The sequence below is a fragment of the Oncorhynchus masou genome, chromosome 27 (genome assembly GCF_036934945.1).
Source record: "Oncorhynchus masou masou isolate Uvic2021 chromosome 27, UVic_Omas_1.1, whole genome shotgun sequence".
NCBI lineage: Eukaryota > Metazoa > Chordata > Actinopteri > Salmoniformes > Salmonidae > Oncorhynchus > Oncorhynchus masou.
Window position 1 is genome coordinate 30,182,995 of NC_088238.1, and position 72,089 is coordinate 30,255,083.

The 72,089-nt window shown below is 44.2% G+C and overlaps 1 long non-coding RNA gene across 1 annotated transcript; it reads right to left on the reverse strand.

Moving 5' to 3' along the window:
* Positions 1 to 22,171: 22,171 nt before the first annotated feature.
* LOC135515327 (uncharacterized) lies at positions 22,172 to 33,530 on the reverse strand. The gene is made up of 2 exons (XR_010451787.1): positions 33,392 to 33,530; positions 22,172 to 22,946 (listed from the first exon to the last, which is right to left on the reverse strand). It is a non-coding gene; the product is annotated as an uncharacterized LOC135515327 (long non-coding RNA).
* Between the last annotated feature and the right edge of the window lie 38,559 nt (positions 33,531 to 72,089).

Genomic DNA, 72,089 nt, shown 5'->3' on the forward strand with positions numbered 1-72,089 from the left:
ATGAGGATAGAATCATCTGCGATATGTTCTAGGAGGCCAAATGGTAAGCAAATTAGCACTCCACAGACATCTCTGCTTGTGACAGACAGCACTATGTGGATCATGCCAGGGTCAACTCAGAGATGGGTTATTTTGCTGAGACAGGAAGATTCCTCCACACCCAGCGCCTGTACGTCAAACGATCCAATAGAATCCCAACCTTGACAGTTAATGCAGAGGGAAAAGGGAAACGTGGCCTTGGCCCACAAAAAAATCACTGCTTTTAACATCCTCCACCATATTCCTTATGACAGATCGATGCCTTAGGACTACTGATCACTGCTACAGACCCCACAGCAGCCTCATAAAACAAAACCTGCAGCTTCAGTTTTTTGCCAGACTCAGGTATTTAGTGCCCCTACACTCTTAGAACTAAAGGCGCCTGGAAGAATCTTTTGGGTTGTTACACCACCAGAACCTTTCCAGTTGAAAAAGGTTCCTCAAAGAACCCCTTTCAAAAGTCTTACCAGACTTGATGCAAATCAGTCAGACAGGTTTTTATTCAAAGTAGACAGTAACAAACAAATACAATAACATGTTTTAGTTTAACACAACCAGCTAAAAAAACAAGAAATAGATTAATCAGTGGTGGAAAAAGTATCCAATTGTCATAATTGAGCAAAATTGAAAGTCACCCAGTAACATGCTACTTCTGTAAAAGTCTAAAAGTCTTTGGTTTTAAATATATTGTAGCGACCCACACAGACAGCTGTGTGTTATGCTGTTAGTTGGTTGTGTTGTACTTACCAGTACACAGTGTTCGTGGAGTCCGAGGGAATGCCTGAAATGTTCTGATGCCGGGTAGTGGAGTGGCGTGGGGGGGAGTTAAGACCATGTTAAGCCATTGTTCTCTCTCTTATGTCTGGTCTTCACAAGAGAAGGTCACATTTGTTTATGTGGGTATCTTTCATTTATTTGGTGTGGGCTACAGCCAAACAAGTAGCTTGTGTGGAGTTGGGTTAAAAAAACGTGAATTTGTAAACTCAATAAACTGTCTGGACAATTGTTCCTTTACGATCTAGCCAGGTCATTACATTGGTGTCAGAAGTAAAAACGTAGAAAAAAAGTTAGCCAGCTAGCTAGCTGACTACCGTGGCAAGCTAACGTATGTGAGAACCGGAGTTGAAAATGCTTTGAGGGAATCCAAAAGTGAAGGTGGAGGTAGGGGACAATTATGGCCAAAGAGGTGCGTGTGCATGGATGTCGGAGGATCTGGCTGAAGACATCGCCAGGGCATTGGAGCACAGAGGCCACTTGAGGGAGACAGCAAGAATGATGGCTGCTGAAGTGGGCACGAGTGCTTCGTCGACTGTGCTTCCCGCAGATTCTGGTAGGCGGACCGAAGGGGTGACGTCAATGTTGTGGGACAAGGATTCTGTGGCTCAGGATGTAAATAAACATGGCGACGCCCAGTTCACAATTGCGTCCGTATCTGTTAAGACACCAAAGTACAAGGAGCCCAAAGTACAAAGAGCCCAAAGGTTGTGGCAGTTGTTCTTTGAATTCAGAGACAGCTTTGCGCTGAGTGAGGAAGAGGTGGGGCACTCATCTGGTCAGGCATAATAGCAACACAGGTGATGCTAGGCCCATAAAGATGCATCCCCGCCGTATCCCGCTGGCACGCCAGGAGGCGGCAGACAAGGCTGTGTTGGAGATGCAGCGGGCATACTTCATCAAGCCCTCAGACAGCCCCTGGGTGGCTCAGTCGTCATGGTTCCTAAGAAGGGGAGCAAGCTGAGGTTATGTGCAGACTGCAGGTGGCTGAATGAGTTAACCAGGAAGGACTCATACTCCATACCACGTATCGATGAGTCACTGGACCTGGTTAGGGTGTCCTCCTGGATCTCCTCACTAGACCTCCGCAGTGGCTACTGGCAGGTGCCCCTCTCCCCAGAGGCCAGAGCCAAAACAGCATTCTCCACTAACAGAGGACACTGGCAGTTCAAGGTCCTGTGCTTCGGCCTGTGCAACGCTCCAGCTACTTTTGAGCGTTTGATGAACAGGGTGCTGGATGGCATCCCCCAACAGGAGTGTCTGGGGAACCTCGACGACATCATGCTACATGGTAGCTCCTTCCAGTCAGCCCTGGGGGCGCTCCGGTGTGGGCCGGAGAGGGTGGCTGCCGCAGGCCAGATGCTCCACCCCGAGAAATGCCACTTCATGAGGAGAGAGTAGCCTTCTTGGACCACCGAGTGGGGAAGGAGGGCATCAGCACCATGGAGGACAAAGTGGGGGCTGTCTGAGACTGGCCCATCCCCACAAACCAGCATCAGCTGAAGAGCTTCCTGGACCTGGTCTCGTACTACAGGAGGTTTGTACGGGGCTCCTCAAGCGCGCTGCTCCCCTGAAACGCCTGCTGCTGAAGGACAAGGCTTCACTTGGAGCTTCACTTGGACAGGAGTGTGAGGAGGTGTTCAACAACCTCAAACGCTTGCCCCCCCCTTGACCTCACCTTGCCCTTTATCCTGGCCAAGTTGGGGCCAGAGGGGGAGAGAGTGAAACATTCAACAAACATGAGCGCCGCTACTGTGTCACCCGGTGGGAGCTCCTCGCTGTAGTGGCTTCCACCATAAGGACTGACCACTCTGCTCTCCAGTGGCTAGAGTCTTTCAGAGAGCCAGAGGTGCAGGTGGCATGCTGGTTGGAGGAGATTCAGCCTTATGACTTCACAGTGGTGCACAGGGCAGTGGCACGCGACTCCAACGCCATGTCCCTTCAGCCCTGTACTGCAGACGGGTGCCGCCACTGTGAGAGGAGAGAGGGCTGTGAGAGAGAGCTGTGTGCAGAGGAGGGTGTCTGTGCCACAGTGTGTCGGGTGTGTGTAGTAGCACCTACAGCCGGTGCTACAGTGGGTAGAGGTGCAGCCGAGGTCACTGTGGGAAGAGGTGGCAGTGCTCTCACTCACAAACAAAGGGTTGTGGTCAAACTCCAGACTGGGGCTGGCTGATGGCATGCTACAGCGGGCATGGAAGGAGTCAACTACGGGAAAGGAGAGGTGGCAAGTGGTGGTCCCAAAAGCACTGTGTGAGGCTGTCATCAAGAGCACTCATGGGGGGGACCCTCCAGGCCGCTCTCATGCTCAGCTCCAAAAGTTCCCAGTTGTGGCTCCCATGGAGAGGGTGGGAGTGGATGTAGTTGGGCCGTTCCCCACCACACACAGTGGTAACCGCTGGGTACTCACGGCCATAGACTATTTCACAAAATGGCCTGAGGCCTAGGCTCTGCCTGGAGGGTATCCCCCCATGAGTGCTCTTGAGGACAGCGTCCCACAGTGCCTACCTTCATGGGAAAATCAAAAGAAATTAGCCAAAAATTGTAGACCTCAACAAGTCTGGTTCATCCTTGGGAGCAACCTGTCATACCGCTCCAAAACCGGCATAAAAAAGCCAGACTACAGTTTGTAACTGCACATGGGGACAAAGATCTTACTTTAAGAAATTTCCTCTGGTCTGATGAAACAAAAATAGAACCGTTTTGCCATAATGACCATCGTTATGTTTGGAGGAAAAAGGGGGATGTTTGCAAGCCGAAGAACACCAGCCCAACCGCGAAGCACGGGGGTGGCAGCATCATGTTGTTGGGTGCTTCACAAAATAGATGGCATCATGAGGAAAGAAATGTAAGTGGATATTTTGAAGCAACATCTCAAGACATCAGTCAGGAAGTTAAAGCTTGGTAACAAATGGGTCTTCCAAATGGACAATAACCGCAAGCATGCTTCCGAAGTTGTGGCAAAATGGCTTAAGGACCAAAAGTCAAGGTATTGGAGTGGCCATCACAAAGCCCTGACCTCAATCCCATAGAACATTTGTGGGCAGAACTGAAAAGGTGTGTGCGAGCAAGGAGGCCTACAAACCTGACTCAGTTACTCCAGCTTTGTCTGGAGGAATGGGCCAAAATTCACCCAACTTATTGTGAGAAGTTTGTGGAAGGCTTCCCGGAATGTTTGACCCAAGTTAAACAATGTAAAGGCAATGCTACCAAATACTAATTGAGTGTATGTAAACTTCTGACCCACTGGGAATGTGATAAATAAATAATTCTCTCTACTATTATTCTGACATTTCACATTCTTAAAATAAAGTGGTGATCCTAACTGACCTCAGACAGGGAATTTCACTTGGGTTCAATGTCAGGAATTGTGAAAAACTGAGTTTAAGTGTATTTGGCCCAGGTGTATGTGAACTTCCGACTTCAACTGTATATGTCTTGACTATCCTGTGAGGATCACAATGCATCAGATCAAGGCTTTGTGATGGCCACTCCAATATTTTACTTTGTTGTCCTTAAGCCATTTTGCTACAACTTTGGAAGTATGCTTGGGGTCATTGTCCATTTGGAAGACCCATTTCCGACCAAGCTTTAACTTCCTGACTGATGTCTTGAGATCTTGCTTCAATATATCCACTTACATTTCTTTCCTCATGATGCCATCTATTTTGAGAAGTGCACTTAGACCCACCTGCAGCAAAGCATCCCCACAACATGATCAAATCAAATGTTATTTGTCACATACACATGGTTAGCAGATGTTAATGCGAGTGTAGTGGAATACCGACCATGCAGTAACATCTAACAAGTAATCTAACCTAACAATTTCACAACAACTACCTTAAAACACACACACACACACAGTGTAAAGGAATGAATAAGAATATGCACATAAAAATATATGAATGAGTGATGCCCGAAAAGCAAAGGCAAGATGCAGTAGATGTTATAGTGTACGGTATATGCATATGAGATGAGTAATGTAGGGTATGTAAACATTATATAAAGTGGCATTGTTTAAAGTGGCTAGTGATACATTTATTACGTCAATTCTTCCATTGTTAAAGTGACTAGAGTTGAGTCACTATGTTGGCAGCAGCCACTCAATGTTAGTGATGGCTGTTTAACAGTCTGATGGCCTTGAGATAGAAGCTGTTGTTCAGTCTCTCGGTCCCTGCTTTGATGAAATTCGCCTTCTGGATGGTAGCGGGGTGAACAGGCAGTGGCTCGGGTGGTTGTTGTCCTTGATGATCTTTTTGGCCTTCCTGTGACATCGGGTGGTGTAGGTGTCCTGGAGGGCAGGTAGTTTGCCCCCGGTGATGCCTTGTGCACCCCCGTGCTTCACTGTTGGGATGGTGTTCTTCGGCTTGCAAGCCTCCCCCTTTTTCTTCCAAACATAACGAGGGTTGTTATGGCCAAACAGTTCTATTTTTGTTTCATCAGACCAGAGGACATTTTTCCAAAAACTCTTTGTCCCCATGTGCAGTTGCAAAGCGTAGTCTGCCTTTTTTAATGGCAGTTTTGGAGCAGTGGCTTCTTCCTTGCTGAGCGGCCTTTCAGGTTATGTCAATATAGGACTAATTTTACTGTGGATATAGATACGTTTGAACCTGTTTCCTCCAGCATCTTCACAAGGTCCTTTGCTGTTGTTCTGGGAAAGATTTGCACTTTTCGCACCAAAGTACGTTCATCTCTAGGAGACAGAACACGTCTCCTTCCTGAGCGGTATGACGGCTGCGTGGTCCCATGGTGTTTATACTTGCGTACTACTGTTTGTACAGATGAATGTGGTACCTTCAGACATTTGGAAATTGCTCCCAAGGATGAACCAGACTTGTGGAGGTCTACAATTTTTTTCTGAGGTCTTGGCTGAATTCTTTTAATTTTCCCATGATTTCAAGCAAAGAGCCACTGAGTTTGAAGGTAGGCCTTGAAATTCATCCACATGTACCCTTCCAATTGACTCAAATTATGTCAATTAGCCTATCAGAAGCTTCTGAAGCCATGACATCATTTTCTGGAATTTTCCCGAGCTGTTTAAAGGCACAGTCAACTTAATGTATGTAAACCTCTGACCCACTGGAATTGTGATACAGTGAATTATAAGTGAAATAATATGTCTGTAAACAATTGGAAAAATGACTTGTGTCCTGCACAAAGTAGATGTCCTATCTTCTCTCCCTCCTCCTGTTTGCACTGGCACTTGAACCACTTGAAGAAAGAATTAGACAGGACCCAAACTTAACAGGTATCAGTATTGATAAACATAAACTTATTTGAAAATGCTCTCCTGACATATCGGACCAATTTTGAAAACTCAATGCCCCCCTTGCTTAAAACATTTTTTAGAGTACTCTAAAATGTCGGGATATAAAAATGCATGTGGGAAAAAAAACGAAACAATGTCAAGAAACATATAAGTGGAACACAACAAATATTAAATTACTTAGGATTCTTAATAATTTACAAAAAAAAATATATATATATATAAATAACTTTATCCAATTACTCAACAATATGAAAGCCGATCTAATTAAATAGAATAGTCTTCCCATAAACCTTGAAGGTAGAATAAACTTCTTCAGAAAGGCATGGCTCCCAAAGTGTTATATTTATATCAATTACCCCACCGATGACATTCTTTAAAAAACATATACCCGCTCATAACATTTATACCACAGGAGGTTGGCGGTATCTTCATTGGGGAGGACGGCTCGTGGTAATGGCTGGAGCAGAATCGGTGGAACGGTATCAAACATCCAACACACGGTTTGATGCCATTCCATTCGTTCTGTTCCAGCCATTACTATGAGCCGTCCTCCCCTCAGCAGCCCCCACTGTTTTATATGGGAAAATAAAACTCATTGAATAAAAAGGAACATTTTACAGTCTGAGGGTGATTTTAAACTTCCTGGCTTGGAATTGTATCAACTTGCCACCCAGGGCTTTGACATATGACGTATCGTTAAATGCACTAAAGAGGAACAATGGGTACATATTAAAACGGTGTGCATGCTCATCCCCAGAATCTTTTCACGTGCCTATTTCCAAAGGATAAAGCTAAGCACACTAACAATATGGTAGAAAATAAAACGTATTGTACAAGAACCAATATCACTTCCTAAAAACACAACCCTATGGAACAATCCTTGGATAGCTGATCGGGATTCACAGCGTAGGCGCTGAGATAAGGTCAGTTTAGGGTTTTAGACCATAACAGTATGTACACGCACACACAAAGACACACACACAAACACGGCTTCGCTGACCTTCTCCCGTGCCTCAAGCATCATCATTTGAAGACAATTTCCTCTCTGTAGCCTAAGAATATGGCAAAGATTAAATTAACTTTTCATTTCTGTATTCAACCAGTTTTGCATATTATAATTCATCCTTCCCTTAAGTGCTCAGAATGTACACAAACTCAGTCTGCAATAATTACATTTCAGTCCCTTATATACACAGAAATAACTGAACTGTAGCTAGCGATCACAGACGGTACTTCTCCCAAACTGCTCGTGTTTTTCCTGAATGCCTTCGGGCTAAGTCCCTCCTTTCTTCTCTCTTATCAATCCTCTCTATGAGGTACTTAGTAGTTCAACATATGGACATTTCCCCCCTCAAGTTATCATGCAACTCAGTGGATGTGTTTTCTTATGTTTTCTTATTTTATTAAGGCAGACGCAGAGCTCTGGCTAGTGGTACTCTGAGCGTTGCTAGTTATACATTCCCAGGGGAGCTGAGTGTTTCTGAGAGAGAGAGAGAGAGAGAGAGAGAGAGAGGGGGGGGGGGAAGCTGCGGCTGCGAAGCTTCAGACACCAGGGCTGTAGTAATGGAGATAATAGGGTGAGAGAGAGAGGGGGGGAAGCTGCGGCTGCGAAGCTGCAGACACCAGGGCTGTAGTAATGGAGATAATAGGGTGAGAGAGAGAGGGGGGGAAGCTGCGGCTGCGAAGCTGCAGACACCAGGGCTGTAGTAATGGAGATAATAGGGTGAGAGAGAGAGGGGGGGAAGCTGCGGCTGCGAAGCTGCAGACACCAGGGCTGTAGTAATGGAGATAATAGGGTGAGAGAGAGGGGGGGGGGAAGCTGCGGCTGCGAAGCTGCAGACACCAGGGCTGTAGTAATGGAGATAATAGGGTGGGAGAGAGGGGGGGGGAAGCTGCGGCTGCGAAGCTTCAGAAACCAGGGCTGTAGTAATGGAGATAGTAGGGTGAGAGAGAGAGGGGGGGAAGCTGCGGCTGCGAAGCTTCAGAAACCAGGGCTGTAGTAATGGAGATAATAGGGTGACAGAGAGAGGGGGGGGGCTGCGGCTGCGAAGCTTCAGATACCAGTGCTGTAGTAATGGAGATAATAGGGTGAGAGAGAGAGAGGGGGGGAAGCTGCGGCTGCGAAGCTTCAGAAACCAGGGCTGTAGTAATGGAGATAATAGGGTGAGAGAGAGAGGGGGGGGGGGCTGCGGCTGCGAAGCTTCAGAAACCAGGGCTGTAGTAATGGAGATAATAGGGTGAGAGAGAGGGGGGGGGGAAGCTGCGGCTGCGAAGCTTCAGAAACCAGGGCTGTAGTAATGGAGATAATAGGGTGAGAGAGAGGGGGGGGGAAGCTGCGGCTGCGAAGCTTCAGAAACCAGGGCTGTAGTAATGGAGATAATAGGGTGAGAGAGAGAGAGGGGGGGGGGGGGGGGGGCGGCTGCGGCTGCGAAGCTTCAGAAACCAGGGCTGTAGTAATGGAGATAATAGGGTGAGGGAGAGAGGGGGGGGGGGGCTGCGGCTGCGAAGCTTCAGAAACCAGGGCTGTAGTAATGGAGATAATAGGGTGAGAGAGAGAGGGGGGAGGAGCTGCGGCTGCGAAGCTTCAGAAACCAGGGCTGTAGTAATGGAGATAATAGGGTGAGAGAGGGGGGGGGAAGCTGCGGCTGCGAAGCTTCAGAAACCAGGGCTGTAGTAATGGAGATAATAGGGTGAGAGAGGGGGGGGGAAGCTGCGAAGCTTCAGAAACCAGGGCTGTAGTAATGGAGATAATAGGGTGAGAGAGAGAGGGGGGGAGCTGCGGCTGCGAAGCTTCAGAAACCAGTGCTGTAGTAATGGAGATAATAGGGTGAGATAGAGGGGGGGGGGGAAGCTGCGGCTGCGAAGCTTCAGAAACCAGGGCTGTAGTAATGGAGATAATAGGGTGAGAGAGAGAGGGGGGGGGCTGCGGCTGCGAAGCTTCAGAAACTAGTGCTGTAGTAATGGAGATAATAGGGTGAGAGAGAGAGGGGGGGGGGGGAAGCTGCGGTGCGAAGCTTCAGAAACCAGGGCTGTAGTAATGGAGATAATAGGGTGAGAGAGAGAGAGAGAGAGGGGGAAGCTGCGGCTGCGAAGCTGCAGACACCAGGGCTGTAGTAATGGAGATAATAGGGTGAGAGAGAGAGGGGGGGAAGCTGCAGAAACCAGGGTTGTAGTAATGGAGATAATAGGGTGAGAGAGAGGGGGGGGGGGAGCTGCGGCTGCGAAGCTTCAGAAACCAGTGCTGTAGTAAGGAGATAATAGGGTGAGAGAGAGAGGGGGGGGGGGGGGAGCTGAGGCTGCGAAGCTGCAGACACCAGGGTTGTAGTAATGGAGATAATAGGCCAATCGACGAGAGGAGCTGCTAAATTAACGGGCCCTCGCTGACATAAAGTCCATTTGTTAGTTTTTAAACATTGTGACAGTTAATTATGGAAGTTCTTAAGCCTCTGCACAGTCTGTTGCCTGAGGAAACAATTCCTTGTTGTCAGACAATAGCTGCATCCCAAATATCACCGTATACCCAGCATAAGGCAATATGTTTGAGCGGAGCCTTACTCAAAAGTAGTGCAAAATATAAAGGAATAGGGTGCCATTTTGGACACATCCTATGGCAGGGAAACTGACATAACCTCAACCTCAGACCTATCCTCAGCCTGCACAGCATTGCGTCTGCTCTCGTCACACAACCCTTCTCTCGTCATAGCCTGTCACATCAACATATCTTTTCCCACTATTCATTCTTAGGACAACTGCATCACTATCCATTAGTGGATACCCTAAAAAAAAAAAGTTTAACAGATATTTTGTTGGGAATGGACTGGTCCACAGTTTCCTTTCTATGATTACCGTAACATAAATCTATATTATGTTTGTGTCCCATAATAATAGGGAATATGTCCTCCTTTCCACCTTATCCCTGCTATTCAATCCCTGGGCATAGTATTTACATATTTCAAGCAGAAATGATCACAGAAATACCCCGCTGTGAAATGCAGGTTTCCTTGAGTGGCGCAGCGTTCTATGGCACTGCATGGCAGTGGTGTCACTACAAACCTGGCTTTGATCCAGGGCTGAATCACAACCAGCCATAAACGGGAGTCCCATAGGGTGGCTCACAATTGGCCCAGCATCATCAGGGTTAGGGGAGGGTTTGGCCGGGGTAGGTCGTCATTTTAAATAAAAATGTGTTCTGACTTGCCTAGTTAAAAATGCATTTGAGCCCCTGCTCTCTTCAAAAAAAAAAAAGAAAAAAAAAAGTTTTTTTTTTTTTGCAGAGAGATAGGATTCTACCAAGAACTGTTTTGAGTGGAAGACCCCATTTTGGAAGACAAGGGTTCATTGTAAGGCAAAGGGTTCTACCTAGAACCTTTAACATCCTTAGAACCATTTTGGGAGGAAAGAGTTATTTGATGATTGTTTGCAAGGCAAGAAGGATTCTTTGAAAGTCAAGAAGGGTTCTACATAGAACCATATAACATATTTCCCAGCATGCTCTATTGCAGGGTGATTTTCAGAATTGTCTGTTTTAATATTACATTACATTTACATTTAAGTCATTTAGCAGACGCTCTTATCCAGAGCGACTTACAAATTGGTGAATTCACCTTCTGACATCCAGTGGAACAGCCACTTTACAATAGTGCATCTAAATCATTAAGGGGGGGTGAGAAGGATTACTTATCCTATCCTAGGTATTCCTTGAAGAGGTGGGGTTTCAGGTGTCTCCGGAAGGTGGTGATTGACTCCGCTGTCCTGGCGTCGTGAGGGAGTTTGTTCCACCATTGGGGGGCCAGAGCAGCGAACAGTTTTGACTGGGCTGAGCGGGAACTGTACTTCCTCAATGGTAGGGAGGCGAGCAGGCCAGAGGTGGATGAACGCAGTGCCGTTGCTTGGGTGTAGAGCCTGATCAGAGCCTGGAGGTACTGCGGTGCCGTTCCCCTCACAGCTCCGTAGGCAAGCACCATGGTCTTGTAGCGGATGCGAGCTTCAACTGGAAGCCAGTGGAGAGAGCGGAGGAGCGGGGTGACGTGAGAGAACTTGGGAAGGTTGAACACCAGACGGGCTGCGGCGTTTGGATGAGTTGTAGGGGTTTAATGGCACAGGCAGGGAGCCCAGCCAACAGCGAGTTGCAGTAATCCAGACGGGAGATGACAAGTGCCTGGATTAGGACCTGCGCCGCTTCCTGTGTGAGGCAGGGTCGTACTCTGCGAATGTTGTAGAGCATGAACCTACAGGAACGGGCCACCGCCATGATGTTGGTTGAGAAGACAGGGTGTTGTCCAGGATCACGCCAAGGTTCTTAGCGCTCTGGGAGGAGGACACAATGGAGTTGTCAACCGTGATGGCGAGATCATGGAACGGGCAGTCCTTCCCCGGGAGGAAGAGCAGCTCCGTCTTGCCGAGGTTCAGCTTGAGGTGGTGATCCGTCATCCACACTGATATATCAAGGCATCAAGCTCATTGATGAACTCTCCGAGGGAACCTGGAGGGCGATAAATGATAAGGATGTTAAGCTTGAAAGGGCTGGTAACTGTGACAGCATGGAATTCAAAGGAGGCGATAGACAGATGGGTAAGGGGAGAGAGAAGAATGACCACTTGGGAGAGATGAGGATCCCGGTGCCACCACCCCGCTGACCAGAAGCTCTCGGGGTGTGCGAGAACACGTGGGCGGACGAAGAGAGAGCAGTAGGAGTAGCAGTGTTATCTGTGGTGATCCATGTTTCCGTCAGTGCCAAGAAGTCGAGGGACTGGAGGGAGGCATAGGCTGAGATGAACTCTGCCTTGTTGGCCGCAGATCGGCAGTTCCAGAGGCTACCGGAGACCTGGAACTCCACGTGGGTCGTGCGCGCTGGGATCACCAGATTAGGGTGGCCGCGGCCACGCGGTGTGGAGCGTTTGTATGGTCTGTGCAGAGAGGAGAGAACAGGGATAGATAGACACATAGTTGACAGGCTACAGAAGAGGCTACGCTAATGCAAAGGAGATTGGAATGACAAGTGGACTACACGTCTCGAATGTTCAGAAAGTTAAGCTTACGTAGCAAGAATCTTATTGACTAAAATGATTGAAATGATACAGTACTGCTGGAATAGGCTAGCTGGTAGTGGCTGCGATTTGACACTACACTAATCAAGTCGTTCCGTCGAGTGTAATAGTTTCTACAGTGCTGCTATTCGGGGAAGCTGGCTAGCTAGCAGGTTGATTGCGTTACCTTAAAAGAACGACAATAGCTGGCTAGCTAACCTAGAAAATCGCTCTAGGCTACACAATTGTCTTAGATACAAAGACGGCTATGTAGCTAGCTAGCTACGATCAAACAAATCAAACCGTTGTACTGTAATAGTTTCTACAGTGCTGCTATTCGGGGCTAGCTGGCTAGCTACGTTAAAAGAACGACAATAGCTGGCCAGCTAACCTAGAAAATCGCTCTAGACTACACTAATATCTGTTTTTGCATATACATTGATTGATTGAGTAATGTTATGCTACACAAAGATACTTGTAAATAGTACACATTTTTCTAACAAATCCAATCTGTTAGTAGTTACCCGATACTGAAATGTTTTTTTTCCAGTTTAGATGATTGAGGTAGTCTCCGTATTCAATTTTCCCTATCCTAGCAGTAATTCTATATGCTGGTCGTGGTGTGATCCTACTTGTTATGTTCTACTTGTTGGACATCCTAACGCTGGCTGGATTCCAGGAGTTTCCACTGTGGAAAGGAGTTTCCTAACACCACTGTGTCAGGGTATAACCAGGCCCTCAAAGAAAGGCCTTAAGATATATGTCATGTAATTGTCATAAATAATGAATTTTAAAGGCTAATAAGGCTGGTGGAACCGTTCATAGAGGGTTCTAGGAAGACCCCTTTAAAGATTAAAAGAGTTCTCAGTAGAACCCTTCATAGAAGGTTCAAGGTAGAACCATATACAGGGTGTTCTATGAAAAATCCTACAACAGTGTTATAGGGAGAACCACATGCAAAGGGTTCTACGTAGCACCACAAAAGGTTCCCCTATGGGGACAAATACTGTTCAACTTAGCACCTTTTCTTTAAAGAGTGTATATAGCAGTGCACATTTTCCTGTTATGGGCTCCTGCCACAAAGAGCTCTAGGTTACCGCAGTGCATGGTAACCGTGTCAGGCCTCTAAAATTAGATTTATTCCTTTTATTCCTCCTTTAAAAATTTCAGAGAATAGCAATTTGTATTCCGGGGGAGAACCAATTTTTTAAATACCACAGCACCAGATTCTGGGAGTAACCGGGGGTGCTGATGAGTAGGAGGGTTATCTCGTTGCTGCATACAGACCCAGCATGCGGGACCACCGTCAGAGCAGGGGAACGGCAGAGTAAACAAACCCAGGACCGGTGGCACTGCCTCGGGCTGCACTTCCACAACACCTCTCCCTTCCCTCTCTGCTGAGGAGAACCAGGATCAAACTCTGTCTCTCTCCTCCTCTCTCTCTTTCTCTCCTCTACTCACAGGAGATATGTAACATAGAAAGGAAATTGAAATGAGGTGGCTGTGTTGTTGTTTTCCCTTGGCCCTCACACTGAACAGAAAGAGAGATCGAGGGAGAATAGAGGAATGAAATAAATATAACAAGCAAGCGATGCTCCTGTACCTGGCTAGACTCTGTCAAAAAGAAAAGGGGTGTGTATAGTGCTTGTATTTTCTTGAAGGTGTAGTGCCCCAGGCTACCTTTTGTGTATATGTGCAGCTGCAAAGATGGACAGAGCAGAGTTCAAAAGCCCTGTCTCACCCCTGTCTCGTCCCTCCAAGGTTCCAGAGGACAGAGTCATTTGCACAAACAGGAGAGAGAGAGCGAGCGAGAGAAAAAAAAAAAACTCAGAAGTCACCCCAAACAGCCATACTCTCAGACACACACAGCCCCATTGTCTTCACCGGTCCTCAGATCTACAATTCTGTTGCCTGACATCAAGTACTTTCAGTGGCTTGAAAAAAAACAATAAAGCCAGACAACAAGCAAATAAAATACTTTTTGGAGAGCATCCTCCACTGAATGTACAACAACATGGCCTGTGTTTTTTTCAGCATGAGCAATTTCGTTGTGCTTTATGGGACTGTGATCAACAGACACGATAACAGAGCGACTGCCAATAGCTCTAGTGTTGCAAAGGATGGGCCTAATTGAAATGACTCATCAGAAAAATGTCACACGGTCATAATATTGTGATGACACTGGGACCAGTAGGAGTGGTGAGAGCTACCTACTGCCAGCAACACACGGACGCGTGCAAACACACACAGATCTCTCACAACAAACTCATTACAAGGTTTGATGTTATCTGACGCAAGTTCACTCCAGGCACTTAGAAACTATTCAATAAAAGCATCACTTATTCAATATCAGTCCTTGCATGATTTCAAGAGAGCATTTTCAGTCTTCAGATCTCAACAGATGTAAAATGTTGTCGACAATACACATCCACCAAAAGGCCATATTAGCATTGTGTGTTTCAGAACGATATACACAGACAGATGGACAAAGACAGATTAAACCTGTCAATGTGTCAGTCGGTGAATACACAGTGGAGGAGCTGTCCAAGGTGCTGGCAGACTGAAACAGCAGCAGTTGTATCTAACAGAGATTTGAAAGCATTTCTGTTTGTCTGAGATGGAAATCAACAGCACCTGATACACGGGAGATCATTTATGGAGGCAGTAATATTATTTAACACATGCGTACGCACACACACACACACACACACACACACACACACACACACGTTTTTTTATTAGCACATCAAACACTGGATATTGTCACCAAGAGGGTCCTTGTCACGTATGCTACGTGTCGGTTAGCGTAATCCATTGTGACACGATCTCCCCTGAGAGATAGAGACAAATCACACAACGACAGAGAAGGATCTTCCAAATTGATTAAACACCATATGCGCATCAGAAGAGAATCCTACAAACCTATTAGTGTAATTGGGGGGGGGGGGGGGGTGAAAAACCCTCAACCAAGTCAATTGCCCTAAGACGCGACAATGGCAGTAATTCAAGTAAAAGAGTAAATCTTGCATAGCCACTCAGAAGAGTGTTAGATGTCTGGAAATGGAATGGAATGTCCGTCTGACACAATTAATACCATGTTAATCTAATTTCCATAACAAAAGGAACAGGCTCTAACACAGCTGTAGAGATAAGGAGAGAGAGGATATGTCATTCCATTTGAACAGGCTGGAGATAACGGTTGTCACTCTGGGTTAAACTGCTCCTCAGCTCAGATCCAGGATCCAGTTTAGCCTCCTCAAATCCTAGCCTTAAACATTAGGTGGGAAAATGCTAAACTGACCTAAGATCAGAGTTTCCGTGGCAACCGTGGGGATCTAACTAACAGAGAAGGGGGAATTCAGAAAGAACTTGAACGGTGAACTTTAGAAATCCCCCCCACACATCCAGAGGTCACACAGATACACAGAGGGGAACTCGACAGTTCCAGATAAATGACAGGGTACCACTGATTGCAAAACCACCACCACCATGCTGCCTTAATTCACCGTAAAAAAAAAAAAAAACATCTAGCTGATTGAACTCATTATTATTCAGTGACTGGTTCCACAGCCTTTTTTGTTTACTCAACTTTTCAGTCAAAGGGTTACCTGAACTTAACGTTTTTAGTTGACCCAAACTTGAGAAAACTTATGTTAGGGACATCCACAAATAGTGCTTTTTACCATAGAATACTTTGAACTTAAACATTTGGCACATTGTGCATGTTCTTTTATACAGTAATTATTCCACCTCTTGGTTCGCGGCATGCCTTACCCTTTCTGCTGCGTCAGCGTGTCTGTGTCAATGACTGAATTCACCTGTATTCCTACACATCTCAGCTCTAGTAAAAGTACACTCAAGAAAAAATATTTTTTTAAGGAGTAACATTCAAACATTAAACCCTAAAATAAGTAAATAAGTCAATCAAATCAAGGATGAGATAATAGTCAGGTTAACGGATAAGTCATCTCTTTGTACTGAATTTCTTTCACGTTATCAAGGTTTGGCATTTAGCTGTTGTAGAAAATTCAGTTTATCGAACGAAAACAAATCATTACCCTTGCAGCAATAAGATCCGTTGTGCAGGTTATAAAAAGAAACTAGGCCACGTGTACAGAGAGTAAATGAGTAAAACGAATCCCATTCATCCCACACTGTATATCTGTGTATGATTGGACGTGTATCATGATCTCTAATGGGATAATCAAAGAGAAGAAAATGGAGGGGGGGGGGGGGGCATCTTGCAGCCCTTAATATATCACAGGTGTGGGGCTGCTCATCAGAGCCAAGATACGCAAAAAGGACACAACACATGTTCCTTTTCATAAGTACTCTTGCTCTAGAATGTGTTGCCACAAACTATAGCAAGCCTATACATACAGTGTATTCAAGTATGACATAGCCCATAAATGTAATGCAGAATACAGTGACAAGGATATACCACAGCTATGCCCAGTCCAGTCATTTCTTCTTACAATAAATGCAACAAAGCCTTGTTGTCAGAGTGGTCTGCACTCATTACAGTAAAACCCCCAGACATACAGAGCTGAAGTAGTTTACCAGCCCACTACTCTCTATTAGCAGGTGAAATAAAGAGAGGATTGGCTCACACTAGTAGTTACCAGCCATCCTCCTGGAGAGCGCACAGGCCATTGTTCCACCCCAGTACTAACACACCTGATCCAGCTCATCAAGGTCCTGATGAGGCAGTTGATTAGTTGAATCAGGTGTGTTAGTATTGTTGTGCTGGACCTGAAGAAGCCTGGACACTCCTTGTATCTCTCCACACAAGAATGTTCCCCAAATCATTCCCTACATGGTCCCTTCCTTTTGACCAGGGCCCACAGGGCTCTTCTATATAGAGTGCCATTTTGGGCACAACCCAACTGATTTACACTGTGTGGTTTTGTAACGCTCGTCTGTGGTGGAAGAAGAGGAGGATCAATGCGCAGCATGGTAAGTGTTCATATTTTTTAATGAAACAACTGAACACTGGAAAAACAACAAAACGACAAACGAACAGTCCTGTACAGTGAAGAAAAACACTGAACAGAAAATAAATCACCCACACCACACAGGTGGGAAAGGCTACCTAAGTATGATTCTCAATCAGAGACAACTAACGACACCTGCCTCTGATTGAGACCAATGCCAGGCCAAACACAAAAACCCCACGTAGCAAAAGGAACATAGACAACCCACCCAACTCACGACCTGACCATACTAAAACAAAGACATAACAAAAGAACCAAGGTCAGAACGTGACAGTACCCCCCCAACCCCGAAGGTGCGAACTCCGGCCGCAAAACCTGAACCTATAGGGGAGGGTCTGGGGTGGGTGTCTGTCTGTGGTGGCAGCTCTGGCACGGGACGTGGACCCCACTCCACCATAGTCTTTATCCGCCTCTTAACCCGCCTCTGTGGCGCCTTTCGAGCGGCAGCCCTCGACGTTGACCTCGGACTGGGGACCCTAGCAACGGGCTGCCACCGGAGGGCTGGTGCGTGGAGGAGGCACGGGAGACCAGATGCGCTGAGCTGGCTTCATGGCACCTGGCTCAATGCCCACTCTAGCCCGGCCGATATGAGGCGCTGCACTGTAACGCACCGGGCTATGCCTGCACACCGGGGACACCGTGCGCCTCACGGCATAACACGGTGCCTGCCCGGTCCACCTCTCTCCATGGTAAGCACGGGGAGTTGGCTCAGGTCTCCTACCCGACTTAGCCATACTCCCCGTGTGCCACCCCCCAAGAAATGTTTGGGGCTGCCTCTCGTCCCAGCCGCGCTGCCGTGCTGCCTCCTGATACCACCGCCGCTCAGCTTCCTCCAGCTCTGCCTTGGGGCGGCGATATTCCCCAGCCTGTGCCCAGAGTCCTTCTCCGTTCAAAATCTCCTACCATGTCCAGGAGTCTTGAGATTTCTGCCGCTGCCCGTTACCACGCTGCTTGGTCCTTGGTTGGTGGGTGATTCTGTAACGCTCATCTGTGGTGGAAGAAGAGGAGGACCAATGCGCAGCATGGTAAGTGGTCATATTCATTAATGAAACAACTGAACACTGGAAAAACGACAAACGAACAGTCCTGTACGGTGAAAAACACAGAACAGAAAATAATCACCCACACCACACAGGTGGGAAAAGGCTACCTAATTATGATCCTCAATCAGAGACAACTAACGACACCTGCCTCTGATCGAGAACCATACCAGGCCAAACACAAAAACCCCACATAGAAAAAGGAACATAGACAACCCACCCAACTCACTCCCTGACCATACTAAAACAAAGACATAAAAGAACTAAGGTCAGAACGTGACAGGTTTATAACACTCCATCAGGTCTAAGCATCAGAGCGAATGTCCACACGGGTTTTCCATCCGCAGGTCTACGCAAACAAAACGATTCTCCTTCCATCACCGTCGACCTCTCATATTTACTCACCACTGAAGGACCTCAGACCCATAGATAAACATGCCAAGCAGAGATAATAAACACATAAAACACAAACATGTCGAAAACAAGGCATTTCTGAGGCACTTATTTTAGATTTAAAACCACCAGTCCAATTGTGCGACGCCGGGTATAAATTCTTCAGATGAAAATGGATAACATGGCGAACGTGAAAGGAGAGATTAATCCTTTACAACGCAGAGCTGTATATGTCTCATGAGCAACCGGCATTGGTATCCATGAATCACTGTAACAAATGGCAGTGTTGTAAGAGAGTGTGAGGGTTAGTAAACCAGGCCGAGCATGAGGAGAGAGAGCGAGAGAGCACATTTTAGACTATTTTGCACTTTTTAAACCAGTGGTTCCCAAACTTTTATAGTCCCGTACCCCTTCAAACATTCAACCTCCAGCTGTGGACCCCCTCTAGCACCAGGGTCAGCACACTCAAATGTTGTTTATTGCCATCATTGTAAGCCTGCCACATACAGATGATACAATTAGTAAACATAAGAATTCATTTCCACAGAATCCCTTGCTGCAATTTCGATGAGCCTCTCTTGTTCAGATATCAGTAAGTGGACTGGAGGAAGGGCATGAAAGGGATAACGAATCCAGTTGTTTGTGTCATCCCTTTTGGGAAAGTACCTGCGTAATTGCGCACTCAACTCACTTCGCTTCGCCATATCACATTTGACATTGTCCGTAAGCTTGATGTGCACACAAAAAAATTGTACAATGATGGAAAGACCTGAACATAACAGGCCAAACAAACACAGGTATTTTGGAAAAAAAATAATCTTTATGGAACAAAAGGAACATTTATTGTGTAACTGGAAGTCTCGTGAGTGAAAACATCCGAAGATCAAAGGTAAACGATTAATTTGATTGCTTTTCTGATTTTTCGTGACCAAGCTACTTGATGCTAGGTGTAAATAATGTTTTGTCGCGCAATCGATAAACTTACACGCTTGGATTGCTTTCGCTGTAAAGCTTATTTTCAAATTCTGACATGACAGGTGGACGTTAAACCTCTTGATACTCCCCATCCCGGATCCGGGATCGTGAATAAAGCCTCAGGCTCATTAGCATAACGCAACGTTAACGATTTCTGAAATTCGCAAATAAAATGAAAAAAATGCGCCTGCTCTCAAGCTTAGCCTTTTCTTAACAACACTGTCATCTCAGATTTTCAAAATATGCTTTTGAACCATAGCAAATCACTAATTTGTGTAAGAGTATGCTAAGCTAGCTTAGCATTTTGAGTAGCATTTAGCACGCAACATTTTCACAAAAACCAGATAACCAAATAAATAAAATAATTTACCTTTGAAGAGCTTCGGATGTTTTCAATGAGGAGACTCTCAGTTACATAGCAAATGTTCAGTTTTTCCCTGAAAGAATATTTGTGTAGGAGAAATCGCTCCGTTTTGTACATCACATTTGGCTACCAAAACTAACCGAAAATTCAGTCACCAAAACGTCAAACTTTTTCCGAATTAACTCCATAATATCGACCGAAACATGGCAAACATTGTTTAGAATCAATCCTCAAGGTGTTTTTTCACATATCTCTTCATTGATATGCAGTTCGTGGAAGCCTGCTTTCCCCTCAGAATCGCATGGAAAAATACCAGCAGCTGAAAAAGACGCACCAATTTCGACGGAGGACACCGGGCGGACACCTGGAAAATGTAGTCTCTTATGGTCAATCTTCCAATGATATGCCTACAAATGTCACAATGCTGCAGACACCTTGGGGAAACGACAGAAAGGACAGGCTCATTCCTCTCGCATTCACAGCCATATAAGGAGACAATGGAAAACGGAGCCTCAAAAATCCTGCTGGTTTCCTGGTTGCCGTTTCATCTTGGTTTTGCCTGTAGCTCGCGATCTAGGGCACCCACAGACAATATCTTTGCAGTTCTGGAAAATTCAGTGTTTTCTTTCCAAAGCTATCAATTATATGCATAGTCGAGCATCGTTTTGTGACAAAATATCTTGTTTAGAACGGGAACGTTTTTCATCCAAAAATGAAATTGCACCCCCAGAGTTTCAAGAGGTTAACAAAAGGCTAAGCTGTGTTTTGCTATATTGTACTTGTGATTTCATGAATATAAATATTTTTAGTAATATTATTTGAATGTGGCGCTATGCAATTCAGCGGTTGTTGAAGACAATTATCCCGCTAAAGGGATGAGTAGCGTCAAGAAGTTAACAAAGTTAACCATTTTCACTGTAGTGTCCAAAACGTCTTTCAAGCTGTCAGGCATTCCCTTGGCAGCAAGAGCCTCTCGGTGGATGCTGCAGTGTACCCAAGGGGCGTTGGGAGCAACTGCTTGCACACGCGTTACCACTCCACTATGTCTCCCTGTCATGGCTTTTGCCATCAGTACAGATACCAACACATATTGACCAGCAATGTCCATTTGATGTCACAAAGCTGTCCAATACTTAAAATATATGCTCTCCTGTTGTCCTCGTTTCCAGTGGTTTGCAGAAGAGGATATATTCCTTAATTGACCCCCATAAACATAATGGACATTTACCAGGAGCTGTGCCAGGCCCGCCACGTCTGTAGACTCATCCAGCTGTAACGCATATAATTTACTGGTTTGTATGTGAAGCAGTAATTGTTTCAAAACATATCCTGCCATGTCACTGATGTGTTGTGAAACAGTGTTTGATGAAGGATTGTCTGTATAGTTTTGGGCCTTTTCCCCCCTGCATTGTCCCAGCCATTCCCAAATGAAGTCCTCCACAACATTGAATTAAGTCCTCCACAGCATTGTCCCAGCCATATAGAATTAAGTCCTCCACAATAGAATGGGGCTTGCCTGTCCGAGCCACTCAGTACCTGACCATATAAGATGCTTCTTGCCCCTTCTTATTAATGATATCTGTTGCTTTTATACATGTCTTACTACTCGAAAGTCGCCTTAATTCTTGCTCCAAAAACTCCTTATTTTTCAAATTGGCATATTTTGTTTCTAAATGTCTGCACAAGAGTGAAGGTTTCATCGGGTTGTGAGATAGTGCTTTTGCACATAATACACTGTGGCTGAGGAAAGGCACTACTTCCAATATAAGTGAACCCCGGTTTGGGAATACCTGTTTTAGATTATTTTAATCGGTCCCATTGCCGCAGGCAAGATAACCAAACACAAAGCATTTGATAGATTGTGAACAACATTTGAACCCATGTCTGGTAGTAGAGAATAAGTACAACATCTGACAGTGGAGAGACAATAACTCAATTAATCTCAGACATTTCGTGTTCTGCATTTGCCTCTATCCTCACACAGAATGTCTTATGCTCAGAGACACACATGATAAATGTCACTGGTAATGGGTTCTTTTTTCAATTTTTAAAGAACTTCTCAGACTGACATTTAGAAAGCATGGGGAGGTAGGGCTGGGTATAGCCTGTGAGCTCAGTAGAAGCGGCTGGAGCCAGCCTCCGCAATTGTTTGGTGTTTTAATTGCTAATTTGAGAGTGAGAGAGACAAAATTTCAAATTGGAAAAGGGACAAAAACCTTGCTACTTACCATCTACATTTTCCCACTATCCTGCTAAAGGAACCACTTTCTGTGGTGTCTTAGCTGTAAAAAGGAGAAAGCTGAGGTGTTACAAAACCTTTAATGAAAGATGGAAAATATGAACAAGTTACAAAACAAGAACCGTGAAAAACCAAAACAGCCCTATCTGGTGCAACAAAGACAGGAAACAATCACCCACGAAATACCCAAAGAATATGGCTGCCTAAATATGGTTCCCAATCAGAGACAACGATAAACACCTGCCTTGATTGAGAACCACTCAAGGCAACCATAGACTTTCCTAGACAACTACTAAACACAACCCCATAAATCTAATAAACCCCTAGACAAGACAAGACACATAAATTACCCATGTCACACCCTGGCCTGACCAAAATAATAAAGAAAACACAAAATACTAAGGCCAGGGCGTGACAAGAGGTACGCCAAGGTTTTTCCTATCAAATCAATAGATAGCTAGATGCAGACAATTTACAGAGAATTGAAAGTAAATGTACTAATATTTTTGCCAGGCAGATGACGAAGAACTGAAACATAGCTTTCCAATGAAAATAAAAGTGTGGAACCTCCTCCATTACTCTAAAGTTCGAACCAAACTTCTTCCATCAACCTTGTTAATTGTTAATCATTTTCTGTTCTCTGTCCTGCTGGGTTTCAGGTTAGAATGATGAGCAGGTGCAATGGCTGGATGGTGCCAGGTGAGGGCACTAGAGCAGACCTGTGGTCCATGGTCTGTCGGTCCACACCAGTGACTTGCTGTGAGAGAGTATTCCCATGGGCCAGGACTGGACAGTGGGCTGAGACGCGAAAAGATTACGCTGCAGCGAGGTGTGACCTATAGAGGGAGGGATGATAGAAAGATGGGGGGGGGGATTTTGGGAGCAGAAAGGTGAAGGAGAGAGAGTAGGAGGTGTTTTATTTAACTTTTTTACACCTGTGGTGTTCCCTGTCAAATATGCCCGGTCATTAGAATTGGTGAGACTACAATTAGTGTATCAAATTTTGTTCAGGCACATGCCCAATCATCAGATGGACACACTTCCTCTCCCAGACCCCCACATGCATGTGTGTTTGAGCACACACACACCTCACTCCACTCCACACGAGAACCTTTCCCCAATAAATTCCTTCCCCCACGGGAACCACACCTGTTGGCATTCTTACAAACAATTGCAACATTGATTCAATAATATATAGAACGTTTCTCGCAGCTCTGGTATATAAAGCTTTTTGAGGCCTTGCTCACAAGTCATTCTGTGGCAGCAAAACAACCAAACAATATACTGTTGTCACGAATCTGACCGAAGGTGGCTCTCCTTCCCGTTCGGGTGGGGCTCGGCGGTCGTCGTCGCCGGCCTACTAGCTGCCACTGATTATTTTCTCCCCCTCCTTATGTGTTTATTAAGTACACCTGTTTTGAGTTGGTTAAAATTAGTAAGGCTTTATTAGTCAGCCGGCCCGCCTGGTTCTTTGTGCGGGATTAATTATTGTAACCCTGGTGTTTGCATTAGATGTACATATTAGTGTATTTAGTGCTAGACTGTTTTCATTTCCCTGTGTCTGGGGCATTTGGTTTGAGCGCCCGTAAGTGGTTTGACCGTGTGTGCATTAAAGTAGCACATTAAAGTAGCACTTTATTGAACTCTGCTTTCCTGCGCCTGATTTCACCCTCACGACACCCAGGACCTTACAACTGTATGTGAGGCTCTTGATCATATCTTTGATCATGACACTGGTGAGGAGGAAAGTGTCCTTGTTAAACGTTGACACAAAGTAGTCTGTGATAAATATCACAATGTGTTTCATCTGAGTATTTTGTTATATTCAAAATAATCCATCCATTTTTTTTCCTCAAAAGCGAGTTGTATGAGCTCAGATCAATGAGGCCTACATGTCATAAATAGCAAATAGAAGTTCAAAACGTGTAATGTTCACAAGAACTTAAGTTGATAAAAAGATCTACCGGAACATTAGGTGATAGCTATAATGGGGTGGTCATTTTGGACCAGGAACATGAAACGAACACAACAGGAGGGTTGAAGGGGAGAGGAGGAGGGATGAATGAGCCAATATGAAGCTGGGTATGATTAGGTGGCCAGATTGGGAATTGAGTCAGGACACCGGGGCTAACACCAAGTGCCATGAAATCTTTAGTGACCACAGAGTCAGGACACCCGTTTAATGTCCCATCAAAAAACGACAACACCCTACAGCACCCTATGCTGCTGGCAATTGGAATGCTAACTGGTCCTAAACAGAGAGTACACAGTGGCAGAATTCCTTGACTATGTACATACTCGGTGAGCATAGCCTTGCTGTTGAGAGATGTCACCATAGGCAGACCTGGCTTTCAGGAGAAGACAGGATACGTGCCCACTTTCCACAAAATTAGGTGGAAGCTGAGCTGCACTTTCTAATCTCCCGACAAATGTATGAACTCTAAGAGACACAGATCACACAGACCCACAAATAATTAGAAAACAAATCAAACTTTGATAATCTCCCACATTTGTTAGGCTAAATACCGCTATTTGAACCACAGCAGCAAGATTTGTGGCCAGTTGCCATTGAAAAGGGCTACCAGTGAAGCACCAAGATTGTAAATACCACCAATAATTAAATGTGTATTTATCTTCACCTACTATTTGTACTACAACTATTTGCACATTGCTAAAACACAGTACGTAGCTGATAATATAACACCTGAAATGTCTTTAACATTTTGAAACCTTTGAGTGCAATATAGTCTGTTAATTTCTAATAGTTTGTTGTTGATGTTGTTTAACAGTGGTGTAAATACTTTAAAGTACTACTTAAGTAGGTTTTTGGGGTATCTGTACTTTACTATTTATATTTATGGCAATTCTGTTATGTACTTGAGTAAAGACCCAAAAGCGGTTTTAACAGAAAACAGAGTTCTTTTAATGAAAAACAGGAATGGCATAGATCCTCTTCAGACGTTGTCAATGGAACAAAAGATAGTTAGTAGAGTGCAGGATGCACCTGCCAGGCAGACTCCGACAGGATAGGACAAGGTGGAAGCAAACGAGACGATAACCTGCATCTGACATGAAAAACACAAACAAGAATCTGACACCGAAAGAAGCAGGAACAGAGAGAGAAATAGAGACCTAATCAGAGGGAAAAGAGGGAACAGGTGGGGAAAGTGTGAATGAGCTAGTTAGGGGAGATGTGGAACAGCTGGAGAAGGGGAGAAAGAGAAGGTAACCTAATAAGACCAGCAGAGAGAGACAGAGTGAAGGGAAAGGACAGGAACAGACATAATAAGACATGACAGTACCCCCCCCCACTCACCGAGCGCCTCCTGGCGCACTCGAGGAGGAAACCTGGCGGCAACGGAGGAAATCATCGATCAGCGAACGGTCCAGCACGTCCCGAGAGGGAACCCAACTCCTCTCCTCAGGACCGTTCCCAATCCACTAGGTACTGATGACCACGGCCCCGAGGACGCATGTCCAAAATCTTACGAACCCTGTAGATAGGTGCGCCCTCGACAAGGATGGGGGGGGGACGAGCGGGGGCGCGAAGAACGGGCTTAACACAGGAGACATGGAAGACCGGGTGAACGCGACGAAGATAGCGCGGGAGAAGAAGTCGCACTGCGACAGGATTAATGACCTGAGAAATACGGAACGGACCAATGAACCGCGGGGTCAACTTGCGAGAAGCTGTCTTAAGGGGAAGGTTCTGAGTGGAGAGCCATACTCTCTGACCGCAACAATATCTAGGACTCTTGGTCCTACGCTTATTAGCGGCCCTCACAGTCTGCGCCCTATTACGGCAAAGTGCCGAACCCCCTTCCAGGTGCGCACGCAACGCTGGACAAAAGCCTGAGCGGAGGGGACGCAGGACTCGGCGAGCTGAGATGAGAACAGCGGAGGCTGGTACCCGAGGCTACTCTGAAAAGGAGATAGACCGGTAGCAGACGAAGGAAGCGAGTTAGGGGAGCTGTTCTGACCAAGACGCAGGGTTACGAAAAGAAAGACTGCGTAAGATGCGACCAACAGTCTGATTGGCCCGTTCGGCTTGACCGTTAGACTGGGGATGGCCGGACGAGAGACTGACGGAAGCCCCAATCAAACGGCAAAACTCCCTCCAAAATTGAGACGTGAACTGCGGGCCTCTGTCTGAAACGACGTCTGACGGAAGGCCATGAATTCGGAAAACATTCTCGATAATGATCTGAGCCGTCTCCTTAGCAGAAGGGAGCTTAGCGAGAGGAATGAAATGAGCCGCCTTAGAGAATCTATCGACAACCGTAAGAATAACTGTCTTCCCCGCTGATGAAGGCAGTCCGGTGATAAAATCTAAAGCGATGTGAGACCACGGTCGAGAGGGAATGGGAAGCGGTCTGAGACGGCCGGCAGGAGGAGAGTTCCCAGATTTAGTCTGCGCGCAGACCGAACAAGCAGCGACAAATCGGCGCGTCACGTTCCCGAGTGGGCCACCAAAACGCTGGCGAATGGAAGCGATGAGAGTGGGCCCACTGAAGAACGGCCGGACGAGTAGGAACGGGGAACGAACAGAAGGTTCAGGACAAGCTCGGTGACGAGTGCTTGCTTTACCTGCCTCTCAATTCCCCAGACAGTCAACCCGACAACACGCCCCTCAGGAGAATCCCCTCGGGGTCGGTGGAGACCTCAGAAGAACTGAAGAGACGAGATAAAGCATCAGGCTTGGTGTTTTTGAGCCCGGACGATAAGAAATAACAAACTCAAACGAGCGAAAAACAGAGCCCAACGAGCCTGACGCGCATTAAGTCGTTTGGCTGAACGGATGTAAAGGTTCCTATGGTCAGTCCAAACGACAAAAGGAACGGTCGCCCCTCCAACCACTGTCGCCATTCGCCTAGGGCTAAGCGGATGGCGAGCAGTTCGCGATTACCAACATCATAATTTTCTGACGGCGATAAGCGATGAGAGAAAAACGCGCAAGGATGGACCTTGCCATCAGAGAGGGAGCAGAAAGAATGGCTCCCACGCCCACCTCTGACGCGTCAACCTCAACAACAAACTGTCTAGAGATGTCAGGTGTAACAAGAATAGGTGCGGATGTAAAACGATTCTTAAGAAGATCAAAAGCTCCCTGGGCGGAAACGGACCACTTAAAGCACGTTTGTTGCCACCTGACCGAAATTACGGATGAAACACGATAGAAATTCGCAAGCCAAGAAAGCGCTGCAGCTCGACGCGTGACTTAGGAACGGGCCAATCAATGACAGCCTGGACCTTAGCGGATCCATCTTAATGCCCTCAGCGGAAATAACGGAACCGAGAAAGGGACAGAGGAGGCATGAAAAGTGCACTTCTCAGCCTTCACATAAAGACAGTTCTCCAAAAGGCGCTGGAGGACGCGTCGCACGTGCTGAACATGAATCGGGAGAGACGGTGAAAAAATCAGGATATCGTCCATGTAAACGAAAACAAAAATGTTCAGCATGTCTCTCAGACGTTTAACTAGTGCCTGAAAGACAGCTGGAGCGTTAAGAGGCCGAAAGGAAGAACCCGGTATTCAAAGTGCCCTAACGGAGTGTTAAACGCACCTCCACTCGTATGCGCACGAGATGGTAGGCGTTACGAAGGTCCAATTTGGTGAAAAACCTGGCTCCCTGCAGGATCTCAAGGCTGAAGACATTTAACGATTCTTAACTGTTATGTCATTCAGCCCTCGATAATCCACGCATGGGCGCAGGGACCCGTCCTTCTTCTGAACAAAAAAAAACCCCGCAAAGGAGACTATGGTACCGGCGTCGAGCGATACAGACAAATAATCCTTTGGGAGCCGACAGAGAGTATAATCTCCCCGGGGGGAGTAGTTTGTTAAGGAGATCAATACTACAGTCATACGACCGGTGTGGAGGGAGAGAAGTGGCCTTGGAACGACTGAACACCGTGCGCAGATCGTGATACTCCTCTGGCACCCCTGTCAAATCACCAGGCTCCTTGTGAAGAAGAGACAGAGGAAACAGGAGGGATAGCAGACATTAAACAGGTCACATGACAAGAAACATTCCAGGATAGGATAGTATTACTAGACCAATTAATAGAAGGGTTATAACCTAGCCAGGGATGACCCAAAACAACAGGTGTAAATGAACGAAAAATTTAAAAAGAAATGGTTTCGCTATGATTACCAGAGACAGTGAGGGTTAAAGGCAGCGTCTCACGCTGAATCTTGGGGAGAGAACTACCATCTAAAGCGAACAAGGCCGTGGGCTCCCCTAACTGTCTGAGAGGAATGTCATGTTCCCGAGCCCAGGTCTCGTTAAAACAGCCCTCCGCCCCAGAGTCTATCAAGGCACTGCAGGAAGCAGATGAACCGGGCCAGCGGAGATGGACCGGAAAGGTAGTGCAGGATCTTGAAGGAGAGACCTGAGTAGTTGCGCTACCAGTAGCCCTCCTCTTACTGATGAGCTCTGGCTTTTACTGGGCATGAGGTGACAAAATGACCAGCGGAGCCGCAGTAGAGACAGAGGCGGTTGGTGATTCTCCGTTCCTTCTCTTTGGCCGAATGCGGATACCCCCAGCTGCATAGGCTCAGCATCCGAAGTGATGCAGGTTGATGTGGAGAGGGGAAACGGAGAACGCGAACTCCTTTCCACGAGCTCGGCGACGAAGATCAAACCGTCGCTCTATGCGAATAGCGAGAGCTATTAAGGAGTCCAGACTGGAAGGAACCTCCCGGGAGAGGATCTCATCCTTAACCTCGGCGAGGAGACCCTCCAGAAAACGAGCAAGCAAAGCCGGCTCGTTCCAGTCACTAGAGGCAGCGAGAGTAAACTCAATAGAATAATCCGTTATGGATCGATTCCCTGACATAGGGAAGACAGGGCCCTGGAAGCCTCCTCCCCAAAAACAGAACGGTCAAAAACCCGTATCATCTCCTCCTTAAAGTCCTGATACTGGTTAATACACTCAGCCCTCGCCTCCCAGATTGCCGTACTCACGCGCCCGTCCGGTAAGGAGAGAAATGACGTGGCGATGCGGGCTGTGCTCCTGGAGTAAGTGTTGGGCTGGAGAGAGAACACCACATCACACTGAGTGAGGAATGAGCTCAGTGGGCTCCCCAGAGTAACACGGCGGGTATTGATCCTGGGCTTTGGAAGTGGGCGGTATCGAGGTGGAGTTGGTGAACCTGTCTTGAGAGGTCGGAGACTTGGACGGCCAGGGTCTCAACGGCGGAGTAAAAGGGTTTGAGTAAAGACCCAAAAGCGGTTTTAACAGAAAACAGAGTTCTTTTAATGAAAAACAGGAATGGCATAGATTTTCAGACGTTGTCAATGGAACAAAAGATAGTTAGTAGAGTGCAGGATGCACCTGCCAGGCAGACTCCGACAGGATAGGACAAGGTGGAAGCAAACGAACGATAACCTGCATCTGACATGAAAAACACAAACAAGAATCTGACACCGAAAGAAGCAGGAACAGAGAGAGAAATAGAGACCTAATCAGAGGGAAAAGAGGGAACAGGTGGGGACAGTTAGGGAGATGTGGAACAGCTGGAGAAGGGGAGAAAGAGAAGGTAACCTAATAAGACCAGCAGAGAGAGACAGAGTGAAGGGAAAGGACAGGAACAGACATAATAAGACATGACAAATTCACTACATTCACTACAATTCACTACAAATACTGTACTTTTCACTCAATACATTATCCCTGACAACCAAGTACTCGTCACATTTTGATAGGAAAATGGTCCAATTCACACACTTATCAAGAGAACATCCCTGGTCCTCCCTACTTTCTCTGATCTGGCGGATTCACTAAACACAAATGCTTCGTTTGTGAATTATGAGTGTTGGAGTGTGCACCTGGCTATCTGTAAATAAAAAACTAAACAATTGTGCCATTTAGTTTGCTTAATATAAGGAAGTTAAAATGATTCTTACTTTTACTTTTGATACTTAAGTACATTTAAAACCAAATACTTTAAGACTTTAATTCAAGTAGAATTTTAGTGGGTGACATTCACTTTTACTTGAGTCATCTTCTAATAAGGTATCTTTACTTTTACTCAAGTATGGCAATTCAGTACTTTTTCCACCACGGTTGTTAAATTAGTTTTTTTCTCACTTTTGTTTATTGGTTATTTCACTTGCTTTGGCAATGTCTCCTATGCCAATAAATCTCCATTGAATTGAGAGAGAGAGAGTGAGCGAGCGAGAGGAAGACAGAGTGTGTGTGTGAGAGAGAGGTGCTTTATTCCGCGCACCATGACACGCCCCTCTGACCAGTCAGTCCACTCTATTTCACTGTAGCCACTCATCAACTGTGAGTCATGCAGTTCTCTCTCCCTCTTCAAGAAGAGAACCCCTCAAGGTTTAGCCATCTGTTCAGAAGACAATATCAGATCGAAACACTCTGGTACCAGCTGATAAGCTACAGAAAGTGATGCTTTTGAGAAAAGATATGCATCAAGGTCCATGATGCATAAGTCAATACATTGCAATCAATGCAGACTAAACTGTCATCTTAGTCCTGAGCTCTCTCTGTCTCTCTATGAGGACACTGACCAGTAAACTGTTCTGATCAACAAGCACTTCTCAGGTCTACACCAATGAGTTCAACAGTATTGATTCCACTGAGGCCCAACGCTTTAGGCTCCATACACAGAGATTCAGGAGGCAATCCAGATCGTATTCCTACCTAAAACAATTCATAAAGGGAAAATCAAACTTAGTCTAATAATGTTGGGAGTTCTCCAACTCACTGTGAGAAGTAAGCTGAAATGTCAGACAGAGGGGAGAGAGGTGAGGTGCAGGCTGCGTTTGGACGGGGGCCATTTCAATTTGTCACTCTGAATATCGCACGACGGAACAGATTGCTGACACCTGGGAGCTTGCTGACAGCAACAACTGGACCAGAGAGAGAGAGAGACTGAGAGAGACTGGGAGAGAATTCGAAACCTCAGAAGTTGCAACAGACAGCCATACTCTCAGACACACACTGCCCCATTGTCTGCACCGGTCCTCAGATCTGCAATTCTGCTGCCTGACATCAAGTACTTGAGAGAGAGAGAGAGAGAGAGAGAGAGAGAGAGAGAGAGAACTTTCCGGGAGCTCTGATGTGATCATTCATATAGAGTTGAGTTAAATCACCCAACTTTTTTTTTAATTTTAGGGGGTGGATCAACTTTAATATTCCGGAAAGATTGTTGCTTCCATCAATGTAATTGTCTGCATCATTTCCATACATACATACATACACATATATACATACATATATATATATATATATATATATATATATATATATATATATATATATATATATATATATACAGTGGGGCAAAAAAGTATTTTGTCAGCCACCAGTTGTGCAAGTTCTCCCACTTAAAAAGATGAGAGAGGCCTATAATTTTCATCATAGGTACACTTCAACTATGACAGACAAAATGAGAAAAGAAATTCCAGAAAATCACATTGTAGGATTTTTAATGAATTTATTTGCAAATTATGGTGGAAAACAAGTATTTGGTCACCTATAAACAAGCAAGATTTCTGGCTCTCACAGACCTGTAACTTCTTCTTTAAGAGGCTCCTCTGTCCTCCACGCATTACATTGTATTAATGGCACCTGTTTGAACTTGTTATCAGTATAAAAGACACCTGTCCACACACCTTATTTACTTTAACCGATGAACACCTTGGAGCAACCTAAACCACTCACTTGGAGTTATCATTAAAACATTGTAAGCATACCATATTTTGCAAAATGTAAAATGGATGTCTGAATGCATAAGAGCCTTGTGGCAGTAGTTTACCTTGATTTCCACATTAGCCTGCCCTGTTGTTTTAATGCCGAAGGCACTGGACTGGACTTTGAATGCATTTCTTAGCTTTAAAAGAATAATAGACCATTTGAAAACAACAAAAGGCTAGAGCACTTAGTCGTCAAAACGCACACACGGACACACGCACACACACACACTTAAACAAACAAGCAAGCAAGCACACAAACACAAACCAACAAACGTCTCTTATTCAGCCTCCCCACCCTCCCCACAACCCCTCTTCCAAGATAAAAGTACATCCTGTTGCCATAGCAACACTCGCTGCCTGACAACTTAGGTCAGCTAAACACGGTATTTACAGGTCGAGAGGGTAATTGAACGCTCCGCTCACACAGGAAGTGGTGAGAACAATAATAATAATGTGGCTAATCAGAAGCATTTTCTGGCCTCCGCAGGGAGAGAGAGAAGAAGAATAGGAAACCAACCACTGTTAACATTCAGATAAACAGACAGAGGGCTGCACTTGGTTTTCCAAATGTTTTAAATGACTACCTTTCAAATGAACTGTACAGATGAATCACTGAACAGAAACTCAGACGGTCCATGTAAGAACCATTATTAGGTGACCGTATAGAGAAAAAGACATCTGACAAACAGTCATGACAAACCATGAGTCAATCTACATTAAATGTCTTCACAAAGACCCCGGGAGAAGACATAACTTTACACTTCAGTATTCTTGATAAACTTCCTCATTACCAATGCAAATTGCGAGGGCTGGGATTGGTCACGGGCTGCTCCGTAGTGTATCGGTGCGACGACGTTCAGATTGATAAAGAGCGTTTTTCAAAGGATTTAGGAGTTCAAAGATCCATGCTGCTGTCACCTTCCTATCAGCCCTTTTCATTTCTTTCTCTGTCTCTATCTCCCCCTCTTTCTCTTTCTTTGTGGCTGTCTCCCTACCTCTATCCCCCTCTCTCTCGCTCTCCTGCTCTCTGCTCTGGTGGAGCTCTCAGGTAATACTTTCTCCTTCTCTTGATGACACCATACTTTAATAGTGTGAAAGTCATGAAGACTATACTTCACAGTCCCACTAACTACGGATGGTGACCTTATATCAGCACCCCTCCACCTCCCCCCTAATGGTGACCTTATAGCAGCCCCACTCCACCTCCTCCCTAACACACTGACAGCTGCCGGCCTGCCCTAAGGAGAAACAATCAGTCCCCTACTGGGATTCAGCTTCACTAGAAGGGAAACGGCTGCTTTATGTAGTATGATACACTCCAACATTGACAGGTCTGCACATGCAAGCGCACTCACAGACAAACAGACAGACAGACAGACAGACAGACAGACAGGCAGGCAGGCAGGCAGGCAGGCAGACAGACAGACAGACAGACAGACAGACAGGCAGACAGGCAGACAGACAGACAGACAGACAGACAGACAGACAGACAGACAGACAGACAGACAGGCAGACAGACAGACAGACAGACAGACTTTGACTCTCAAAGGCTCACTCACACTTGAGGATTCTTAAACTGTTATCCATTTCAAAAGCAGTTCAAAGTCTTCCAGTCCTCCTTTAAGAATTTGGGCTTAGTTTTTCCAGTACCAATCCCCAGGAGTCAGTCAGTCCACTCCATGCTGGCTGCTACAGTAGCTGTCTGTGATCAACTCCCTGTGATACAATGGCCTTTTATTATCCAAGCCCAGGACTCCCAGGTCCCCAACACTTCCTGTGTTTATCATTACGCCAGAGATAAAGCATGTGCCCCAAATGGCATTCCCTTTTGACCAAAAGTAGTGCACTATGTAGGGAATAGGATCTTGCTCTTGCTAAACCACAGCCTGTATCTGTGTATCTGTGATGGCTCTGAACTGTAGCCTCTCTCAAGTGGCCGTTTGTCTAAAGCCCTTCGCCTCTCAACCTGGCAACCCACCTTCCCTTTCTACTTCTAATGCATTATCATTCATTAGTGTGGGGCTCTGATGGCTCTTGAATCAGGCTTAACCCTGGGTGAACACACACACGTACACGGGCATTCATGCCCACACACACACACACACACACACACACACACACACACACACTGGCCTACTCTCCCACACTTGGGCCATTGAGTCGCGACACTCAAACAGCTCCCCCTGACCATTCCAATCCAATGTACAGGATGTTGCCCCCTCCCCTGATTAGAATGTGTCCTATTGATCACTGTGAACTCCCCCTACAGAGACAAACTGCTTTCTCCTGCTCCACTGTCCAAACACCACCACATACACACACAGATGGCAGGCTCACACACACACCTTTGCAAGCGCGCACATGCAGGCACGGACACACACACAGCACGGGCTTACACACACACACACACACACACACACACACACACACACACACACACACACACACACACACACACACATACTTTCGCACTTAAGCGCACACACACACATGTATACACATGCGTGCATACACACAAACCACATCAGCTGTCTGAGACTTGAGACACTGGATCCATGCAGACGTGGGGAAGCGGTGAGCTGTTGGGAGAGGGATGGTTCTGACTGTAGACCTGTGTTTGACATTGAGACCCAGACCACTCAGGGCAGGTTCGATATGCCCCTAGGGCCAAGCCTCATCCAATACTTTATACTGGACTCAATTTCCTGACTGTGATCTCTGAAGCTGAATCAGGGGGATCACGGCCTCACACACAGACAAAAGAGCATGGACACACTCACACACATGCACAGATGCACAGACACACATACTCAGGAGTGAACACACACAGACAGACGCATGCACAAATATATGTTATGGACACACACACACACTGTTCCCCCAAACTCTCTCATGGGGAAAGGTAGCCCCAGAGAGAGATACACTCCTCTCCTTTCCCCTCTCTCCTCCTCATCCACCAGTGTGGGTGGTTATATCAACAGCTTTCAGGCCTGCAGTCCCAGAGAGCAGAACAGAACTGAGACGGCATGGAACGGAAACCCACAGTTTAAGTCTTTGTATTTTCCTCTAAAGTGGCATCACCCAATTATGAGTGGATCTGCCTGGCAGGCCACATTATCCCTCTCAGCTTGCTGTGTTCTTGCATCATCACGCTCAGGGTCAGCCTGCCCCGTGCCTTCCTGGGAGTTCTGCCCTCATACACACACACACACAAACGTAAGTGCATACACACACAGATGCCAGCGCGCACACACACACACACACGAATGCATACACACGTGCAAAAATGCAGGCAGGCACGTACCACACACACACACACTCTCGCCCACATGTACACATTTCACACTTGCACAGACACACATACACTCACACACACCCTCTGGCTTGCCACTTTAGCCACTCAGAAAGCATGGCCTGAAAAGCATCGTCTAGCACTTCTTGGAAAAGGGTGTTTAAGTCACGTTGGGCCTGTCAATGCACCACAGGCCCATCTTTAAAACAAACACAGTCTATTCCGTAAGATACCAGCTGACAAGTTTACACTGGGATCGTGATGGAATGGTTAAGAAAGTAAAGAAACTACTATGCTAATTTGAGCCTTTTCTAAATTCTCTTTCAAGTGTGTTGAATACAAAATGCCTTTGTCTATTTACTGCGTCTTTGCGTCAATTACCACATGGCTCAAGTGAAGTGTTACAACGTTCCTCATTGAAGATTATAGGCAACATTAAATGTACAGTACTCTGCCCACCCATGTGTACGTCCCAAATGGCACCACATTCCCTGTGGGCCCTGGTCAACAGTAGTGCACTATATAGTGGATAGGGTGCCAATTAGGACACATCCCATGCTACATTTCCTCAAAGTTGTCCTCCCCTCTCCTGTACTAAGCCCAAGCCCCCTCCAGTCTCTGTGGCTGCTACAGACAGTGAACAGCTAGACAGCTGGCTGTGAAAGTAAACAAAGATCCTATTTGAAAGTCAAATGTGTCACTTGGTTTGGATGAATCTCTCGCTCGCTCTCTCAAACAGCACAGTACACAACCTTGTACAGTGCTGGCATAGCTTCACTGTTAAAACAAACATCAAACCTTAGTAAGATGGAAGGGTATATGCAAAGATGGTGAGACAGTGTTATCAGTATACAGCAATGACTCTGTGCTTTCCTATTTGAATATATTCCCTGGTAGTCTCTACAGCTATTTATGGTTAATCATTTACATGCCTGGAAACATTCATGTTTGTTTCATTTGAAGACCAATAGCCCTACATCAATACACAGATGCTACATCCCAAATGGCACCCTATTCCCTATATAGTGCACTAGTTTTGTAAAGTAAATAGGGAATGGGGTGCTATTTGGGACGCACAGAGAGCCTCTGTGCTGAGCTACTACCAGGGCCATGCCCCAACTGGAAGTCCGGCCTAAAGGCCTCTGCTCCACATCAGGGTCACATTCAGTTGGCACAAAGCAGGAGAAAACGTCTTCAACATGACTTAGTTATTCAAGGCAAGCAGATATTCATTAGGTTGTGTAGTACTTACTGCATATTAAGCTCAACATTATCTTAATGGGGAATGAATGCACAAATGAAAATACAAATGAACCCTAACCCCCAACACAACACCTCTGTATCAGCCTCCATTGCTCTTCGCACCATGTATCCTCAACTGTCTCTGAGGACCAAGACTGTAATACAACATGCACTACACAATATACAATATTTACATATATACATTAATTAAGGCATCTTCGTGAATGTGCCACCTTTGGAAGATCAAACCCTCTTGGGGAAAATACATTTCCAAGCAAACAATAAAGTGTTTCATATGGTGTTGTATGGTGAATCACTAGGCCTCTGTGTCAAGATCCACCATTGTAGAAACTCCACTCTGGATAAATAACAGATGGGATCTCCTGCCCTGTAGCCTGTACCCATGCTAATATACTTTAATTCACTATCACACACACACACACACACACACACACACACACACACACACACACACACACACACACACACACACACACACACACACAATGGTAGCACAATCCCACACGCACGCGCACACACACAGCTAGGCTTGGCTGGTAGCACCCATGTTTGATTTCACGGCCCATTGGGCTGTCCATCGCTACAATAACGGCATGTGTCTCAGAGCGAGTGGGGCTATACTAATCCCCCTTAAACACTAGACCTGGGCAGAAAATTGTTGTAGTTTGTAGTTTATTTGAGAATACCGACTTTTCAAATACCCACGGTAGTTTAATATAGTTTATAAATGAAGTCATATACATGTGTTTTAACTTTGTGATTATTACAACAGCAAATTATTGTTAAAGGTGTTAAAGGTCATGAACAGTCAAAATCATGTTTTTCATGAAATTGGATGATATTTGAAGGAAATCTGATCAAAGTATGAAAAAAAACGGTTGTTGAGTCATTGCTCAAGGTTGATCATAAAGTTACTTGTCCCCTCCCCCATGTCAACCACTTGGTTTCTTTACTAAGGGGACAAGGTGACATCAACTTACCTCTCATTTTAATACACCAATAGTAACATCATATTCTCTTCTCTTTAAATAAGTACATTAACAAGTGAATTGTTGCATACACTGCAAATTCTACAGTGTTAAAATCAAACTAACACTGACAGTGTGTCACGGACGTCGTCGTGGAAATGACCGGACCAAGGTGCAGCTTGGTGAGCGTACATTTTCCTTTATTTATATAAATGTTGCCAACAAAACAAGAAACCAAGACACGACCGTGCAGCTTACTAGGGCTATAGTGCCACAAACAAAGTCAACTAACCACAAAATACAAAGGAAAAAAGACTGCCTAAGTATGATTCCCAATCAGAGACAATGATAGACAGCTGTCCCTGATTGAGAACCATACCTGGCCAAAACATATAAACAGAAAACATAGAAATTTAGAAACTAGAATGCCCACCCTAGTCACACCCTGGCCTACCCAAAATAGAGAATAAAAGCCTCTCTATGGCCAGGGAGTGACACAGTGTTAAATGACTCTTAGAAAAAAAGGTTGAACCATACAGGGTTCTTTGGTTTGTCCCCATAGGGAAACACTTTTTGGTGTTGGGTAGAACCTTTTGGAGTTCTATCTAGAACTCTCTATGTAGGGTTCTTCAAAGATCCCCCTGTACATTATATAGTTGTAACTATGCTTTGTGGAAATTAACTATTTTTCCTTGGGAACAAATAGTTACTTTGGAAGTATTTGAATACAGATTCCAAAAAATGACATCTATGCTGCAGGACTTTTGAGATTATGCTGTGGTACTTAGAGGTCATTTGTGGTTTAGTACGGTACCCTGCGTCACTACTTCAGTGCTCCAGATCAGCGCAAGGGGGAGTTAGAGAACTCAATATGCTTTTGGATCCCAAGGCCTAATGTGTCTCTCACTGACAATGAATGGGCGACATAAACCAAATAGAAACCGATAATTGTGCACGACTTCAAAATAGAATTTCAATGAACTGAATGATGAGGATGAAGAAGGTGATTGAATTTAGAACAATAGTGTAAGAATTGCTATTCCTCTGTCCTACACGCGAACACCCAGAAAAATACACTTATTTTTTTGTTACTACTCGTCAGTATTACCTACTAAAACTGTTGTTACACTAAGGTTTTTATTCTAAGAGAAACTTAGACTACAATTAGGGTGTGGAGATGTTAGGATTATTTTGCTCTTACTGTAGTACTGTAGCCTACTCCCGGCCGGTCACGTGGTACAGCACCATTATGGGCTAATTTCAGGACAATAGATACTTTGTGCAAGGCAAATGATCAGCATTAAATCATTAAAAACCTTGTGGATGGAGCCTCTCGAGTGGTGCAGTGGTCTAAGACAAGGCATCGCAGTGCAAACTGTGTTGATACAGGTTTGATAGTGCCATCAGCGACCGGGAGACCCATGAGGTGACAGTGGGCTTTTGGTTTCTCTCCCTCCAAAAACAGAAATAAATCATTCTAAATAACAAACTGGCTTTATTTACAAATTAGTAAAAATGTCTCACCCTATGTTCAATAATGGCTTTTTTTCTCACTCACTTTCGGTTATTTGAAAACTAAATCAACTCCAAAATATCGTTATTTTTTTTTATGTAATTAAATCCCCTTAAAAATATTCTCTCAGATCAGATTTGCCCTAACAAAAAATGGCCCTTAGATATTCATTTAGAATCCTGTCACGACTTCTACCGAATTCGGTTTCTCTCCTTGTTTGGGCGGAAGTTCGGCGGTCGACGTCACCGGTCTTCTAGCCATCATCTATCTATTTTTCATGTTCCATTTGTTTTGTCTGGTTGTCACACTCACCCGGTTTCAAGTCCCTAATTACGTGTTGTATATGTTCCCTCTGTTTCCCCCATGTCCTTGTCGGGAATTGTTTATTGTAAGTACATGAGCTTTATGTGACTGGTGCGATACAGGCTTTTGTGCCAATGTGTTTTGTTACTTTTGTATGCCGGTAGTTATGTACATTAAATGGCTCCGGCTATTTACCAAATTCTGCTCTGCTGCGTTTGACTTTCATGCCACCAGTTACGCACCCCTTGACAAATCCTCCAATCCTCTAAATTAAATTATTGGCAAAGAGTCACGTCATTGACAAAAAATTATTTTAGATATACTGTAGGCCTACCGTAGACAATATTGAAGACTATCAAATGCTTCTCAAAGATGCCCTCTGGTGGTCAAACTAGCACTAACTAGCATTAATGGCAACAGTGGCTGACAATGAAATAATGTGCCATAGAATTCTGTGCAGCCCGCAAGGTGTGCTGCAGTATGACCCAACTTTTACCAGAAGAACCACTGTAGATGGAATTCATTGATCTCTATTTCCTGAACCCGTTCTCTCAATATATTTTAGTCTGTCAACAAAATTTGAATTAAAGGTACACTGAGTTAAAAGGGATGGCTTAAAATAAATTTACTGAAAACCCTATTAAATGAAAACGTCACGAGAAAATCTGTTGGCCAGCAAGTGTGAGGATTTTCGGTTGAATCACATCAGCTACATAGCTGATGCATGCTGGACTGTCCATCAATCACGGTACTCCATTCTGCTTGTTTATGTTTTATCTGTCGGCCCCAGCCGCACTCAGGCTCTGTGTGTAGTCAATCCGACCCTCTCTGCATATTCAACGCCATTTTACCTGCTGTTGTTGTGCTAGCTGATTAGCTGTTGTCTCACCTACTGTTTTAGCTAGCTCTCCCAATCAACACCTGTGATTACTGTATGCCTCGCTGTATGTCTCTCTCAAATGTCAATATGCCTTGTATACTGTTGTTCAGGTTAGTTATCATTGTTTTAGTTGGAGCCCCTAGTTCCACTCTTCATACCCCTGATACCTCCTTTGTCCCACCTCCCACACATGCGGTGACCTCACCCATTACAACCAGCATGTCCAGAGATATAACCTCTCTTATCATCACCCAGTGCCTGGGCTTACCTCCGCTGTACCCACACCCCACCATACCCCTGTCTGCGCATTATGCCCTGAATATATTCTACCATGTCCAGAAATCTGCTCCTTTTATTTTTTGTCCCCAACGCTCTAGGCGACCAGTTTTGATAGCCTTTAGCCGCACCCTCATACTGCTCCTCCTCTGTTCCGCGGGTGATGTGGAGGTAAACCCAGGTCCTGCATGTCCCCAGGCACCCTCATTTGTTGACTTCTGTGATCGAAAAAGCCTTGGTTTCATGCATGTCAACATCAGAAGCCTCCTCCCTAAGTTTGTTTTACTCACTGCTTTAGCACACTCTGCTAACGCTGATGTCCTTGCCGTGTCTGAATCCTGGCTCAGGAAGCCCACCAAAAATTCTGAGATTTCCATACCCAACTATAACATTTTCCGTCAAGATAGAACTACCAAAGGGGGAGGAGTTGCAGTCTACTGCAGAGTAATGTCATACTTTCCAGGTCCATACCCAAACAGTTCGAACTACTAATTTTAAAAATGACTCTCTCCAGAAATAAGTCTCTCACTGTTGCCGCCTGCTACCGACCCCCCTCAGCTCCCAGCTGTGCCCTGGACAACATTTGTGAATTGATCGCCCCCCATCTAGCTTCAGAGTTTGTTCTGTTAGGTGACCTAAACTGGGATATGCTTAACACCCCGGCAGTCCTACAATCTAAGCTAGATGCCCTCAATCTCACACAAATCATCAAGGAACCCACCAGGTACAACCCTAAATCTGTAAACAAGGGCACCCACATAGACGTCATCCTGACCAACTGGTCAGGATCTCAGCGATCACTGCCTCATTTCCTGTATCCGCTACAGATCCGCAGTCAAACAACCACCGGTTACCACTGTCGAACGCTCCCAAAAATACTTCTGTGAGAAGGCCTTTCTAATCGACCTGGCACGGGTATCCTGGAAGGACATTGACCTCATCCCGTCAGTTGAGGATGCCTGGTCATTCTTTAAAAGTAACTTCCTCACCATTTTCGATAAGCATGCTCCGTTCAAAAAATGCAGAACTAAGAACAGATATAGCCCTTGGTTTACTACAGACCTGACTGCCCTCGACCAGCACAAACACATCCTGTGGCGGACTGCAATAGCATCGAATAGTCCCCGCGATATGCAACTGTTCAGGGAAGTCAGGAACCAATACACGCAGTCAGTCAGGAAAGCTAAGGCCAGCTTCTTCAGGCAGAAATTTGCATCCTGTAGCTCCAACTCCAAAACGTTCTGGGACACTGTGAAGTCCATGGAGAACAAGAGCACCTCCTCCCAGCTGCCCACTGCACTGAGGCTAGATAACACGGTCACCACCGATAAATCCATGATTATTGAAAACTTCAACAAGCATTTCTCAACGGCTGGCCATGCCTTCCGCCTGGCTACTCCAACCTTGGCCAACAGCTCCGCCCCCCCGCAGCTACTCGCCCAAGCCTCTCCAGGTTCTCCTTTACCCAAATCCAAATAGCAGATGTTCTGAAAGTGCTGCAAAACCTGGACCCGTACAAATCAGCTGGGCTTGACAATCTGGACCCTCTATTTCTGAAACTATCCGCCGCCATTGACGCAACCCCTATCACCAGCCTGTTCAACCTCTCTTTCATATCATCTGAGATCCCCAAGGATTGGAAAGCTGCCGCAGTCATCCCCCTCTTCAAAGGGGGAGACACCCTGGACCCAAACTGTTACAGACCTATATCCATCCTGCCCTGCCTATCTAAGGTCTTCGAAAGCCAAGTCAACAAACAGGTCACTGACCATCTCAAATCCCACCGTACCTTCTCCGCTGTGCAATCTGGTTTCCGAGCCGGTCACGGGTGCACCTCAGCCACGCTCAAGGTACTAAGCGATATCCTAACCGACGTCGATAAAAGACAGTACTGTGCAGCCGTCTTCATTGACCTTGCCAAGGCTTTCGACTCTGTCAATCACCATATTCTTATCGGCAGACTCAGTAGCCTCGGTTTTTATGATGACTGCCTTGCCTGGTTCACCAACTACTTTGCAGACAGTGTTCAGCGTGTCAAATCGGAGGGCATGCTGCCCGGTCCTCTGGCAGTCTCTATGGGGGTGCCACAGGGTTCAATACTCGGGCCGACTCTCTTCTCTGTATATATCAATGATGTTGCTCTTGCTGCGGGCGATTCCCTAATCCACATCTACGCAGACGACATCATTCTGTATACTATCTAACCTCCAAACGATCTTCAATGCCATACAACACTCCTTCCGTGGCCTCCAACTGCTCTTAAATGCTAGTAAAACCAAATGCATGCTTTTCAACCGTTTGCTGCCTGCACCCGCACGCCCGACTAGCATCACCACCCTGGATGGTTCCGACCTTGAATATGTGGACATCTATAAGTACCTAGGTGTCTGGCTAGACTGTAAACTCTCCTTCCAGACTCATATCAAACATCTCCAATCGGAAATCAAATCTACAGTCGGCTTTCTATTCCGCAACAAAGCCTCCTTCACTCACGCCGCCAAACTTACCCTAGTAAAACTGACTATCCTACCGATCCTCGACTTCAAAGATGTTATCTACAAAATAGCTTCCAACACTCTACTCAGCAAACTGGATGCAGTTTATCACAGTGCCATCCGTTTTGTCACTAAAGCACTTTATACCACCCACCACTGCGACCTGTATGCTCTAGTCGGCTGGCCCTCGCTACATATTCATTGCCAGACTCACTGGCACCAGCTCGTCTACAAGTCCATGCTAGGTAAAGCTCCGCCTTATCTCAGTTCACTGGTCACGATGGCAACACCCACCCGTAGCACGCGCTCCAGCAGGTGTATCTCACTGATCATCCCTAAAGCCAACACCTCATTTGGCCGCCTTTCGTTCCAGTTCTCTGCTGCCTGTGACTGGAACGAATTGCAAAAATCGCTGAAGTTGGAGACTTATCTCCCTCACCAACTTCAAACATCTGCTATCTGAGCAGCTAACCGATCGCTGCAGCTGTACATAGTCTATCGGTAAATAGCCCACCCATTTTTACCTACCTCATCCCCATACTGTTTTATATATTTACTTTTCTGCTATTTTGCACACCTATATCTCTACCTGTACATGACCATCTGATCATTTATCACTCCAGTGTTAATCTGTAAAATTGTAATTATTCGCCTACCTCGTCATGCCTTTTGCACACAATTTATATAGACTCTTTTTTCTTTTTTCTACTGTGTTATTGACTTGTTAATTGTTTACTCCATGTGTAACTCTGTGTTGTCTGTTCACACTGCTATGCTTTATCTTGGCCAGGTCGCAGTTGCAAATGAGAACTTGTTCTCAACTAGCCTACCTGGTTAAATAAGGGTGAAATAAATAAAAATATATATTTTTTTTTAAATTTAGCATGCAAGAGAACCACGCCTGTAAAGCCCATTACGCAACTGAATAATGTAAGTCTGAATGCAAAACACTGAATGCATACAAAAGGCATGCTTAGCAAAGCTGTGAAATTCTATGTCGGAATCGGCCCCTATGTGTTTTATTGCACTGGTTGGCCTTTTGTGTTTTGAATGTATAATTACTTAGACAGGGCTTAGCTTAGAATACTAATTCAACTGTATTTACACCTGAGTTCTCACTATACCACTTCAGTCTGAAGGATCAGACCTCATCATACTGCGCAGAGCAGATCCAGTCATACTCTACACCGACAGAGTTTTTGATACATTTACACGTTGGTCAAATAGTACCATGTACTTGACTCAAAAAGTTCTAATGCTATCTTTGTGTTTCACAAAGGCTCAGTTTACAAAGGCTCAGTTTAAGTTTGTTTTTTCTAATCTTATTTTCATTTCGAACATTGCACATTTTATCCAAAATCCTAGTAGGTCTTGGTATTGCTAGGGCGTTGTAGAAGGGGGAAGGGGATGGCAGATGGGCATAAGCATCTGCCTCCAATTCCGTATGTGTTGGTAGCATCTATCTCTTACTCCAAATCTGTCATAAACATCTGATTCCAATAGTTGCAAGTTCGAATCCAGCGATGAAAATACATATTTTTTTGATTTTAGCCTATCACATAGTAGGAAACCAGCCACTAGGGACAACATTATCTTTGTGTTTCACGAAGGCTCAGTTTATGTGTTTACATTTGGTATTTATCTTATTTTCATATCAAACAATGGACATTTTATCCAAAATTGCCCCCACATTTGGAAAACTTTTTGACAAATTTCAAAATAAATTGAAAACTCAGCCAGGTCGCCTGTGATACAAGTCACTATTTGACGTCCATCAATGTCTTAATGCACAATACTTGCTTAACCAGGAAGCCAGGCGCACCAATGTGTCGGAGGAAACACTGTACACCTGGCGACCGAGTCAGCGTGCATGCGCCCGGCCCGACACAGTTGTTGCTAGAGTGCGTTGGGAGAAGGTCATCCTGGCCGTCCGGCCAAACCCTCCCCTAACCCAGACAATGCTGGGCCAATTGTGCACTGCCTTATGGGTCTCCAGGTCGTGGCCGGCTGCGACACAGCCTAGAATAGAACCAGGATCTGAAGTGACAAAGCTAACATTACGATGTAGTGCCTTAGACCGCTGCGCCCCTCGGGAAGCAAACAACATCTCTTTCTCCGAGCAATTGTATTGGCATACAATAACAATTTTTCTATTTTGTTTAGCATACAATGTAACTCAGTATTAGAATTATTTGTTTTACAGGGTCATTATTTCTAATCTTTATCAAGGGTGTCAACAATTTAAGGCACTACTGTATACAATGCTGATTAGATTATTACGTTCTCACATCATAATATGTACAGTCTGGTACCAAATTATTGTCACCCTTGATAAAGATTAGCAAAAAATAATGTATAAAATAAATAATTCAAATTCTGAGCTGTATTGTTTGTGTCATTGAAATTTTACACAGGGAAACTCGAAGTCAATCTTAAATGAATCATTGTTTATTAACAGCATGCTGGAGAGATTACAATCCAGATGCATAAAGTACCTGTCTGAAGTGAGCTTCTACTTGGGGCAGTCCCGTTAGATCTCTTAAATACTGGTTACAGACACGTTACATAGGCATAGTTCACAGGTTTGGTTTAGGCATGTGCCTATGATAACTTAAATAACATATTCTGGACGTTCTGCCAGATGGTACTAAGGAGGGGGTCATATGCGATTGACCAAGCACAGGCTGGAACCAATGATTATTTATGACACTAAGACAAGATGAAAATTTTCAAGGGTGTCTCGTCACATGATTAAAATGTCCGTCACATTCTACAATCTTATTACTTGTGATAATAAGCTTCTATATCAAAATACATCATTATAATAAATCAGAATAAAGGTAATACTTCTATTAATGGAACTTGATCTAATTTCATTTATAGTCAACATAATGAAGCTAAAATCTACAATCAAAGTAGCAAGTAAACACTTTCAAAAACAAAAACAGACACTTTCAAACCCTTCACTCTGGGTTGTACAATCTAAAATACTCACAAGGGATCTACAGAGTCAGATTGTTTCCATAGCTCTTACCTATAAAAGCATTTGCAGTAGAATGTTTTGACTTAAAACTTCTTTGGGATAGGGGTCAGTATTTTCACGTCCGGATGAAAAGCGTGCCCAGAGTAAACAGCCTGCTACTCAGGCCCAGAAGCTAGGATATGCATATTATGAATAGATGTGGATAGAAAACAATCTGACGTTTCTAGAACTGTTTGAACAATGTCTGTGAGTATAACAGAACTCATATGGCCGGCGAAAACCTGACAAAAATCTAACCAGCAAGTGGGAAATCTGAGGTTTATAGTTTTTCAAGTGATTGCCTGTCCAATATCCAGTGTCAATGGGGTCAGGTTGCACTTCCTAAGGCTACCAATATTCTTAATACATATTTCTAAAACCATTGTCAAAGAGAATCACAACACACAGTTGAAACCATAGAAAACAATTGGCATATACTCCCCTATCATCTTGGCGATCTCACTGCAGAGTTATATGGTCAGGGAGTTAGAGTCCTGTGTGGCTCAGTCGGTAGAGCATGGCGCTTGCAACGCCAAGCGTCGTGTGTTCGATTCCCGCTGGGGCCACCCATATGTAAAAGTAGTGGCCCCAGCCGACTTGTAAGTCGCTTTGGACAAAAGCGTCTGCTAAATGGGATATATTATTATTATATATTAGAGCGCTAATCCTTAGGGAGAAATCCGATCTGGTGAGATTTGTGATTGAAGCAAGACAAGAATAAAGTAAACAAAACAGCAGCAATACACATATATCACTCAAGGTGGGGAAAACTTAAATTCATTTGGAGTAACTGTCAACCAGCACCAACATACACTGCTCAAAAAAATAAAGGGAACACTAAAATAACACAAATAACACAGATCTGAATGAATGAAATATTCTTATTAAATGTTTTTTTCTTTACATAGTTGAATGTGCTGACAACAAAATCACACAAAAATGATCAATGGAAATCAAATTTATCAACCCATGGAGGTCTGGATTTGGAGTCACACTCAAAATTAAAGTGGAAAACCACACTACAGGCTGATCCAACTTTGATGTAATGTTCTTAAAACAAGTCAAAAGGAGGCTCAGTAGTGTGTGTGGTCTCCACGTGCCTGTATGACCTCCCTACAATGCCTGGGCATGCTCTTGATAAGGTGGCGGATGGTCTCCTGAGGGATCTCCTCCCAGAACGGGCAGGCCAGTCCATAGCATCAATGCCTTCCTCTTGCAGGAACTGCTGACACACTCCAGCCACATGAGGTCTAGCATTGTCTAGCATTAGCGGGAACCCAGGGCCAACCGCACCAGCATATGGTCTCACAAGGGGTCTGAGGATCTCATCTCGGTAGCTAATGGCAGTCAGGCTACCTCTGGCAGGCACATGGAGGGCTGTGCGGCCCCCCAAAGAAATGCCACCCCACACCATGACTGACCCACCGCCAAACCGGTCATGCTGGAGGATGTTGAAGGCAGCAGAACGTTCTCCACTGTGTCTCCAGACTCTGTCACGTCTGTCACATGTGCTCAGTGTGAACCTGCTTTCATCTGTGAAGAGCACAGGGTGCCAGTGGTGAATTTGCCAATCTTGGTGTTCTCTGGCAAATGCCAAACGTCCTGCACGGTGTTGGGCTGTAAGCACAACCCCCACCTGTGGACATCGGGCCCTCATACCACCCTCATGGAGTCTGTTTCTGACCGTTTGAGCAGACACATGCATATTTGTGACCTGCTGTAGGTCATTTTGCAGGGCTCTGGCAGTGCTCCTCCTGCTCCTTCTTGCACAAAGGCGGAGGTAGCGGTCCTGCTGCTGGGTTGTTGCCCTCCTATGGCCTCCTCCAAGTCTCCTGATGTACTGGCCTGTCTCCTGTACTGGCCTGTCTTCTGGAGACCTGTTGTCTATTCCATTTGCACAACAGCATGTGAAATTTATTGTCAATCAGTGTTGCTTACTAAGTGGACAGTTTGATTTCACAGAAGTGTGATTGACTTGGAGTTACATTGTGTTGTTTAAGTGTTCCCTTTATTTTTTTGAGCAGTGTATATTTCTTCCTTTTTTCTTCCTTTTATAAGCAGCCATGAACAAAATCTATTTGCATATTTACCAAAGGGCCAGGGCCCCAGGGGACTGGTAATTCCCCCTTTTGACACGTGACTCACATCCTGATTCATGCATCCAAAAAAACAACAACAAAACCACCACCTGTTAAATCAAAATAACTAATCAAATTTGAATTACAACCCCTGAAAACTCCATCTTAACTTAATTGTATCCCATGAGGTAATTCAAGGAATAGTTAAATAAACTTGAGACAGGTGTCCCTCATTCAGGGGCAGCTCTCTCTCTGTCCTTCTCTTGTTCCAAATCACACATAGGACTATTGATAAATTATAAACTTCTTCTAATTATTATTGTTACCATCACCCATTTATATCTCACTCTATGTCTCTTTGTCGTTCTAGTGAGGATGATCAGGCCTCACCAGGAAGTCAGAACAGAGGTCAGAGGTCATTCAGCCCCATTAAGTGAGTGTTTCATTCCCTTTACATTCTCTATACCTCAGAAATGAAGAAATTTCAAACATTTCAATTTTTTTTTTACCAGGTTTACAATGGGTTTTTCAGTACATTTCTTAGCAATATAATTGACATGTGTACAACCAAAACTCTGACATTAGATACTTTAGATACATTAGAAAATGTTGTTTGTGTACCCTTTAAGGCGCATCCTTTCTAACCTGTGAAAAACATACTAAAACCAAAATAAAAGACCCTGCACAAAACAGTGTAGTAACAACACTAACAAATAGTCCTAACATGTGGGTTGTGTGTGGGTGCTGGCGTGTGTGTGGTAATAAGGGTAAAAACAAACAAAATAGCCGGGCCTTACTCAATTTGGGAGCTCCCTTGACAGCTGGATCCGGGTACCTTTAACTGCTCTCCTAAGGCATCTGCCTCAGAAAGACTTTCCAAGGAGAGATACAGAATCATTGATAAACATGTAAAAAAAACTTGGTAGCGGACATTCCCATCATTCCTGGAAGAAAGAAAATAAACATGTACTTAGTTTGCACATCTTAATCAGTCCAAAAAATTCTAAATCTTAATTGAGTTTACTGTGTCTGGGGTAGGAAGTCTTGATAAAATCACGTGTATACAGAATTATACTTCAGACACATCAGATGATAGTGTCCCGTAAAGTAAACAATCCCAGAGTCCCTCTCTTGTAATCATTGTCATTTTGACCTGTAGCATTGACATAGAGTTCTGTACAAACTGTCACTGTGACAAAAAACTTGTCAAAATATGAAACCTGTAGTTTAACACATCTGCTGTCACGTCCTGACCATAGAGAGCCCTTGTTTCTCTATGGTGGAGTCGGTCAGGGCGTGACTAGGTGGTAGTCTAGTTTAATATTTCTATGTGGGGTTCTAGTTTATTTTTTTTCTATGTTGGTGATTTGTATGATTCCCAATTAGAGGCAGCTGGTAATCATTGTCTCTATTTGTGGATCATATTTAGGTAGTATTTTTCCCACCTGTGTTTGTGGGATATTATTTTGTGCTTTGTGCATGTGCACCACGTAGTCACGTTTCGTTGTTTCTTTATTTCTTTATTTTGTCTTGTTCTAAGTTTCACTTCAATAAAAATGTGGAACCCAGATCACGCTGCACATTGGTCCGAGTATGCTTACGACGACCTTGACATCTGCTAGGACCTTCAAAAAGTTAGTGCTGGCTTATCAGCTCGATATTCGGTACTAAAACATTTACTTGGATCTACTTATTCTGGACACAGTTCCACATAATGGAAGAAGATTATTGTTTTACTTAAATCACTGGAACTACCCAAACTACAGAATGTAGTTGTCAGGATTTGGCCAGGGTTGTTCCGGGTTTTGGTCACTAGATGCCCCCATTGTGCTTTTTGACCTTGTTTTTTCCCTTGTTCCCCATTATTATTTGCACCTGTGCCTCGGAACCCCTGATTATATTTAAACCCTTAGTTTCCCTCAGTTCTGTACTCTGTGTTTGTATGTTAGCACCCAGCCCTAGTGTTCTGTGTATTCTTGTCGATTCCGGTGGATGCTCTTGTGGAATTCTGTTTTTGTTTTTGAGTATCTCTTAAGGCTTTTTTGTGCTATTCCTACCACCTTTTGGATTTGCCATTTTTGTATTGAAGGACTTCTCCTTTTTACTTTATTAAATACACCGTCTTAAGTACTGCTGTGTCTGCCTCATCTTCTGGGTTCTGCTGACTATTCGTGGCTCAGTTGGTTAAGTGACTGTTTCTCACTCCGGAGACCCAGGTTCGTAACCGGGTCCTGACAGTAGTAATAATAATTGGAAATTGTCAAAAATGTGTCTTATTCAATTATTCATATCTCTGTCTCAAATTTCTCCACTGTCTATAGTGCACAGGAAGCTTATCGCTAACCCAAACACCAGACGGCGGCCTAATTTTAGTCCCAATGCTCAATCCCTCTGTTCGTTATTTGATCTTGTATTGAAACATTTACTCTTCAAATTACTAAGATATTGCATCATTGGAGTGTTATATGAAAGCCAATTACCATTCACTTTGTTATTTTCACTAGTCTCTATATCTGTTTCTCTCAACTTGGACTCCCTTCCTAATATGAAGACCTTTTCAATCTAATACACTCGAATCACACTTTCTGCTTCACACTTACTAAATGTCTATTATTTTAAGATGAACATGTAATGCGCTGAATTTATAAATAAATCTGCTAATTCAGAAGGGAAGAGACAAACTTTGGAGGGAGCTTCCTTTTTTAAGGTAGCTCTCGAGACTAGAGTCTCTCTGGGATCAACTTTCACAATAACTGGGCTGGCTCTGTCTATCAGTCCCCTATAGATGGTGTGTTCTGTCCATAATAAATCTCTACCTAGCGAATTAAACTCCCTGAAACTTTTATACATTCTTTAACTTCTATGAATACTTTTTTACACCACTTAGATACATCTATACGTGGGTGTGCAAGTTGTATATTATTATAATTGTTTCTATTGTTACTTCCTCAGATCTCTATTAAACCATTATAATCAATATTATGTTACTTTATCTCTAGTAACCCATTATACATTTGTGTTACATCACAAATTTACTAGTGTTCTTTAGTAATAGCATAATCAGGAATAGTACTTTCTCCCTTCATATCTCCACATACATAATAACGTTGCACCATCAATCTCCACTGATAAGACATGTAATAAAAAATAAAAACATATTACGCATCCCTGCGCCTGTCTCCCGAATCATTCATACCAACGTGACATTATCTATATTTCAATCTCTTGTCATCCAAATTTCAATCAGCTTCAATCAGCTTAATATCCAAATGCCAAAATCTTGTAATCCAGAGCTCCGTAATCCAGAGCTCCTTAACAAGTCTGACGAGGCCAACGTGAACGATATACTGCTTTCTCGGGAACAGGCCCAGACCCAGATCCCCGTGATTTGAGTGAAGAGGAGGCGGAGAAAAAGGGGCCGGAGGGTGGGCTGCCTTCAGAGAATTCATAGGCAATCGAGTAAAACCCCACTTCCATCCATTCTGCCAGCAAACAAGCAATGTTTGGACAATAAAATAGATGACCTATGCAGAAGATTAAACTACCAACGGGACATTCAAAACTGTAATATCTTATGCTTCACGGAAACATGGCTGAACGATGACACTATCAACATACAGCTGGCTGGTTATACACTGCACCGGCAGGATAGAACAGCGGCGTCTGGTAAAACAAGGGGCGGTGGATTATGTATTTTTGTAAATAACAGCTGGTGCACGATATCTAAGAAAGTCACAAGCTATTGCTCACATGAGGTAGAGTATCTCATGATAAACTGTAGACCATCCTTCCTACCGAGAGCATTTTCATCTGTATTTATCTTAGCTGTTTACATACCACAACAGTCAGAGGCTGGCACTAAGACAGCATTGAATGAGCTGTAATTCGCCATAAGCAAGCAAGAAAACGCTCACATAGAGGCGGCGCTCCTAATAGCCGGGGACTTTAATGCAGGGAAACTTAAATTTGTTTTACCAAATTTCTATCAAGATGTTAAATGTGCAAACAGTGCGAAAAAACTCTAGACCCTCTTTACTCCACACACAGAGACGCATACAAAGCTCTCCCTCACCCTCCATTTGGCAAATCTGACAATAATTCTATCCTCCTGATTTCTGCTTACAAGCAAAAATGAAAGCAGGAAGCGCCAGTGACTAGATCAATAAAAAAGTGGTCAGATGAAGCAAATGCTAAGCTACAGGACTGTTTTGCTAGCACAGACTGGAATATGTTCCGGGATTCCTCCGATGGCATTGAGGAGTACACCACATCAGTCATTGGCTTCATCTATAAGTGCATCGATGACATCATCCCCACAGCGACCGTACGTACATAACCCAACCAGAAGCCATGGATTACAGGCAACATCCGCATTAAGCTAAAGGCTAGAGCTGCCGCTTTCAAGGAGCGGGACTCTAACCCGGAAGCTTATAAGAAATCCCGCTCTGCCTTCCGACAAACCATCAAACAGGCAAAGTGTCAATCCAGGACTAAGATCGAATCGTACTACACCGGCTCTGACGCCCGTCGGATGTGGCAGGGCTTGCAAACTATTACAGACTACAAAGGGAAGCACAGCCGAGAGCTGCCCAGTGACACGAGCCTACCAGATGAGCTAAAGTACTTCTATGCTCGCTTCGAGGCAAATAACACTGAAACATGCATGAGAGCACCAGCTGTTACGGAAGACTGTGTGATCACGCTCTCCGTAGCCGATGTGAGTAAGATCTTTAAACAGGTCAACATTCACAAGGCCGAGGGCCAGGCGGATTACCAGGACGTGTACTGCGAGCATGTGCTGACCAAAAGACAAGTGTCTTCACTGACATTTTCAACCTCTCCCTGTCCGAGTCTGCAATACCAACATAAGCAGACCACCATAGTTTCTGTGCCCAAGAACACTATGGTAGCCTGCCTAAATGACTTCCGACCCATAGCACTCACGTCTGTAGCCATGACGTGCTTCGAAAGGCTGGTCATGGCTCACATCAACACCATTATCCCAGAAACCTTAGACTCACTCCAATTTGCATACCGCCCCAACAGATCCATAGATGATGCAATCTCTATTGCACTCCACACTACCCTTTCCCACCTGGACAAAAGGAACACCTATGTGAACATGTTATTCATTGACTACAGCTCAGCATTCAACATTATAGTGCCCCCAAAGCTCATCAATAAGCTAAGGACTCTTGGACTAAACACCTCCCTCTGAAACTGAATCCCGGACTTCCTAGGTGGTAAGGGTAGGTAACAACACATCCTTCACACTGATCCTCAACACAGGGGCCCCTCAGGGGTGCATGCTCAGTCCCATCCTGTACTCCCTGTTCACTCATGACTGCACGGCCAGGCATGACTCCAACACCATCGTTAAGTTTGCCAATGACACAACAGTGGTAGGCCTGATCAACGTCAAGACAGCCTATAGGCCGTGTGGTGACAGGACAACAACCTCTCCCTCAACGTGATCAAGATAAAGGAGATGATTGTGGACTACAGGAGAAGGAGGACCGAGCACGCCCCAATTCTCATCGAAGGTGCTGCAGTGGAGCAGGTTGAGAGCTTCAAGTTCCTTGGTGTCCACCAACAAACTAACATGGTACAAGAACACCAAGACAGTCATGAAGAGGGCACGACAAAAAATATTCCCCCTCGGGAGACTGAAACGATTTGGCATGGGTCCTCAGACCCTCAAAAGGTTCTACAGCTGCACCATCGAGAGCATCCTGACTGGTTGCATCACTGCCTAGTATGGAAACTGCTCAGCCTTCGACCGCAAGGCACTACAGAGGGTAGAGGAAGGCCCTAAAAATTGTCAAAGACTCCAGCCACCCTAGTCATAGACTGTTCTCTCTGCTACCGCACGGCAAGCAGTACTAGAGCGCCAAGTCTAGGTCCAAGAGGCTTCTATCCCAAGCCATAAGGCTCCTGAAAACCTAATCAAATTTGCATTGCAGACTATTTGCATTGTCCCCCCTCCCCCTCTATTACATCGCTGCTACTCTCTGTTGTTTTCATCTATGCACAATCACTTTAATAACTCTGCCTACATGTACATATTACCTCAACTAACCGGTGCCCCCACATATTGACTCTGTACCAGTTCCCTCCTGTATATAGTCTCACTATTGTTATTTTACTCTGCTCTTTAAATACTTGTTACTTTTATTTCTTATTCTTGTCTGCATTTTTTAAAACTGCATTGTTGGTGAGGGGCTCATAAGTAAACATTTCACTGTAAGGTCTACCTGTTTTATTGGGCGCATGTGACTGATACATTTTGATTTGATTTGATATCCAAATTTCAATCAGCTTAACACCCAAATTGAAATCAATTAGCTTATTATCCAAATTTTAATCAGCTTAACATGTCCGTTTCACACACGCACAATTTTCGCATCCACATTCACTTAATACTATTCCCAAACACACTCGGTAATCTCCCTTACTACACCATGTGCATCTTCAACAATTCTCTTGTCGTTACTTACTATGCACCATATGTATCTTCATATACACATATAATAACACCACATGCTATTTAGTAGTGGCTGCAGACCATGTAGACATACGTCAAAAAATGCCTACAGACAGCTGTCAGCAGGGCTTTCCATGATGCATTCTGCTCACTCATAAGACTAGCCTTCTCTCTATGAGACTATTGGTATCTGGCATTCTGCCAGATGGTCCTAAGGAGGGGGTAATGTCACCCTGGATGACTCAACACCTTATGTCGTGTCTTGTGTTTTTTTCTCCATCTCTTTACCTATCATACTCTAATTCCACAGATTTAAAAACTTGATCCTCCCAAAAAAATTGAAATTTTGTTTTTTACATTCGATAAAAGTAGAGACTCAGAGCTACAAAATGGTATGTCATACACTGCAATTTTGTTGAACAATGGGAAAGTAATTTTGCTTTGAAAGTTGAAAAACGTGTAAACTCACTTTTGAGAAAATGGCCTTTGAATGTTTTGGTATCTAGTGAAGAGCTCTTCTTTGTCTACACCCATTCAGCATCCTTGACACCCTCTTCAGCTTTAGCCCCAGCCATCTCCTTTCGCTCTCGGAGCATTCAGAGCACCCACTTGACTCTCTGGCCGGTGATTTGTTTACCCCTGGATAACATGAAAACAGCCTAATCAGCTCTGCTGGCAACAATTTCATTGAGCTTTTTTGCCGACGTTTACTGACACCGGCCATATTTAATGGGTGTTGTACACTTTAGCTTAAGACATGTAGCTAGCTAGCTAGCTAGGTAAACAATGAAACTAGCTAGGTAAACAACGTGTAAGATCACACACGTCACGTAACATTAGCTAGTTAAACAACAATGAACATAGTGCCAAATGTCGTTACTACCCTGCATGAATCTGCTGGGAGCTAACCAACCAGGTTCAATGTTAGCTAGCTAATATTAGGCTCTTACTAGCAAAGTAAACAGCTCTGGGATACAAATAATAACTTCATACACATAACGTTAGCTACGGAGCCAGCCAGCTAACAGTACATTTTAGCTTGAAATTAAACCACTTTCTGTCAAAATTAGAAGCATGAAATATCTGAAAATATAGTTAGCTGACGCTAAACTATCTTACCTGTATACATCATCATGCATGATGGACACGTCTCCCTATCACGGATGCCATTCCACGGTTGCCCTTAGTTTGAAGATGTAATCCGGAGACAGGTTTTTTTCTCCATCTCTTTACCTATCATACTCTAATTCCACAAATTTAAAAACTTGATCCGCCAGAAAGTGGAGAGCAACACTTGTGCAGCTCCAATCTGAACTCCTCTCTCTGCATGTCCAGCCCACTCATTATCTCAGCCAATCATAGCTAGTGGGAAGGTTGCTGTCCTTTTTGTGTGGCTTAAACAACAATGTTCGTAATTTAACAATTGTATTCGTATTTACAGATGGCATACAAGTTTGGTATTAAGGCACATGAAAGTTCACATGTTCCGGAAGGCATTTCTGCCCCCAAAAAATGTTACGTTAAATTAGCTCTCCTGTGAAGTCATGACTTGCGACATACGCCTATTTTCCTGAAATGGGTCACATATATCTTTAGAAAGCACAGGCAGGAACCAAGGATTATTTATGACACTAAGACAAGATTAACATTTTCAAGGCTGTCTCTTCACATGATACACATTTCCATCACATTTTTTTTTTACCTTTATTTAACTATGCAAGTCAGTTAAGAACAAATTCTTATTTTCAATGACAGCGGGTTAACTGCATGTTCAGAGGCAGAACGACAGATTTGTACCTTGTCAGCTCGGGGGTTTGCAACCTTCCGGTTACTAGTCCAACGCTCTAACCACTAGGCTACCCTGCCAGTTGCTAAAAGAAAGAGAATTTATTTAACAAGTAACACAACTTTTTCTCTAAAATTAGGGGTCAAAATTTTGGTCACCACTGTTTTCAATACCTTTCAATAACTCACCTTACGAGGTAATTGGCACATTTCGATGTTTGCTTGGGGTTATTGTTATGCTGCAAAACCCAATTGCGGCCAAGTTTCAGCCTGGCAGAGGCAAACAGTCTTTTGACTAAAATGTCATGGTACTGGGTAAAGTTCATGATGCCGCTAACCCTAACAAGGGCCCCAGGGCCAGCGGAAGCAAAATAGCCCCATAACATCATGGATCCATCACTATATTTTACAATATATATGGGGTTCTTTTCTGCATAATCATCTTTATTTCAAAGCAAAAAACACCACTGGTGTGTGTGGCCAATGACCTCTATTTTCATGTCATTCAACAAACGTAAATGCCTGGAGTTTGCTAAATGGCATTGGCACTTGGATTGGAACCGACGCTATGGTCAGATTTCATGAACAAAGAGCTCTTTGGCTGCGTACAGCAAATCAATTCAAATAAAATGTTATTGGTCACATACACATGTTAAGCAGATGTTATTGCATGTGTATTGAAATGCTTCCATTTCTAGCTCCAACAGTGCAGTAATATCTAACAATTTACAACAATACACATGAAACTTAAAGTAAAATAATGGAATTAAGAAATATATAAATATTAGGACAAGCAATGTCGGAGTGGCATAGAACAGAATACAGTATATACAAGTTAGATGAGTAACGCAAAAATATGTAAACATTATTAAAGTGACAAGTGTTCCATTATTAAAGTGGCAGCCTCTAAGGTGCAGGATTACATAACCGGGTGGAAGCCGCCTAGAGATTAACAATCTGATGGCCTAGAAGCTGTTTTTCAGTCTATCGGTACCAGCTTTGATGCACCTGTACTGACCTCGCCTTCTGGATTATAGTGGGGTGAACAGGTAGTGGCTCGGGTGGTTGTTGACCTTGATGATCTTCTAGGCCTTCCTATGACATCGGGTGCTGTAGGTGTCCTGGAGGACCGGTAGTTTACTCCTGGTGATAGGTTGGGCAGACCGCATCACCCTCTGGAGAGCCCTGCGGTTGCGGGCGGTGCAGTTGCCGTACCAGGTGGTGATACAGCTCGACAGGATGCTCTCAAATGTGCATCTGTAAAAGTTTATGAGGGTTTTGGGTGCCACGCCAAATTTCCTCAGCCTCCTGAGGTTGAAGAGGCACTATTGTGCCTGTGTGAGTGGACCATTTCAAATCGTCAGTGATGTGTACACCGAGGAACTTGACATTTTCCACCTTCTCCACTGCAGTCCAGTCAATGTGGATACGGGTGTGCTCCCTCTGCTGGGTTTTGCATTAAAAAAAAGATGGGCGTGTGACAAGTACTTCCCAGTGGTCACAGTGAAACTTCATCTGGCAGATAGACCATGAATGACAGCAGAATGTAAGAACATGATCATACACCCGTGGGAAGAAATCAGCGCTCACCAGGTACTATCGAAACAAGGTTCAGAGGTCAATATAGCACGCCAAAAATATATTAAACTCCTCATGGATTTCTCACTTGAAAAGGGAAGACCAAAGGTCCTGGCACAAGGGGGTACAATCCATGCCCGGAATGAGGAAAGCACCACTCAAAATTAGCATTTCCGGTGATGTTCACAATGCAAACAGAGAAATTGACAATTAAACAAATAAAATGTTCTCCCAGATCATTCTACAAAATCCCCCTTTACATATTTGCCCTCCCTGCCTAGCTGTCTGCCTGAGAGCCACTTCCAGAAGTAATGGTATTATTATCACTACCCTCACTTCATGATAGAAGAGAGAAACTGTGCCTGGACTTTGCTAACTTCCTCTCTAAGTCTCCCTTCAGGCATTTGTTACCTGCCTGTCAAAGCAAATCCACCCAACGTGCCCAGCTGTTCACTATTCTATAGGCCAGGACTGATAGATATAAAAAGTAGCCCATACCCTACCTATGCAAACAAATCAACAAAACTTTTTTGGTCTACTAAATGTACAGTACCAGTCAACGTTTTTACACACCTACTCATTCAAGGTGATTTTGTCTACTATTTTCTATATTGGAGAATAATAGTGAAGACATCTAAACTATAAAATAACACATATGGAATCATGTGGTAACCAAAAAAGTGTGGTATACAGAAGATAGCCCTATTTGGTTAAAAAGCAAGTCCATATTATGGCAAGAACAGCTCAAATAAGCAAAGAGAAATGACAGTCCATCATTACTTTATTTTGTATTTTTTTTTCACCTTTATTTAACCAGGTAGGCTACTTGAGAACAAGTTCTCATTTGCAACTGCGACCGGGCCAAGATAAAGCATAGCAATTCTACACATACAACAACACAGAGTTGCACATGGAATAAACAAAACATACAGTCCATAATACAGTAGAAAAAAAGAAAACAAATAGTCTATATACATTGGGTGCAAATGAAGTAAGGAGGTAAGGGCAATAAATAGGCCATAGTGGCGAAGTAATTACAACTTAGCAATTAACACTGTAGTGATAGATGTGCTGATGAGGATGTGCAATTAGAAATACTGGTGTGCAAAAGAGAAGAAAACAAAACAAATATGGGGATGAGGTAGGTAGTTGGTTGGATGGGCTATATAAAGATGGGCTGTGTACAGTTGCAGCGATTGGTAAGCTGCTCTGACAGCTGATGCTTAAAGTTAGTGAGGAAGATATGTCTCCAACTTCAGTGATTTTTGCAATTCGTTCCAGTCATTGGCAGCGGAGAACTGGAACAAAAGGCGGCCAAAGGAGGTGTTTGCTTTGGAGATGACCAGTGAAATATACCTGCTGGAGCGCGTGCTACAGGTGCGTGTTGCTATGGTGACCAGTGAGCTGAGATAAGGCGGAGCTTTACCTAGCAAATACTTATAGATGACCTGGAGCCAGTGGGTTTGGCGATGAATATGTAGCGAGGACCAGCCATAGATATGACCAGCCATAACTTATTTACATAAATATTCAGAACCTTTGCTATGAAACTCAAAATTGAGCTCAGGTGCATCCCGATCATCCTTGAGGTGTTTGATTGGAATCCAACTTAACTGGAGTCCATTTGAGGTAAATTCAATTGATTGGACTTGATTTGGAAAGGCACACACCTGTCTATAGAAGGTCCCACAGTTGACAGTGTATTTCAGAGCAAAAACCAAGTCATGAGGTTGAAGGAATTGTCTGTAGAGCTCCGAGACAGGATTGTGTCAAGGCACAGATCTGGGTAAGGGTACCAAAACATTTCTGCAACATTGAAGGTCCCTAAGAACACAGTGGCCTCCATCAATCTTAAATGGAAGAAGTTTAGAACCAATAAGACTCTTCCTAGAGCTGGCTACCAGCTGAGTAATCAGGGGAGAAGGGCCTTCGTCGCGGAGGTGACCAAGTACCCAATGGTCACTCTGACATTGCTCTAAAGTTCCTCTGTGGAGATGGGAGAACCTTCCAGAAGGACAACCATCTCTGCAGCACTCCACCAATTAGGCCTTTATGGTAGAGTCGCCAGATGGACGTCACTCCTCAGTAAAAGGCACATGTCAACCTGCTTGGAGTTTGCGAAAAGACACAAATATTCTCAGACCATGATAAACAAGATTCTCTGGTCTGATGAAACGAAGAGTCAACTCTTTGGCCTGAATGCCAAGCATAATGTCTGGAGGAAACTGGCACCATCCCTGCACCGAAGCATGGTGGTGGCAGCATCATAGTGTTGGGATGTTTTTTTTAGCGGCATGGACTGGGAGATTAGTCAGGATCGAGGCAAAGATGATCAGAGCAAAGTACAGAGAGATCCTTGATGAAAACCTGCTCCAGAGCGCTCAGGACCTCAGACTGGGGCGAAGGTTCACATTCCAACAGGACAACTAACCTAAGAACACAGCCAAGACAACGCAGGAGTGGCTTTGGGACAAGTCTCTTAATGTCCGTGAGTCGCCCAGCCAGAGCCCGGACTTGAACCTGATCGAACATCGCTGGAGAGACCTGAAAATAGCTGTGCAGCAACGGTGGAGAGTATCTGCAGAGAAGAATGTGATAAACTCCACAAATACAGGTGTGCCAAGCTTCTAGGATCATACCCAAAAAGACTCAAGGTTGTAATTGCTGCCAAAGGTGCCTTAACAAAGTACTCTGTAAAAGATCTGAATACTTACGTAAATGTAATATTTCAATGTTTATTTATTTATAAATAAGCAAACATTTCTAAAAACCTATTTTTGCTCAGTCATTATGGGGTATTGTGTGTGGATTGATGAGGGAAAAATAAGTATTTAATAAATTTTAGAATAAGGCTGTGACCTAACAACATTTTGAGATTTCAAGGGGTCTGAATACTTCCCTAGGCACTGTATATCAATGATTTTAGATATTATCCTCCATCTGATCACAACACCTACAAAAAGTTAGCATTCACACCAACATGTCCAGAGTAACAAATAACCTTCTAAATGGGATCAGCAAGCCCTAGCAAAATACATTTAGATTGTGTATGTTAGCATTAGATTGACCCAGTAATTCTTGAAAGTGACACCACACAACAATAATTAAAATTCACCTAATGAGTACGTAGTTTATTAAAACACCTAAAGAAAAGTTATTATTCACATCTAAATGTCCAAATCACCATCTACAGTGCTACCAAGTAGCACTATTCTTTTATTTATCTTGAATGTACACATAATTCTCTGACTGTTACCGATAAGCAGGTTGTGTGTGTCTCTGATTGACAGTACAGTACTGTTTAGATAGATATAATGGCTACTTGCTCTTTGGCAGGCCTTGTAATGTTTTGTGTCACACCCTGATATATTTCACCTGTCCTTGTGACTGTCTCCACCCCCCTCCAGGTGTCGCCCATCTTCCCTATTAAGTGTATTTATACTTGCAGTCGCTGTTTGTCTGTTGCTCGTTTGTTTTGTATTTGAAACCTATCAGTGTTTGTTCCCCTGCTCCTGTCTGTTTCTTGCCCCTGTTTTCTAGCCCTTCCCGGTTTTGACCTGCTGCCGGCCCCGAGCCTGTCTGTAGTTTTATACCTTACCCCACCTTAGTTAATTATTGACCCCTGCCTGCCCTGACCCTGAGACTGCCTGCCGTTCTGGTCCCTTTGCACCCTCTCTGGGTTATTGACCCCTGCCTGACTTTGACCTGTCGTTTGCATGCTCCTGTTTTGGAAATAAACTATTGTTTTTTTCGACACTGTCTGCATCTGGGTCATACCTTAAAAGTGATAGATAGTGTAGCTTTAGAATACTATTTCACGTGTATATACTGTATACCTGAGTTACCTCTACACTCGTTCAGTCTGAAGGATCAGACCCCATCAAACCACACAGAGCAGATCCAGTCATACTCTAAAACAGGAGCATGCAATCAACAGGTTAAAGGCAGTTTATTAAAAGACATATCAAAAACACCTTGTGGAGGTCAAACATTTTTTTGCTGAGGTCTTTGCTGATTTCTTTTGATTTTACAATGATGTCCAGTTTAAAGGTAGGTGTCAAGTTTGCAGAAGACACAACAGTAATGGGCTTGATCACCGGCACTTGGAGTGTGGTGTCAGGAAAACAACCTTTCACTCAACGTCAACAAAACAAAAGGAGATGATCGTGGACTTCAGGGAACAGAAGAGGGAGCACCCCCCTATCCACATTGAGGGGTCAGCAGTGGAGAAATGGTCCACCCACACAGACAGTGGACCAAATTACCTGCCCTCCAGGACACCTACAGCACTCGATGTCACAGGAAGGCCAAAAAGCTCATCAAGGACAATAACCACCCGAGCCACTGCCTGTTCACACCGCTATCATCCAGAAAGCAAGGTCAGTACAGGTGCATCAAAGCTGGGACTGAGAGATTGAAAAACAGCTTTTATCTCAAGGCCATCAGACTGCTAAACAGCCATCACTAACTCAGAGACGCTGCTTCCCACATTGAGACCCGATCACTGGACACTTTAATAAATAAATATCCCCCGTCCCTTTAAACAATGCAACTACAAATGATGCCACTTTAATAATGTCTTCATATCTTACATTACTCATATCACATGTATATACTGTATTGAGACCCAATAACTGGAGACTTTAATAAATTGATCACTAGTCACTTTAAACAATGTCACTTTAAAATAATGCCACTTTAATAATGTTTACATATCTTACATTTACATTTAAGTCATTTAGCAGACGCTCTTATCCAGAGCGACTTACAAATTGGTGAATTCACCTTCTGACATCCAGTGGAACAGCCACTTTACAATAGTGCATCTAAATCATTAAGGGGGGGGTGGTGAGAAGGATTACTTATCCTATCCTAGGTATTCCTTGAAGAGGTGGGGTTTCAGGTGTCTCCGGAAGGTGGTGATTGACTCTGCTGTCCTGGCGTCGTGAGGGAGTTTGTTCCACCATTGGGGGGCCAGAGCAGCGAACAGTTTTGACTGGGCTGAGCGGGAACTGTACTTCCTCAATGGTAGGGAGGCGAGCAGGCCAGAGGTGGATGAACGCAGTGCCCTTGCTTGGGTGTAGGGCCTGATCAGAGCCTGGAGGTACTGCGGGCTCATATCACATGTATATCCTGTATTTTATACCATCTATGTCACGCCCTGACCTTAGTTATCTTTGTTTTCTTTATTGTTTTGGTTAAGTCAGGGTATGACGAGGGTGGTCTATGGGGTTTTGGTATGTCTAGGTATATGTAGGTCTATGGTGGCCTGAATTGGTTCCAAATCAGAGACAGCTGTTTATCGTTGTCTCTGATTGGGGATCCTATTTAGGTTGCCATTTGCCATTTTGGTTTTGTGGGTTATTGTCTATGTGTAGTTGCATGTCAGCACGCGTGTGTATAGTGTCACGGTCGTTTTGTTAGGTTGTTTAAGTGTTCTTCGTTTTAATAAAATAATGTATTCATCTCACGCTGCGCCTTGGTCTCATCGTTATGACAAACGTGACAATCTACTGCACCTTACCTATACCTCTCGGCCATCGCTCATCCATATATTTATATGTACATATTATCATTCACCTCTTTAGATTTGTGTGTATTAGGTAGTTGTTGGGTAATTGTTAGATTACTTGTTAGATTTGTGTGTATTAGGTAGTTTTTGGGGGAATTGTTAGATTATTTGCTAGATTTGTGTGTATTAGGTAGTTGTTGGTAATTGTCAGATTATTTGTTAGATATTACTGCACTGTTGGAACTAGAAGCACAAGCATTTCGCTACACTCACATTAACATCTGCTAACCATGTGTATGTGACCAATAAAATTTGATTTGATTTAAAGTTTGATTTGAGGGGGAGAGACCAAGAAGTATGGCCGTGGGGGGTTTTATGACCTCACGCCCATTGTAAATCTTAAGGCAGCAGAGAAAATCCCTTTGTCCTCTCACTGTGGAGGAATGGAATGTATGATGGGCCTATGAAAAACCTACCTCAGAACAGTAACATGCAATACATGGACTGATGTTTCGTCAGCCAAAATGGTGGTAATGACGATAGACGGAATATTAAAATGAATGTCCTTTTTGCTATGTTATTCAAAGTTAAATGACAACGTTATAACGAAAACTTTGTAACGTGAAGAGTTTTTACAATATGTACCTGACGTTTACATACTGTACGGTGTGTCGAAAATGTCCAGACCAAAGAGAATGTTTTTGTAAAGATGAAGTGTGAAGTTAGTTGTCTAAATTGGATCTGAGTCAAATCCAGACCTTGCCTCATAACTAGCGACGCCCAGAGAACTTGCCTTAAAGACGGAAACACCCGTTTCTGGCCAGAGGGTATAAAATATGTAAGTTAAGAATTAATATATCGGACAAGGTGACCACGAGCTACAGCCCAGCTCTGAGATAGTCACAAACCCAAAACACAACACGAGGTTGAAGAAGACAAAGGAACCTTTTAACAATCTATGCCATGGATGATTAGCTGTGTCTAAGAGGGTGAACTCAAGCAGACCACCCGGTTACCACTCTCCAAGGAATCGTGTGTCTACACTGCTTTCATTCCTATCCTGGAGCCTTAAGCTGCACGGCTGACCGTACTCAGAAGACCCCTTTCAGAACGAGGTCGAGAAAACCGACCACCAAGAGAAAGAACACTGACATCGTGTGGACAATCTGAGAGTTACACCCGGTAACAACAGAAGGGCTGCCATCAGAGGAGAAGGAGGAACTCGGTCCACGAGGAGATACCCAATCAGAGACCTTCGACACGTAATTACATCATTATATTCTGACCCATAAGAGTGGCAGTTCGGGGCAAGATTAGGGATAAACTAAGCATAGTTTACAAAAGTACCTAAGTGTGCTTTTCTCTCTTTCTCTCTCTTTTGAAATCCCCATTTTGTGGAACACATGTCATATGGTGTTGGCACGCTAGGGACCTGTTCTAATCAATAGCCTAGACTGATAGCCTTATGTGTATCTTATATTATCATTTTAGCCTGTCAGTAAATAAATGATCAAATCAATTGGTGTGGAATGGACTTATTTAGTGGGACTCGGGTTTGTGCAGATTCACAGATTATGCGACTTTCAGCATGAGGCTGTAGAGGAAATTGATTAATTAGCAATTGTTGTAAAATCAATATTCTGATATTATTTGAGTTAATTTGGGAAATATAAACTCAATAAAACCAAACTTTCCCATGGTGCCGCAGGTTACTGAGTAAATAATAATAATTACCTGATTTACTTAATGACGTAATTATAAACAGTTAATCATTCGATGAACAGCACTCGTCAAATTAATCAATACAATGTCACAACACAGGCAACTGTTCATTTTGGCAATGGTGGAGGGATACAAGCGGAGTGATCAGGTCAGTGAACTGTGATTTGTCCAAGCAGGCCATTATATTTTCCGTATTCACCCATTAAAGTCATATTGTCAATGATTTTTTATGTTTAAGCTCGCAACATAAAATATACAAAGTCATTATACAGTACATACAACTTGCTATCAGTAATATTTTAGTACAATGTTGTGATATTTCAGATATTTAAAATGTTTAAAACAATAATCTATGGAAAATATATGATGGTGATTTAAATTAGGATATTCTCTTACTAGTCATTATATGTATGCCAGACACTTTTATCATTTGATTACACGTATTCATCACAATTCCACTCCTGTAATGATGGGTAATTGCTTAAAGTTTGTAAAAACAATTCTGTAGTAATAGGCTACTGTAAATACATACCTGAATATGTACCGTTATATATTTCATTAATGGTATTATGTATATTAAAGATGACTACTGTAAATAACAGTAGATTAATGTCTTGTATATACTGGATGTTGTGAGTGTTTTTTATTTTTTTATTTCACCTTTATTTAATCAGGTAGGCAAGTTGAGAACAAGTTATCATTGCGACCTGGCCAAGATAAAGCAAAGCTGTTCGACACATGCAACAACACAGAGTTACACATGGAGTAAAAGAAACATACAGTCATTAATACAGTAGAAGAATAAGTCTACATACAATGTGAGCAAATGAGGTGAGATAAGGGAGGTAAAGGCAAAAAGAAAGGCCATGGAGTCAAAGTAAATACAATATAGCAAGTAAAACACTGGAATGGTAGATTTGCAGTGGAAGAATGTGCAAAGTAGAGATAGAAATAATGGGGTGCAAAGGAGCAAAATAAGTAAATAAAAAAATACAGTAGGGGGAGAGGTAGTTGTTTGGGCTAAATTCTAGATGGGCTATGTGCAAGTGCAGTAATCTATGAGCTGCTCTGACAGCTGGTGCTTAAAGCTAGTGAGGGAGATAAGTGTTTCCAGTTTCAGAGATTTTTGTAGTTCATTCCAGTCATTGGCAGCAGAGAACTGGAAGGAGAGGCGGCCAAAGGAAGAATTGGTTTTGGGGGTGACCAGAGAGATATACCTGATGGAGCGAGTGCTACAGGTGGGTGCTATGGTGACCAGCAAGCTGGGATAAGGGGGGACTTTATTTAGCAGGGTCTTGTAGATGACCTGGAGCCAGTGAGTTTGGCGACGAGTATGAAGCGAGGGCCAGCCAACGAGAGCGTACAGGTCGCAGTGGTGGGTAGTATATGGGGCTTTGGTGACAAAACGGATGGCACTGTGATAGACTGCATCCAATTTATTGAGAAGGTATTGGAGGCTATTTTGTAAATGACATCGCTGAAGTCGAGGATCGGTAGGATGGTCAGTTTTACAAGGGTATGTTTGGCAGCATGAGTGAAGGATGCCTTTTTGCGAAATAGGAAGCCAATTCTAGATTTAACATTGGATTGGAGATGTTTGATGTGAGTCTGGAAGGAGAGTTTACAGTCTAACCAGACACCTAGGTATTTGTAGTTGTCCACCAGAATGGTGTCGTCTGCGTAGAGGTGGATCAGATACTCACCAGCAGCAAGAGCGACATCATTGATGTATACAGAGAACAGAATCGGTCCAAGATTTGAACCCTGAGGCACCCCCATAGAGACTGCCAGAGGCCCGGACAACAGGCCCTCCGATTTGACACACTGAACTCTATAAGAGAAGTAGTTGATGAACCAGGCGAGGCAATCATTTGAGAAACCAAGGCTATCGAGTCTGCCGATGAGGACGTGGTGATTGACCGTCAAAAGCCTTGGCCAGATCAATGAATACGACTGCACAGTATTATTTCTTATCGATTGCGGTTAAGATATCGTTTAGGACATTGAGCATGGCCGAGGTGCACCCATGACAAGCTCTGAAACCAGATTGCATAGTGGAGATGGTATGGTGGGATTCGAAATGGTCGGTAATCTATTTGTTGACTTTGCTTTCGAAGACCTTAAAATATGTCTATATATATTACATATGTCTATTGTATCTCTAATGTTACTACAAAAATAACAAAACCTTAAGATACACTACATGACCAAAAGTATGTGAACACTACTCGTTGAACATCTCATTCTAAAATCATGGGTATTATTATGGAGTTGGTCCCCCCTTTGCTGCTATAACAGCCTCCACTCTTCAGGGAAGGCTTTCCTCTAGATGTTAGAACAGTGCAGTGGGGACTTGCTTCCATTCATCCACAAGAGCAGTAGTGAGGTGGGCACTGATGTTGGACGATCAGACTGACTGGTTGCAATCGGCATTCCAATTCATCCAAAAGTTGTTTGATGGAGTTGAGTTCAGGACTCTGTGCAGGCCAGTCTAGTTCTTCCATACCGATCTCGACAAACCATTTCTGTATGGACCTCGCCTTGTGCACGAGGGCATTGTCATGCTGAAACAGTAAAAAGGGCCTTCCCCAAATAGTTACCACAAAGTTGGAAGAATTGTCTAGAATGTCATTGTATGCTGTAGCATTAAGCTTTGACTTCACTGGAACTAATTGGCTTAGCCCGGACCATGAAAAACAACCCCAGACCATTATTCCTCCTCCACCAAACTTTACAGTTGGCACTATGTATTTGGGCAGGTTTGTGTTCTCATGGCATCCGCCAAACCCAGATGAGTCCGTTGAACTGCCAGATGGTGTAGTGTGATTCATCACTTCAGAGAATGCTTTTCCACTGTTCCAGAGTCCAACGGCGGCAAGCTTTACACCACTCCCACTTGAAGTTACAGATGAGCAGTTCTTGTGCTGACTTTGCTTCCTTAGGCAGTTTGGAACTCGGTAGTGAGTGTTGCAACCGAGGACAGGCAATTTTACGTGCTTCAGCACTCGGTAGTCCCCTTCGGTGAGCTTGTGCGGCCTACCACTTTGCGACTGAGCCATTGATGCTCCTAGACGTTTCCACTTCACAATAACAGCACTTTCAGTTGACAAGGTCAACTCTAGCAGGACAGATATTTGACGAACTGACTTGTTGAAAAGGTGGCATCCTATGACACTGCCACGTTGAAAGTCTCTGAGTTCTTCGGTAAGGCCTTTCTACTGCCAATGTTTGTCTATGGAGAGGCAAGCTGCTTCTCCTGCTCCACTGGCCAAACACCACCATAACAACACACACACACACACACACACACAGCAGGCTCACTCACACACTTTTGCAAACACAAACACAGATGCGCATGCAGGCAAACACACACACAGCACGGGCATACACACGCACGCCCACACACTCATATATGCACTTTTCGGACTTTGGCGAACACACACGTGCACAAACACACACCACATCAGCTATCTGAGACCTGAGACACTGGATCCATGCAATGAATGAGAAAGCGGTGAGCTGTTAGATAAGGGAGGTTTCTGACTGTAGACCTGTGCTTGACATTGAGACCCAGACCACTCAGGGCAGGTTCGATGTGCCCCTAGGGCCAAGCCTCATCCAATACTTTATACTGGACTCAATTTCCTGACTGTGATCTCTGAAGCTGAATCAGGGGGATCACGCCCTCACACACAGACAAAAGAGCATGGACACACACACACACGAATGCACAGACACACATACTCAGGCGTGAACACACACAGACAGGCGCATGCACAAATGTAAGGTATGCACACACACATCCTGTCCCCCAAACTCTCTCAAGGGGAAAGGTAGCCCCAGAGAGAGATACACTCTTCTCTACTCTCATTTCCCCTCTCTCCTCCTCATCCCCCACTGTGGGTGGTTATATCAACAGCTTTCAGGCCTGCAGTCCCAGAGAGCAGAACAGAACTGAGACGGCATGGCACGGCAACCCACAGTTTAAGTCTTTGTACTTTCCTCTAACGTGGCATCACCCCATAATGAGTGGATCTGCCTGGCTGGCCACATTATCCCTCTCAGTTTGCTGTGTTCTTGCATCATCACTCTCAGGGTCAGCCTGCCCTGTGCCTTCCTGGGAGTTCTGCACATACACACACACATACACAAACGTACCTGCATACACATGCAGATGCGGACTCACATTAATGCACACATGCACGAATGCAGGCACGCACCACACACACACTTTCACAAAAAGCCTCTGGCTTCGCAGCTTTGGCCACTCAGAGATCATTGGCAGACAATTGACATCTAGCACTTCTCTGAAAAGTCCTATCTCAAAAAACACACTCACATTCTCAAACACACTTGCGGTTTCTTTTTACTTGAGTAAAAGTCTAAAAGTATTGTGTTTTAAATATACTTACAGTTGAAGTCGGACGTTTACTTACATTTAGGTTGGAGTCACTAAAACTCATTTATCAACCACTCCACAAATTTATTGTTAACAAACTATAGTTTTGGCAAGTCGGTTAGGAAATCTACTTTGTGCATGACACAAGTAATTTTTCCAAAAATAGTTTACAAACAGATTATTTCACTTATAATTCACTGTATCACAATTCCAGTGGGTCAGACGTTTACATACACTAAGTTGACTGTGCCTTTAAACAGCTTGGGAAATTCCATAAAATTATGTCATGGTTTAGAATATTCAGATTCAGAAATTTTCAAATGCCTGAAGGTACCACGTTCATCTGTACAAACAATAGTACACAAGTACAAACACCATGGGACCACGCAGCCGTAATACCGCTCAGGAAGGAGAGAGATTCTGTCTCCTAGAGATGAACGTACTTTGGTGCGAAAAGTGCAAATCAATCCCAGAACAACAGCAAAGGACCTTGTGAAGATGCTGGAGGAAACAGGTACAAAAGTAACTATATCCATAGTAAAACGAGTCCTATATCGACATGACCTGAAAGGCGGCTCAGCAAGGAAGAAGACACTGCTCCAAAACCGCCATAAAAAAGCCAGACTATGATTTGCAACTGCACATGAGGACAGAAGATTGTACTTTTTGGAGAAATGTGCTCTGGTCTGATGAAACAAAAATAGAACTGTTTAACCATATTGACCATTGTTATGTTTGGAGGAAAAAGGGCGAGGCTTGCAAGCCGAAGAACACCATCCAAACCATGAAGCACGGGGGTGGCAGCATCATGTTGTGGGGGTGATTTTCTGCAGGAGGGACTGGTGCACGTCACAAAATAGATGGCATCATGAGAAAGGAAAATTATGTGGATATATTGAAGCTCAAGACATCAGTCAGGAAGTTAAAGCTTGGTTGCAAATGGGTTTCCAAAATGACAATGACCTCAAGCATACTTCCAAAGTTGTGGCAAAATGGCTAAACCCATTTAATCCCGAATTTTTCCCAGACATGAAAACATTCAAATCAAGAGTCATTAGTAACCCTTTAGTAATCATTATTTTTCTAAATTTTAATGGATAAGTAGGTGAAAAAGTGTGAAAAAGTGTGTTTTATGGTAGGTCACATTTGTGACCGGTGGGATAATGTTACGTATACTGAAATAACATATTTCTCCTATGCAGTTCTCAAAGTACTTATAAATCCCAACCCAGTTATTTAACACATTTAAAACTGTCACTAGCAGTCCCCAGCTTTGCCTCTCGAATGCCCCGTCTACTGTGACTTTTTACACATCAAAAACCCTTGTACGACACGTCTTCAATACCGAGAGTTGCACCCCTTCTGAAAAAAAAACTACACATCGATCCCTCCGATGTCAACAACTACAGACCAGTATCCCTTCTTTCTTTTCTCTCCAAAACTCTTGAACACTGTTAGCTCTCCCGCTATCTCTCTCAGAATGACCTTCTTGATCCAAATCAGTCAGGTTTCAAGACTAGTCATTCAACTGAACTTATCTTCTTGTATCACATTGTCCGCACTGGTGACAACTTTTCCTCTGCTAACATCCTTCTAGACCTAACAACTGTTCGATAGCAGAACCATCAGATCCTCCTTCCACCCTCTCCGAACATCTCCGGGTAACATTTAGGGTAGAGTCCTAGCCTGACAGAATATGCATTCAGGTGACTGAACAAAATCTGTCTCCTATATGCTTATCTACCACTGGTGTCCCCCAGGGCTCTGTTCTAAATATCTCCTATTCTCGCTATACACCAAGTCATGATTGGCTCTGTCATAACCTCATGGTCTCTCCTAATCATTGCTGATCAGTCAGACCTACTGTCAATTGACCTTCTTTTCCAAAAACATTTCAGTCATTTTGATTGTCTTTTTTGTCAACTTTTCTTTTCTTCCTTGAGTCCGTTGTACTGCTTCTCCTCACCCTTTATCGACTGGATTCCTAGAGTCCGTTGTACGGATCACCACCTCACCCTGAACCTCGGCAAGACGGAGCTGCTCTTCCTCCCGGGGAAGGACTGCCCGTTCCATGATCTCGCCATCACGGTTGACAACTCCATTGTGTCCTCCTCCCAGAGCGCTAAGAACCTTCTCGTGATCCTGGACAACACCCTTTTCTCAACTAACATCAAGGTGGTGGCCCGTTCCTGTAGGTTCATGCTCTACAACATCCGCAGAGTCCGACCCTGCCTCACACAGGAAGCGGCGCAGGTCCTAATCCAGGCACTTGCCATCTCCCGTCTGGATTACTGCAACTCGCTGTTGGCTGGGCTCCTGCCTGTGCCATTAAACCCCTACAACTCATCCAGAACGCCGCAGCCCGTCTGGTGTTCAACCTTCCCAAGTTCCAGGCTCTGATCAGGCCCTACACCCAAACAAGGGCACTGCGTTCATCCACCTCTGGCTTGCTATCCCTACCACTGAGGAAGTACAGTTCCCGCTCAGCCCAGTCAAAACTGTTTGCTGCTCTGGCCCCCCAATGGTGGAACAAACTCCCTCACGTTGCCAGGACAGCGGAGTTCACCACTCACCCTTTATCGAAACCCCACCTCTTTAAGGAATACCTAGGATAGGATAAAGTAATCCTTCTCCCCCCTTAAATGATTTAGATGCACTATTGTAAAGTGGCTGTTCCACTGGATGTC